At 44.5% G+C, this 72089-nt stretch overlaps 3 long non-coding RNA genes across 7 annotated transcripts; 2 read left to right on the top strand and 1 right to left on the bottom strand.

Annotated features, from left to right (window-relative positions):
- The first annotated feature begins 26689 nt into the window (after positions 1-26689).
- On the top strand, positions 26690-43019 carry LOC123617922 (uncharacterized). Of its 3 annotated transcripts, XR_006726218.2 has the most exons (9): positions 26690-27647; positions 29892-29971; positions 31800-33609; positions 34177-34284; positions 34658-34984; positions 38366-38434; positions 39149-39285; positions 40657-40794; positions 41006-43019. It is a non-coding gene; the product is annotated as an uncharacterized LOC123617922 (long non-coding RNA). The 3 variants fall into 3 exon arrangements; XR_006726213.2 differs by lacking the exons at positions 39149-39285; positions 40657-40794; positions 41006-43019 and having other exon boundaries at positions 31800-32186; positions 32595-33609; positions 38366-39138; XR_006726217.2 differs by lacking the exons at positions 39149-39285; positions 40657-40794; positions 41006-43019 and having other exon boundaries at positions 38366-39138.
- Positions 36425-55164, bottom strand: LOC123617923 (uncharacterized). Of its 3 annotated transcripts, XR_012500672.1 has the most exons (6): positions 48083-55164; positions 43026-43087; positions 41870-42066; positions 39339-39523; positions 38046-38169; positions 36425-36955 (listed from the first exon to the last, which is right to left on the bottom strand). It is a non-coding gene; the product is annotated as an uncharacterized LOC123617923 (long non-coding RNA). The 3 variants fall into 3 exon arrangements; XR_012500673.1 differs by lacking the exon at positions 43026-43087 and having other exon boundaries at positions 41858-42066; XR_006726219.2 differs by lacking the exon at positions 43026-43087.
- A 5976-nt stretch (positions 55165-61140) lies between these two features.
- Positions 61141-66873, top strand: LOC123617924 (uncharacterized). The gene is made up of 3 exons (XR_006726220.2): positions 61141-61388; positions 62130-62187; positions 65379-66873. It is a non-coding gene; the product is annotated as an uncharacterized LOC123617924 (long non-coding RNA).
- Positions 66874-72089: the final 5216 nt, after the last annotated feature.

The raw sequence follows: 72089 nt of genomic DNA, 5'->3' as shown, positions 1-72089 counted from the left end.
GTGCGGAGGCAAGTTTGGGTTTGGGTTATTTTGTTTGCCTGTTTGGGTGCCATGAACATGTTTATGAGATTAAAAAAGCTCCTTTCTGAGTGGACGTTCATCGCCCTTTTTAAGATTCCTGGAAAAGCTTTCTGAAGGGGCTTCTCAGGGGCAAGCCCAGCACTACTCCGTTGCGCCTGTCCGGAGGAGACAAGCCTTCAAGCCTGCGGCTGGTCTCCTGGGGTCGAGTGATCTGGCGGCTGCAGTCTCAGTTTCCTTTTCTGTAATAATCGCTCCTTCCTTAAGGAATAAGTGAGACAGGGCAGGTAAAGCGCTTACGGAAGGCGTGGCATGGGTTCGCTGAACACCAGCGAGCGCTAGTTTATTATTTCTTTGCCTTGAGCTCCTTCCAGGAGGCTAGAGCTTGGCTTCTGAGCGCAAACACTTGATGGAAGGAGCGTTGTATTTACCTGAGCTGGGAACCTGCGGGAGAGGCTTGGCCCCACCTCACCTGTGTGACTGTGACTTCCTCTGCGCGTCATGGCTTTGTGATTCAGTTTCTCTCTGAATGAAACAAACACTCTTTCCTTACCACCCCTCGGAGACTGCTGATAAAACACACGCAACACACCTTTGTGGAGCCCTTAAGCGCCCGCCGCGGCCCTCCTCACCGCCACGCACCGCAGGGCGCCTGGGGCAGCACCAGGGCTCACCTCCGTACCAACTGTGCCTCCTTCCACGCCCCAGCTGTGCTCGACCAGGTAGCCGATAAGGGTGCCCTACAGGATATGTAACACCAGGCGTGGGTAAGCGTGAAGTCAGGAGTAAGGGACAAAGATCCATAAATAGAGGATGGAGAGAGAGAATTGATAAATGACAGATAAATAGGTAGGTGATAGATAAATGGATGGACAGATAGACTGACAGATGATAGGTGGTTGATAGGTAGGTAGAGAGATGAAACAGGTAGATAGATAGACAGATAGATAGATAGATAGATAGATAGATAGATAGATAGATAGATAAATGAGAGAGAGAGACAGACAAACAGGAGACAAACAGAGCTGGACCAGGCATCACATTGTACCTGCGGAGCTGAATAGCTCCGTGACCATGGGCAAATCACCTCATCTCTCTGCGTGTCCACTTTTCCATTTGAAACCAGGCATTGCTGGGTGGTACCCACCTCTGGAGCCGGCGGGGTGACCAGCCGGCAGGTGCTCTGGCCTGTGCTGGTGCATGGTCAGCGTGGGTTTTCTCAGCAGGCAACCAGTGGCTCAGCTGAAGGCTAGCGAGGAAGGGGTTCACCTCCCCAAGAAAGAAAGAGAACACCTTGAAAGGAAAGAACTTAATTGTAGCATATAATACTGCGTGTCAGGTCAAGGATAGGATTCTGTTCAATGGTTTAGTATATTTTTCTTTTGAACTTCATCTGGGGTTGGGGAGAGGGGCCCATCGGTACCTCTCAGATGGCCTTGCACATTGTTAGGGCTCAACTCTGAGATTAGGTTCATCTAAAGGGCCAGTGACACAGCCGGCCCAGAGGGAGAGGGCTAGGGTGGAGGACACACACCATGCGACAGGGGCAAGGATAATGCATGATGTCTCCTGCCTACGTTGGGGGACAGGAGGGGGAGGGAAGACAAAGTGACCTTGCAAACAGGAGCCCAGACCTCCTGCCCATGTCCTGCTCACATTTACCCCCAAACAGAGCGGATGTGGCAGTAGCTGAAGGAAGCAGTTTTCATTTCAGACACATCCACATCTCCTGCTTCACCAATTCCCCAGACGCCTGCTTAAATTTTACTAGGCTCCTAAAAATGGTCTTACCAGGCTGTGGGTCCGAATCCTGAGGCCACATTGTGGGATCAGCCCCATTATCCCACCCCTGCCCCACTGAGGAGGAAGCAGGAGCCCAGGGAGACTGAGCGATTGTTATGTCCCACAGCCAAGGGCCAGAGGGCCAGTGTCTTAGCTCTCCTCCTTCCCTAAGGCTTTCCTGCCTCTGATACTTTTTCACTTGGGTCAAGTTATCAGGTCCTTATAGCTGAGATTTGTCTTACCTGCTTCTTAAACCTCAACTCAAACTGACTTAAGCAAAGTAGGAGTTTGTTGGCTTATATAACTTAAAGATCTAGGAGGTGATAGCTTCAGGCATGGCTGGATCCAGGACCCAGGCTCAAACCATATCCACCAAGCTCATCTCTTTTTCTGTTTTCTTCTATCTTGGCTTCACTCTTGGGTAGGTCCCCTTTCTAGGGGTGTCCCTGGTAACTTCACATTTACATTCTCTCAGTTTTAAGTCCCAGTGGAAATAAAACACCTCTTTGCCAACAATTCCTGCAAAAGTCTTAGCCCAGGTCTCATCTGATCAACTTAGGCCATTCATGAATGGATCAATTTGCCAAGCCTGGGAAATAACGTTCATCCCTGAAGTCAGGATTCAGGGTCAGCCTCCCTCCAAACCATGTGAGCTGCAGGCGAGGGTGATGGTAGCCAGAGAAAGGCCAGGGGGCTTTTTCCCATAGGATGGAAAGCAGATGCTGTGTAAACAAAATCTATAAATGCCCCTGACACGCAGTAAGTGCTTGATATACTTTAGCTATTAAACGGAGCAGCTGACCGAAAGTTAAAGACCACTGGGGATCGTTGAAGCTTCAGAATCTTTAAGCTGGTGGTTCTTTGTCTTTGTGGTTCTTTACCTTAAAACTCTTCCATCCCTGAGCCCCACCGTCAGGTTCTGATTCAGTGGATCTGGGATGGGGTCTGCCCAACAGCGGGTGTTAAAGACACCCCGGAGAATGTAATGCACAAAGCTGAAAACTGCTGCTTTAAGCTAATACTTACGCTTGGCTGGTGCCCACAAATCTCTTAAACATAGCACCACATCCTTTAAGACCCAAGGAATTATTAGGAAGAAACGATTATATGTGAAGCTTCGATGCAGAATTTGGAAATCTCTCCATGTTATTTCTTCCAGTGCCCCATGTGCCACTCTGGTGGGAGCTAAAAAATAAATGCAGAGTAGAACTGAGCTTAGGTTTGTGTGTGTCTGTGCGTCTGTGTCTTGTGTGTGTCTGTGCATCTGTGTGTCTGTGTGCACTCGTCCCTTGTGATTACACAAAACCTTCCTTTGTGTGATTAAATCAGCCACACAGATGACTCAGGAACTTAATTAATGCTGAGTCATATGCCTCCTTGTTTTTTCAACTTTCTTCCTCCCTCCCCCACCTCATGTCATCCACAAACATGGGATTAAAGGTTGTGGGTGTTTAACATCACCAGTGACAGACAGATGGACATCACGTGCCTGCAGAGCTGATATCCTGAGAAGGATACAGCACCCTCCCTGCCCCTCATTCCAGCCCAGAGTGTGTAACCTACACCGAGTCACAAGGAAACATTAGACAAACACAAATTGAGGAACATTCTATTACAATGGTGCAGGTGGCCTGTGAAGGATTGTAGTCTTCATGCTAATATCACAAAAGACGTGTGTGTGTGTGTGTGTGTGTGTGTAGAAAGAGACAAAATGATCCAGCAAATGGAGTAAAACATTAATAATATTAATAGGTAAATATGACAAAGGGTATACAGGTTATCTATAAGATTTCTGTATTTGCAACTTAGTGGGTAAATTTGAAATTATTTTCAAGTAAAAAATGTTTTAAAAGCTGGGGACAGAGAAAGACTGTAAACAATAAACAGAATGTTCGTTTAGTTGAAATGTGGAAGTACACTTGGTGACTCATCAAGATTAAGAATTCCAAACACACGCACGCACACACCCCCCTCTCCATGTATCAAAGTCAGACTTCCTACTAATAATGTTGCAACAAAGTGTGTTACAGCTCAGTTGTGGCAGCAACCTGGATCCGGGTGAGAGACCAAGCAGCACTCGGAGAGTTGGAGAACTCAGGTTTATTATGCCAGTGGACCCAGAGGAGTTAACACTCCAAGCTCTGGACCCCGTCTGTAGGGTTACACAGGCTTTTATAGGCTGCCAGTTTACACTTTGCAACATCATATGCAAATAAGGTGTAACAAAGTTGATTACTTAGGAACCAGCTTTGTAGAAATAGACCAATCAAGAGTGACAGAAATGAACCAACCAGGAGTGAGCTACATGCAAATGAGGTGCTACAAATGGACCAATCAGGAGTTAGCTCAGGGAACCAATAGAATCTTAGGGGTAAGTTCCACTTCCTCATTGTAAGCCATTTTAGAGGCAAAATGTGAGATAAAGACCCTGCGCCAGGGAACTGGATGGTGCTGGCAGGAGAGTAGTGGCCCTGCCTAGGGGTCCTGCTGGTCTTTTTCATGGGGCTTCTCACCTCAATAAAAGGAAGCATTCCTGTTTGCACCAAGACAGTCAAAATATAAAGTTTGTTCCTTAACATTTTCATAAATTCTCCCCAATCAGGGGCTTTACAGGAAGCTGCCAGATGGCATAGCCACACCCCAGCGGTTTCTCAGGACTCTAGAAGTTTCTGAAATACAGGCCACTAAGTGACACTGAAGGACACACAGCCTTTTAAAAACAGAGATCAATCTTCTCACTCCTCCTCCTTAAAGCTTCCCAGTGGTGCCTATTGACCCTTAGAATACAATCCAAACTTTCAACCTCTGGCTCACGAAACCCCATAGGTCTTTTTTCTGTGTTGGGTTTTTGTCTCAAAGACTCTTCCACATTAGCCTGCTTTTTGGTTCTCAAACACGCCGAGCCCTTTCTTACCTCAGGGACTTTGCACGTGCTGTTCCTGATCCTGGGAAGCTCTTATCCAGTGCTTCACATAACTGCCTTCATCTTCTAAGATGATTTCAGTCTCAATGCCACCTGTTGTCCAGCTCCATTTATCACAGAAATAACCCCTATGTGCAGTTTTTTTTTTTTTTTTAAAAAGCTCCATACAAATAGGGTGCAGAAACTTTATCTGAACATTTCCCACTCTGCTCAGGCTCTGGGCTCTTCTTTTTCTTTCTGCCCTGAAGAGGATACTGTTGCTCCTCTCAACCCCTCCCCCTCACTCTCACCCTCTCAGGGAGCCCTTCTCTCAACAGCCTCCTCCTTCCTTTGTTTTATTTTTCTTTCCAGCACTTATTACTGTCTGACTGCACACACACGGAGTATGTGTCAGACAAATATAATCTACACAGATTTCTGTTTCTCATTCCATCTCCCCAACCCCCTGTAGATTACAAACTCCACAAAGGCAGGGAATTGTATATTTTTATCATCACTGTGTCCCAGCTCCTAGAGCCAAGCCTGGCATAACAGACACTCTAGAGTATTTCTTGAATGAATCAGTGAACAAATGAACAGGACTGGATACACAGTTGGCACTCCATAAATGAGCCCTGGAAAGAAGAACAAAATTGGAAGACTTCGAGTACTTGAGTTCAAGACTTAACTATAAAGCTACAATAACCAAGACAGGGTTTTTATTGATAAAAGGAAAGATTTGTAGATCAGTGGAACATCCAGAAATATACCCACACAAATATGATCAATTGATGTTATAAAAAGGTAGCAATTTAATGGGAAAATGGTAGTCATTTTAACAAATGATGCTGGAACAATTGAGTATCTGTATGAAAAAATAATGAACCTTGACCCTTTCCTCACAGGATACATCGAATATTAATTTGAAATGGACCAATGAGCTCATAGACCTAAATGTGAGACATAAACTTACAAAACTTTTAGAAGACTGTGGGAGAAAAATCTTTATGACCTTAGGTTAGGCAGATATTTCTTACGACACAAGATCACCTGTATAAAAGAAAAAATGGATAAATTAGTCCTCATAAAAATGAAAAACGTTTGATCTTCAAAGGACACTATTAAGAAAATGAAAAAGCAAGTCACAAGTGTAGAAAATATTTGCAAAGCATATGTTTGATAAAAGGCTCGAATCTAGAATATATAAAGAATGCCTTATATTTTCTAGATATATAAATAATAAGACAAAATTTTTTTCAGTGGAAAAAATGTTTAAGCAAACACTGCACCAAAGAAGAAATAAGAATATCAAATAAGCACATGTACAGATGATCGGTATCATCGGTCGTTAGGGAGACAGACATTAAAACCACAACTGAGATATCACCACTCTCCCACTAGAATGGCTAAAATTTTAAAGATTGATAATACCAGCTGTCGGCAAGGGTGTGGAGCAATTGGAACTTCCATCCAGGGCTGATGGGAATGCAAAATGGTGCGGCCACTTGCTCCAGCAGTTCGGTGTCTCTGATAAAGTGGAACATACACTCAGCACAAGACCCAGCAATCCCACTCCCAAGGCGTCACAGAGACAAATGAAAGCATCCGTCTACGCAAAAACTTGTGCTACGTCATTCATAGCAGCTCTTTTTATAAAAGCCCCAAACTAGAAATAACCTGAAGGTCCATCCACTGATGAAGAAATACACAGATTGCTGTACATCCCTACGATGGGCTAGGACACAGCAGCGTAAGAGAAGGCATTACTAACACGCTCAGGAACATGCGTGAATCTCAAAAAGACGCTCAGGGCAAGACACGTATGATATGACATTCTAGAAGAGGCCAAACAAATCAGTGACTGCCAAGGTTGTAGCGATGGTTACAGGGCGATATGTCTTTGTCCGAATTCCGAACAAGACTTAACATGGGTGCGTTGTGTTGCATGTAAATCAGACTACAATAAGATACAAGCATGCTGGATTGAAAAAAAAACATATTTCTGGCAACTGTGATATTTCTTCCCTTTTCCACTTTTGGAGAAGCGCCACCCTCAGCAGCCGGTGCCTGTCTCTGCTGACGTTTTTGTTAAGCTGCTGGGTCACCCTAACCTCCTCTGCTGTTGTCAGAGGGCAGATAATAGCAATGACTAATGCTCACGCCTTGACCCAGTCAGGGACCTTGGCCTCCTCATCCGTAAAATGGGATCATCGTAATGTCTGCCTTGAGGCTTGTTTGGGGGAGGGGGGTAATCCATATTGAGTATGACTTGGTTGGTGCTCAGTACATATTGGCAAGCACTATACTGACTATAGGTTGGACATTTAGTCACATGCCCAGTCCTGTGCTCAGCCCTTTGGAGACGTGATTCCATCTCACCCTCACCTACTTACTCCGCTATTACAGGTGAGGCTAAGGATCAGACCGGTGGACGGACAGAAGGTCACACGGCTGGAAAGTGGTGAGAGTTGGGATTCAAATCCAGACCTGCCTGACGGCACGTGCGCTCAGAAGAGCTGCAGGAATCCTGCTCTGATCATCACTGCTCTCCTTTCTCCTCTTTCGCTTCTGTTCTTGACTCACCAGGAGTCATTTCCTGTCTCAGTAGATCCTTCAGTGGCCTCTCTGCCCACTGAGGCCTCCACCTACCAGGACGGCGCATCCTTTACTGGTGTCTTGCTGAAGGAGTATCACATCAGATGGGAAGCTTTGATAGTCTTCTCTTCAGAGAGGACTTCCCTGACCGCTCTCTCTCCTTTCATTCCTGTGTTGCTCCTCGTGGCGTTCACCCCCTCTTCCATGGTATAGTATCATTTTTGCTGATTGTCAACACACACACACACACACACCCCCCCCCCCCGTCCTCATCCTCCAACCCCCACGTAGAATGGAAGCTCCCTGTGGGCAGGGACTGAATCTGGGTGGAGTGGGGTTTTCCCCCCCGCCACTCTTTCCCTAGTACTTAGACGGCTCACATGGAACTGGTAGGATCATAAAGTTGTAGAAGGAACTTGTAAGGCCCTCATCCAAGGCTTACATTTTTATAGATGGGGAGACCCAGAGAGATTAAGTGACTTCCCCAAGGTCACACAGCTGGCTGGAGCAAAGCCACAAAGGCAGCATTGAATTCCTTTGGATCCCCATCAAGTGACGGTTCTGCTACTTTAAGCTGCCCTCATTTCCAGGTCTAAGAAGTCAAGAGTAACAAGACACACCTGAATCATTTTTAATCTTAAGTTTTAAAAATTAATTTCAATGTCATGGAGTGCGGCTGGCAATGAGGTCTAGGGGACATTCGACCTGGGCCTCGTATTGATCTTCTGATGTCATCTCCAAAGATACTGCAGGCCTTCACAGGGACATGGTAATAGGACAACTTTGCACTTGTGTTCCATCCGCAGATCATGCTGCCTATAGTTCATTCTAAGATATTATGTCTCATAAATCCTATAATTCCATATATAGCACAATGTCAGTGCAGGGCGCAGTAATTTGTGTGTGTATTCAAACTTTTATTTTGTCCAGTGTAAACCTGAAAATATTCTGTAATTTTTGGTAGCCCTTGCTTTGGCAATTTTTCATTTTCATTTCTTGAGGTGGCAGAAGTTTCAGCAAGTAGGCATAGCCTGGCCTCTCCCAGACTCTCTGTGGTCCTGAGTCCTATACCCGTTTAATATCCATATTCTTCCAGATAGAACCCCGTCATCCTCGTTGCCGGGGGCCACACAGCTCTCTGGGAGGCTGAGTAAGAGAGACAGACTTCTCAGGCACAAGCCCTAACAGGAGGTAATGGTTATGCAACCGGCTTACACAATTTTCCTTTTGCATCTCTAGACAGCTCAGCCTTGTCCCCAGTGACATGCTGTTCTGTGGATGACTTAGCACGAAGCACTATCTCTACGAGAAAAACAAGTCGGAGGCTTGTGCCCCGGATGGTGAAATCAGCGCTCCGTCAGTGGGCAGCCACGAAAAATGGGTACCTGGTTAGACTCAAGCCGCGGGATTACGAGGCAACATCCCACGTGCCAGAGCGTTACGAGGCTCACTGGGGGTAGATATTTGGGAGTGCGTGTGTTTACCATAAACTCAGAATCTGGGTGAAAAGCCATCCCACAGTGGCAGAAAGAACTATTAGCCAAGCAGTGACTCAGAGGGTGAGTTTATATGTCTGTGATGAAAACAGGTTGTTAAAGAGATCTTTGCACTTATCACAGATGTCAGCATTTGATACAAACATTGACTGATCCCAAATTATGCCATGTCTATTCAGTAGACATTTCAATTAGTATATCTTTCTGTTTCCCTTGGACAAATTGTCTACAATTGAAGCAGCCCAATTTCTTAAAATGAAAGTCCAACCTTGCGCGTAGATAAGCCTAAGAACACGATTCTTGGATTCGTGGATTTTTCTCTCTTACAAAGTTTGGTCATTAACCAAGATAAGTATTTACCTATCCATTTGGAGTTCAGATCAGAAGGATGAGGTAATAGCCAAGACTACTTCAGTGGCAAGTGACAGCAGCATAACTCAATCTGGTTTAAGAATAAAAAGGAATTTATCATTGTATGTAACTGACACATCCAGATTTACGGCTGACTTCAGGTATAGCTGGATCCAGGTGTCAAATACTGTTAGCAGGAGCATGCCAGTCTCCATTTCTTGGCTCTCTTTTCCCCTATGTTGGCATTATTTTCAGGTAGACTTTCTCCATGTGACTGTGGCGTAATCATCTGTAGTTTCAGGCCTAGACGATCCTCATGGCTGGTGAGTCCAAAGGAAACACACAAGCACCTTCTTCCCAATTCCTGGAACAAAAGTCCCAGGGAGGAATCTCACTGGCTGAAGGCATGAGTGAGCTCTGAAGTCCCAGCTGTCACTGCTAAATGCCCAGATCAATGAGCCTCGTTTTGTGGATGGAGCCAATCCCTGTCCTGACTGCTTCCATCCTGCACCAGCGGGAAGGGGGACCCTGCTGGAGCTGTTGTGTCCAGAGTGTGGACAGACAGAGCCTCAGCCAGGAAAACCAAGTCAAAGGACCTTTACATTCTGCCTCCTTCCTTTAGCAGGAAAACTTCCTTGACATGGATGCTTCATCGTAATAAATCATACACAGTAGACTTCAGGCCTAGAGAAAATCTTAACACTGGCTAACACAACTAGAAATAACAGAGTTTCTTCAAGCCTAAAAAAACTGATTTATGAGCCCCCCTCTCATTCCTGCCCCCCTTCTCCTCTTAACCTTTACTACATTTTTGTAAATGATAATAACGTTTTTAAACACAGACAGTGAAGTACTCCTTGAGATCCTGCCCAGTCCTTTTTTTTTTTTTTTTAAAGTTTGCAACAGTCAGAATCACAGTTCAGCGTTAGGATACTTGTCCAAACCAAGTCCCCGCTCTTTTCCTCCTGGGTCGGACCCAGGCAGAGCACCTGCCCTCGTTCTAATGACGGACCTTCTGACCCAGGCAGCTCCAGGCATGGGATTAGAAGTGCAATGGAATCTGAACTCACAGACGTGTGTCCTGACTCAGCCACTCTGAACTCTGCTCCACTCTAAGAACCTGGGCATTTCCTTCTCTCATTTCCTCCGAATCTGCCTGAGAGTATCCGGGAGGACGTTGTCACGAACAGACTCGCAATAAAAATAATTAAATAAGTGGAGAGCATGTCTATTTCCAGAATTAGTTTTTTTTGTGTGTGTGTGATAGGAAAGAAATCAAAGGGGCTGAGGGGCAGAGAGAAGTCAGGTGAATCCAATATTACCACGTCCACGTCCTTCAATTCCACTCCCCTGGGACTCATGGTCCCTAACAATGGCCCTTTTAGCTACGCACACAGAATGACTAACCTTTTTCTGTCAGTGAGAACTACCACTAAATATTGGTGAGTATTTCCGTACAAAATTTGCTTGGAAAGGATACTGTTTCAAGCCTGGACAAAGCTCATATTGTCGTGTTCCAGTTCTAGCTATTTTAGGCAAAGAAGGGGGATTTCCACTCCTCCCCCAATCAGTTGTGAGCTCTCGGCTCTGAGTAACCACTTCCTTGTAATCTGTCGGAGCCCAAGTTATTTAACAGGAATAAAAAAATTCCCCTGATAATATTATGCATAAAATTCCTAGCCAGGCCAGCCTCTTTAAGAACACATCGACGAGCTCATGCAGGAGCGAAGATGTGACCTCATTCAGAGGGGGGAATGCAAGAGACTTGATTCTAAAAGGAAGGAATGAAATGAGCCAAACTGACAGGCATTCAGTTTCGACGTGGATAGTGACAGTAGCTCTCATTTATAGCAAACTTGTCGAGTGCCAGGCCCTGGTTCATCTAAACCATTATTGCCCTGGTCTTATTTGCAAGTTTATAGTGTTTAAGATTTTTTTTTTTAAGAGTCTGTTCATGTACATGAAATAAAAAATAGTGCAGGTGGTAACAGATATGGCAAAAATCCAAAGTAATTTGCAAATGACAGTGAGCTGGACAGTACCATTTCTCAAAACAAAACAAAAACAATGAATCCACCTTAAGAAAAAAAATACCACATATTAAAGCTTAATTAGATGCCTGGCACCTGCCGCTTATAAAGTATCTTCTAAGTTTTAACTCTAATCTTCACAAAAACACTGTGAATTAGGAAATACTGCTATCCCCATTTTACAGATGAGAAAACTGAGGCTCAGGAATGCTAAGTCATTGGCTCAAGGTGCCACGGCAACAGTGGCATAGCCAGGATTCAACCCTACTCCCGCCAGACATCAGCACCCTGGGCAGGCGTTAACGGTGATGTCGTTGCTGTTTGTGCCAAGCACCCTGTTGGATCATCAAGGTGATGCCACTCATTAATTACTCAGGGCAAAGGAAATGCCACAGGCGACTGGGAAAGAAGCCACTTCCTGTCCCTGCAGAATGAGAACATCCCCTTCGAGGTCCTCATCATCACTGGGTTCAGCCTCTAAGCTAAACAATTTGTCTTTGGCGTGACAGATGATGACCTAGTCACCCCCGCTCTGCCCTTCTCCCTTTTCCTCTGAGCAGCTGTGTCTCACAGGTGGCTGAGAGCACAACCTCAGAACACATCGGTGTTTACGAAACCAGCAATAACTGGGAGCTGTCTGGAAGGTGGTCTGTGTCCCCTTGGATCTCCCTTCTGGGCAGAACACCTCCCCGGGCTGCTGTGGTGCTGATGGCAGCTTTAGCTGCTCATCCTCAGAGGTGCCCATCAGCGCCACAGGCAACAAATCACTCGGGAGATTGTCCCTCACAATCCATGGGACAGGGCCAGCCCCTTTGCCTCCAGGCGACACTGTGGTGCAGTATATACTTTGGACATCCCCATGGGACCAGACTGCAGTGAGACTCCAAGTCCTGCTTAACTCTGTCCCCTGCCATGTCCTGCTCCCTCCCTCCCCTTCTGCGCTTTCCCGGGCTAAACCATGTGCCCCAAGTCCACATCCCTACTTCCGCTTCTAGAGACCACGATGTGCCAAGGCACTAGGCAATGACCACTCAAATGAGATGTGGTCCTTGAACTTCAGGCGTTCACGTTCGTGGAGAAAATAGTTACACAAACCCAAACACAATGAGATAAGAACTTTAACAACCCCTGTATTCTTTTTTCTTTTTTTAACCTATCTTTTATTTAAGTACTTTTATGTGCCCAGGCCTATGCCAGACGTTACTCAAGCATTGTTCTATTTGATTCGGAGAACAAACTCATAAGGTGGATACTCCAGGGAGTCCCCTTTTAGAGTCAAGAAAAATGATGTTCAGAGAAGTTAATCAACTTGCCTGGGGTCACACAGCCATTAAGTAGTAGAGATGGGATTTGAGCCTGGATCTCTTGGAATATCCTCACTCTTATACACGGCCTCTCTCCCACATCTCCAGATCAGGGGTCAGCAAACCAGGCTCCCTGGGCCCTGCCTGTTTTTATAAATAAAGATTTATTGAGACACAGCCATGCATGTTATTGACATCCTGTCTGTGACTGCTTTCAGCCTACCAAGGCAGAGTTCAGCAGCTGACGAAGAGCCTGGAGTTCTGCACAAAAATATTTGCAGTCTGTCTCTTTATGGAGAATTTGTCAACCCCTACTCTACATGATATTATTGCTGTTGTCACTTAGTTTCAGATAAAATGTGACTTTTCAAATCAAGGTCCTGACTAGACCAGGATTTCTCAGTCGTGGTGCTATTAATGTTTGGGGCTGGGTGATTTTCTGTTGTGGGGTGCCTTGTGCAATATAGGATGTGGAGAGCATCCCTGACTTCCACTCAGTGGATGTCAGTGGTACCCTCTGTCCACCCAGTTGTGACAAATAAAATACCTCCAGTTAGTGCCAAATGTCCTTTGGGGGGCAAATCCACCCCTGGTGGAAAACCACTGGCCTGGCCATATAATAGGTGTTCAATAATATTGTTGAATAGTTCAGTGAATTAGGAAAGACAGGTGGAAATTTTAGTCATTATCTCTTGTTAATATGATTATTTGGCTTTTAATACATCATTGTGTTTTCCCAAATTTTCCACCATAGCCCTGTGCAGGTCTTATACATTATCCCTCACCCACAATTCAAAAATCCACAGACCTTGTTGGACAGCAAATCTGAACTTTCCTGAGTTTATCTGAGGGCTCTGATGGTCTCAGGTGATGTGAAAATGCATATATTTTTTAAAGAAGTATTAATGTGTTATTTGATACTCAGTGTAGGAAGAACATACCTCAAATCGGAAAAAAAAAAATCCGGCTTACACAATCCATCTAAGACGTAAGACCGTGGGTCCATGTGACGTTTATAATCAGCAAAACAAACAAAAACATGGAAAGTATCATGAAACTCCTCTACTCCACAGAACAGAATGGAGGAAGGGGGTATCATTAAGTAAACACTCACTCCAAAAATTCTCTCCAAAAAGTAAATTATGCGGGAAAAAAAAAGTTATGGGCAGTTCTAGTAATCTTATTTTACAGGTGAGGAAACAGATGTTCAGAGGGTTTTGAACCCAAAGCTCCACAGCTGGCAAACTGCTGGTGCTGGGTGTGGATCCTGGGTCTCTGTGATCGCAAGGCTCCCATCTGAGCCCCACCCCACCCCACCCCCAGCTGCTTCCTTGTTTCTGAGACACCGAGCCCAGCACCAGGCAGAGAGTCAGCCTCCACAGGGTTGAATGAATGAACGAGCCCTTTCTTGGCATGAGGTTAATTTCTTAGAAGGCCAACGTCATCTAAATTCTACCTTAAACAGGAAATAAAGCAAGGTGGGGCTTGGCAAGGGGCTAGGTAAGACCTGGGGCCAACTGATAAATGTTCAGTTGCAAAGTGGGAACTGTCACAGGCAGTGACATAAACAGTCGTGCCATCTGCATGATGTTTGCCTTGATAGAATTGTGGAGTCCTAGGCTCTGGGTTCCAATCCAGGGTCACCATGGACTAGTAGCAGGTTAATTACAGGTTCTGTGCCTTGGCATCCTTGTTTGTAAAATGGAACCACAGTAAGACCTCCATCACGGTCTGCTCTGGGGATGGGATGAGTGAATACTGAAAGTGTGTAGAAGAGGTCTGGCCATGCTAATCACCCATAAATATCCTCCCCTCTTTCTCCCAGGACATTCTCTTAAGCATGAGCTAATTTGACTGCTCCTTGCCCCCAGGATGTGGTAGCACAGAGAGGCACGGCAGTCCAGAGTTAATACGCAGATGGACTTGGCTTCACATTCCTGCTCTTCTGGTCATAAGCTGTGTGATGGGGCCAAGCCACTTCCCCTCTCTGTGTGTTTCCGTAAGAATGGTGCATCCCAAAGGATGTTATGATGGCCACTGGTGGGATACAGAATGACACTGGGGGATGTATGGACAAAATTTTTAAATTAATTTTAACACTGGTTTTATTTTCACAGTTTCTTTCTACCTGTGGCAAGAGAGTCAGTCTCCCATTGATTAAGTTTCCTTTTGATATAAATGTTAATTAAGTAGTGGATTATCTAAAGAAAAATGTTAAATAGTAGACAAGGCAGGGACAGATCTGGCAAAAAATCATGACGTTCAGATGTGAAGGGCTGGGTGTGAGTTTCTGTGCTGGATCACATCTGGTGATTAAAATAGCCCGGCAAGACGGTCAAGGGGCCTCTTCAAGGGCTGCAGGCAGTGACAGCCTGTGTGATTCACCCTACGTTCTTTCTCACGGAATCCTTCCTTTCTCTGGGTACACATCAACCTTGCCCTTAATGGATTTCCTAACCACAAATTAGAACCATGTTATCAACTGTCTTGGGCTCCTATTTTAAGTCCTTCCTAACTTCCCGCTTTATGTCATTAGCTGGCACGTGTGTGTGTGAAAGAGAGAGGGAGAGATCCCTGTGAACAAAGATCATACTGTCTTTCCGTATGCACACTCCCTGCGTCAGCAGTGGACACGTGGGAGTGACGTAATCATGACGGTTTACTGTGTGTTACATGAATGCATGATTGTTCCTAATTCCCCCAATAACTTGATAAGGTAGATATAATTACATGCCAATTTTCATAAACGGGGAAGAATCTGAGGCTTGCAGAGGTGATGTGGGCCCAGGTGGAAGCAGCTAAAACTAGCAGTTGAAGCTAGACAGCAGCCTAAACTTTGAGCCCAGATCCCAGTTTTTAAAAAAATTTTTTAATTAAACATTTTTAAAAATTAAAGTATAGTTGATTTACAATATTGTGTTAATTTCAGGTGTACAACAGAGTCAGTTACATATATATTTTCACATTCTTTTTCATTTTAGGCTATTACAAAATATTGAATATAGTTCCCTGTGCTATATAGTAGGATCTTGTTGTTTATCTGTTTTATATATAGTAGTTTGTATCTGCTAATCCCAAACTCCCTAATTTATCCCTCCCCCCCATCTTTCCCCTTTGGTAACCATAAGTTTGTTTTCTATGTCTGTGAATCTTTCTGTTTTGTAGATAAGTTCATTTGTATCATTTTTTAGGTTCCACATATAAGTGATATCATATGATATTTGTCCTTCTCTGTCTGATTTACTTCACTTAGAATGACCATCTCCAGGTCCATCCACGTTGCTGCAAATGGCATTGTTTTATTATTTTTTATGGCTAAGTAGTACTCCATTGTATATGTATACCACATCTTCGATGGACATTTAAGTTGTTTCCATGTCTTGGCTAATGTAAATAGTGCTGCTATGAACATTGGGGTGAATTTGTCTTTTTGAATTAGAGAATTAGTGTTTTCTTCAGATAGATGCCCAGGAGTGGGATTGCTGGACTAGATCCTATTACACAACATTGAATCCACTTTAAAAGGTGCCTTGGATGGATGAATGGATGGATGAGTGGTTGGGTAGATGGAAGGAAGGAATAGGAGAGGCATAAAGAGGCAACAGGGCTATCTTTGAGTGACCTGTAAAAGTTCCATGTCATGGGTCTACCACGTGCTAAGCATTGAGCAGACATTACCTTTAATCATCATATAAAATCTTTGCCCAGAAAAAAGGTGACTTGGAGATGTAGTAGAGGTTTGCTCTTAAGACAGTTGCTGTTAAGACCAAAGACACTAAAGCCAGATAAACGAGGGCACCAATCTTGGATCTGCCACTTAAAAGCTTGGGCTGGCTATTTATACTGCCTGGGCCTGAGTTTCCCCATCTCTAATGGGATGGTGCTATCTGCTCCACAGGGGTCCTGGAAGGATCAGATGAGACCTGGTGTCCCCTGTGCCTGCTTTACCGCACGTTCTCAATATAGGGTCGCTGTAACTGTTGCTGTTGTGGCTGTCGTCATCCACACAACTTGTAAATCTCAGAATTGAACTATCCATCCAGGACCACTATAAGGGAGTGAAGAGGCTGGGAGCTAACGTTGGAATTGATCATCAGGAGGTGGAGCTGGTGGACTAATGGCTCCCAGAACGGTCCACATGCTAATCCCCAGGACCTGTGAATACGGCGCCTTGCATGGCAATGGGAATAAAGGTTTCAGATGGAACTAAGCTTGCTCATCAGCTGAAAGTACGGAGTAGATGGAAGTTAGGGCGCGGAGCCTGGATTATCCAGGTGGGTCCAATGTAATCACAGGGTCCTTAAAAGAGGGAGGCAGGGGGAACGATAGAAGCGAGTCATGGTGGGGTCGATGTTGCTGGCTTTGAAGATGCAGGACGGGGTGGTGAGCCTAGGAATGTGGCGGCCTCTGAAGCTGGCAGAGGCGAGGAATCAGATTCTCCCCTAGAACCTCCGGGAGGAACGCAGCCCCACCAACACCTTAGTTTTAACCCGAGGAGGCCTGCACGGGAAATTTGACCTCCAGAAATGTAAGTTAATACGTTGATATTGTTTGAAGCAACTCTGTTTATGGTCATGTGTTCCAGCAGCCTAGGAAACTTACTCAGAAGGAAGGATTCAGACTCCGGCCCCAGGTTTATTAGGGTCTGGACCATTGGTCTCCCGGAGGCAGCTGGGGTTTCACTTGTCTTCTAAAAAAAACAGAGACAGCCACTACTTCTGCCTCTCCCACCGCCCTGCGCGTGGGGACCCGCGTGCTCGCTGGGGGGCGGGTGGGGGTCTCTGTAGCCAGAGCGGCCAGGCTGCCCTCCGGTGGGGCCCCAGCCACCGGCAGTTTCCATGCGGGAACAGGTGGATGGTGTTTCCAGCCCTGCATAGGGAGCTGTCTTTTTGCAAGACTAGGAAATGGCTTTCTAGTCTCCCAGTTCCAGGCTTAGAGGAGGAGCGGTGGCTGTTACTTCCTTCACACGAGAGCTCAGATTAAAACAGGAAACGCGCTGTTGGGACACTGGAGGGCTGACAGACATCGGGGCACCGGCGTTCTCTTTTTCCTTTGCAGATTTGACTGGGTTCATCGGGGGCAGGAGAGGCTGACCCTTAGGGACTGGTCACTATAAAGGGGTATTTTTCCCTTTCAAGTTCAGCCATCCACTCATTATTTAAATAGCAGTAAAATTTACATACTAAGCCCAGATCTTAACTGGTCTGAGTTTTGACGATTTATGTACACCCCTGTAATTAACATCCACCCCAAACTAATGATAGAAAGTGCTCATTACCTTAGAAACCCCCTTTCTAAGCAATACTGACCACCACCCACCTTCCAGAGGCAACTACTGATCCGCTTTTGTTGCTGAAAATTAGTCTTTTCTAGAGCTTCATATAAATGACTTCATACAGCCTGGGCTCCTGTGTGTCTGGTTTTTTTTTTTTCCTGCTGTGCATAATTTTGAGATTCATCCATGTCCTTTCATTTATCAGTTCTTTCCATTCTATTCCTGAGTAGGTCCGTCCAATGAATGCACCTTATTTTTTAAAAATCTGTTTTGTTAATGTCATTTGGGTTGTTTCCAGCTTGTGGCTGTTGTGAATAGAAATGCCATAAACATTCATGTATAGGTCTTTTGTGTGGACATTTGTTTTCATTTCTCTTGGGTATTACCTAGGAGTAGAATTGTAAGGAACTGCCAGAGTTCCCCAAAGCTGCCGTGCTTCCTGCAGCAGTTAAATAACAGAGCCATAGTGAAGGTGTTAGTTGCTTCTCCCATCATCAACACTCACTGTTTTGTGTTTTTTTTTTTCTTTCCGCTTTTCTAACGTGTGTGAAATTGATTGTATCTCATTGCGGGTTTAGATTGCATTTCCCTGATGACTAATGACGCTAAGCACCTTTTCATGTGCTGATTGGCCGTGCCTCCATCTTCTTTTGTGAAATGCCTGAGTCTTTTGCCCATTTTTAAAATAGGTTATCTTTGTCTTTTATTAGGTGTCGGAAATTTTTGTTTATTCTAGAGGCAAGTTCTTGATCACATGCGGGCATAAAAGTTTTATCCCAATCTGTAGCTTGGTCTGTTTTCTTAATAGTATCTCTGAACAAGCAAAAACTTAAAACTTCTGATGTTGTCCAAGTTATACTATGATTAGTGCATTTTGTGTCCTGAGAAGTCGTTGCCTGACCCAAGTTTGCAAAGCTATTTTTCTGTCTTCTTCTCTACCAGAAGAGTACTGGTTCTAGCTTTTACATTTGGTCCTCCGACCCATCTCAAAGTTGTGTGTCTGGAGTTAGTGGGGGAGATCCGGATCAACAAATTCCACGGCCAGCACTGTGCAGACATCAGGATGGCTGTTCCTAAGTTCAGGGTCGAGTGCAGGATTCAGCAGATCTTTTCTTTACATAGAAAGAGGGCCAGGTAGGGACTGTCTTTGGCTTTACAGGCCGGATGGTCCCTGTTGCAACTTTTCAACTTTGCCTTCATAGTGCAAATGCATAGTGCACTAACCCGGAGACAATGTGTAAACACACGGCCGTAGCTGCGTTCCAAGGAAACTAATCACGGACAAGGAGATTTGAATGTCCTATGGTTTTTACATTTCACAAACTACTTATTTTTTTTTTAACCAGTGAAAACTGTGAAAATCATTTTTAGCTCGTGGGCTATGCAAAAACAGTAGCCGGACATGACCCGCAGCCTCGAGCCAGAGTTTGCCAAGTCCTGGGCTACACAGCAAGACAGACGTTCAACAAACAGAAGGACACGCTGTGAGAACAGCGTGAAAGTAAAGGGCTGTGTTCTGTGGGGGAGAGAATAATAGGGGATGGATAATCTCCTTTGGATGAGATCAAAAGGAATTATAACGAAACCACGAGGAGATACCACCTCACACCCATTAGGATGGCTATTATTAAAAAAAAAAAAAAGGTTGAGGAAGATGTGGAGAAATTAGACCCTTTGTGCCTTGCTGGTGGGGATGTAAAATGCTGCAGCCCCTAAGGAAAAAAGTAAAGAGTTAAACATAGAATTTCCATGTGATTCAGCATCCAGACGTACACCCAAAGGACTGGGAGCAGGGACTCAGATATGTGTACATCAGTGCTCACGGCAGCACGACGCACAACAGCCGAAAGGTGGAAACAACCCAAATGTCCATTGACAGATAAGTGAATAAACAGGTGTATATATATATGTGTGTATATATATATATGTATATATATATACAGTGCAATTAGCCATAAAGAGGATGAAATCCTAACACATGCTACAACAGAGATGAAACTTGAAAACATTATGCTGAGTGAAATAAGCCAGACCCAAAAGGACGAATCATGTATGATTCTACTTACTTGAAGTAACATAAAATAGGCAAATTTCCTGGAGGAGCATTTGAAAATCCCCATGTCCAGGCTGGTTCAATCAGGACCTCGGGAGGTTGGACCAGGCGTCATTAATTGTAAGAACTCCCAGGTGCTTCCACTGTGTAGCCAAGGTTGAGAATAACGGAGGTAACATTATAGCTGTGACCTCAAAAGTGAACAGGATTCAGCCATGAGGGGAGGAGGAGAAGGCTCCGCTGCAGGCCATGCACTTTGCATCATGCATTTTTAGCAAACCATGTTGGTCTGTTCCCTGTGTGAGAATAATGCCATGTGTCCGCATAGGAATAGGAGCTAATATTTATTGAGCAGTTGTGCCCCAAGCATGACACTTCTCATACTTTACCTCCATTAACATTCATGATGATCAGAGGAAGTAAATACCATCATCCCCATTTTACAGATGAGGCAACTGAGGACTAAAAAGTCAGTTGCTTGCCCAAGGTCACGCTGGCACCAAGAGAGGGGGAGCCCAAGCGCGTGCTGTCCAAGCTCAGCTCACCAGCTTGCCTGCCCGGGGAAGCTGGCCCAGGGCCTCTCAGCAGGCACAGTGAGAAAGGACAGGTCCTACCCACTTCTGGTTGCTTTTCTGATTGTGTCTGCCTATGGCAAGACCTCTCAGGTGAGTCAGGAACTTGGTGCCCCTATAATGTCATGACTGCCCAGATATGCTCTGAGAGAGAAGTTAGTCAATGAGCCTGAATAACCCCCTGTGGGGTGAAGGGGAGGCCTGAGGCTTCGAGAACTTATTGTTGGGGAAATTCAATATGTTGTCAGCTGGTATCCAATAAGTAGATTTACAAGGCCCTGGTCCAGGGAGCAGGTGAGAGAGAGAGAGAGAGAGAGAGAGAGAGAGTGTGTGTGTGTGTGTGTGTGTGTGTGTGTGTGTGTGTGTGTGTGTGTGTGTTTTTCTAGATCTGGGTCATCTTGATTGTGTCCACAACTTAGAGCAAGCCTGACCCAGGAGAGGTGGTTACTCTGGGGGATACAATACAGAGAAGAGTCTCCTGACTTTTTCCTCCTGATTCTGAAAGCCCAAAATCATGTTTGCTTACCCATCGCTCTGGCTCTAGGACAGTGGCGCACGGGGTTAAACTTCATGGCGTGAATGGGTACATACAACGGGTCGGGGGAGGGCCGCCCGCAGTGGGGCTAGGTGAACTGAGACCCCGGCTGAACACTTCTGAATAGGTGAGGAAAGAACATTTCAAGGAAGGAAAAGTTCGTGTTCCAAGTTCAGATTAAGCTCTCCTGTTATTCTTTGTCACCCACAACTGATGAGGAAACTGAGGTACAGGGACGGTTTGTGATTTTTGTCAATTACCACGCGGCTAGAAAGTGTCAGAGGTTGGATTTGAACTTAGACTCCCCCAGGTTCCTCTCCCAGCATTGTTTCTGTTGCACATTAGCAAACAGACAACGAGAGGATGGTGCAAAAGAATAAAAAGAATGTTTCTTGGGAACACAAGGACCCTAACTGTCATCACCAACGACCAAAAAATTGTCATAATAGCATTAACTGTGATGCGTTAAGAGCTCATGCTGTGCCAGGCCCTGGTCTGTGTATTTGAAGTGCGTTATCTCTGTGGATCGTCACCAAAAAAAACTTCGGAATGGAAGCTATTATTCTCATTTTATAGTTGCAGAAACGAGGTCCAGAAGCACCAGCCAGCCTCAGCTCACACGGTGAGTAAGGAGCGAGCCGAAGTTCAGACTTCTGGAAGCTCAGTGTCCGCTGTTCTCTGGGCCCGTCACCTCAGCGTTGCGCAGACAGGCCTTCGAATGTCACCGAGTTGATGATGATCATAATTACTATATCTTCCTTTCTGGGGCTTTTAACATTTCTATTTTAAGAGAACTTTCACTGCGCTTGGACAAACTTTTCCGCTTTTCAATACCAGGTGTTTGGGTGTCTCCCGAGTGTGGGGAAAACCTCTAGCCAGCGCTGTAAAAACGCAATCAGCAGAGAAGCAAGGAATTAGGAGTGGACTGCGGAGTAGATGTTATCAGCCCAGATCAGCACCCGCTGTGCAGCCTCCCCAGGCTGCCCCACGGCCCTCTCTGCCCTTCGCCCACTCCCCTGCAGGCGGGGAGGCATGAACTGGGGAGCAACTGAGCTGTCCTCTGCTCTTGTCTCCTTGTGGGGCGGGGAGCTGTTCTCTCCTCCCGTGTTAGGGTTGGAAGACTCACTTCATTCTGGGGTCAGTGTTGGAAGCCCAGGAGCCCACAGATACCTAGATTTATCAGCAATAAAGGTGACATTTTGGCGCCCATCCCTGCTATAGGCTGGCTCTTTGTGTGTCCCTCCCCTCCCAAAATCCGTGTCTTGAAACCTAACCCCCAATGTAACGGGATTAGGAGGTGGGGGCCTCTGGGAAGGAAGTAGGTCACGAAGGTGGAGCCCTCATGTGTGGGATCAGCACCCTTATAAAAGAGACCCCAAGCGTGCCCTGGCCTTCTGTCCCATGAGGATGCGGTGAGAGGTCAGTCCCTTGGAAGAGACCCTCCCCTGGCCATGCCGCACCCTGATCTCCGACTTCCAGCCTCCAGAACAGTGAGGAAGACATTTTTATTGTTGGTAGCTGCCCCGTCTGTGGTATTTTTGTTATAGCAGCTCGAAAGGACTGAGACAACCTGCTTATTCTTTTGTCTTGTTTCTCAGTTGGTTAAGAACGCCAGCAGGGAAGGGACTTCCCCCCAAAAGCCCATCGCAGGGGACGCGAGCTTTAGTGAGGTGTGAGGTCTGGTCTCTGAGCAGGAGCAGTGATTCAGCCCTGGGGATGTGCTTTTTTCTTCTCAGTTCACTTATTTATTCCACATCTACTTGCTAAGTACCTACCCCGGGCCTGGTGCTGCACTAGGCATCCTTTAGATAAGGATGAGCCATTCAAAGTGGGGGCAAGACTGGAGTTTTCACCCCCAGCCTTTCTATAGGAGGTGAGCAAGAGGAAGCTAGAGTGGGGTCAGCAGTTCTGGAGAAGCCCAGCATCCATTTCCCGCTCCTGCGGTTGTAGTGCACTGATTTTCTGCTGAGAAATTACCCACCCCGTTGTGAGTCACCCCGGTGGGACTGTCAGGGCACCCTGCCCTTTCCTATCCGAGGGATGAATCCACGGCCAAGGTAAATCATCACACTCTAGGTGCTGGGATGGTCAGTCTTCCCCAGAGTGAGGCAGGGTGGGAAGCACGGTACAGCTCCCCAACTTCAGAAGAACATTTTTGAGATGTCTGCTTGCTCCCTAGATGCATGGGACTGCTCTAGGTCTCTCTCTGTCTCTCCTTCCCTCCCTACTTCTCTTCCCTTCTTAGTTCTCAAATCCCCACCTGCAAGTTACTCACTATCAATCCATTAAACTCTTCTCAGCACAAGGCAGAGTTGGTTGCCTTAGCAAGAGAAAATACCAACCCATCTGTCTGCGCATGGACTGTAAGAATTAGAACCTTGGCCTCCACGCCTTCATCTGACAGCGGGAGAAATTAAACTTCAGAGGAGACTTTCAAATTAGGGGTCAAGGAGGCCTTGAGGCTTGATGGTTAGGAGCACAAGCTCTTGAGTCCACTGGTCTGGACACAAAACCCACCTCTGCCACGTTTAGTTATTGATGGATACAAGACCTATTACTCACTTCCCAAGTTTCAGGTCCTCGTCTCTGAATAGAGGATAATAATAGTGCCCAGCTCCCAGGGCTGGTAATGCAGAGAAGTGCACAATAACCTTTGGTTGTTATTTCAGTGATTATTCTTCTAGATTTCTTCTGAGAAGTCATGCAAAACAGGAATGTAAATTGCAAAAAAGATTCTGAGCAGGAAGGCACTAAAGAAAGCCTTTCTCCAAAGGGGATGTTTATTTCAGAGGCATACAGGGGGAAGCTCAACCAGCTGTTTTCCAGGAAATCATCCACTTAACCCAGGGTGAGCTCTAAATTTTAATGACCAGCCAGTGTTGAAGGACTGGAAAAAAGAAGAAAACAAACAAGGACGAAGTAAAAATCCAACCCCACGCACTGCATAAACTCTGATGTCTCTGAATTTAATCAGATTCCTGAGTTTGGAGGTGGTTCCCACCTCCATTAGAGAAAAAAAATCACAACCATCACTATATTCTATCGGCAGCTAAAAAAAATCAGCCTAATGGTAAATATCTGAAACAAAATATCAAACCTCACTAGGATCCTGGAAAAAGTAAGATATAAATGATTAATCCATACCCATTGGCTTGGAAGTTTTGGGAGGCCCTTGCATTGGAAGTTTCTTCCACAAATGTTCTCCCAGCTCCCTGGCCCCTCCCTCCCCTGTACACCTGAACTTTCTCATCTCAGCTCAAATGTCACCTCCGCCAAGAAGCCTTCCCAGATCTCTCTAATAGAGCTACACTCTCAGAGCATTCTTTTTCTCCCCAGCAATACCGAGTTTGTAATGAGGTGTGTCTTTTGTAATTGTTGCATCTGTTGCTTTTCCCAAATAGACTGCAAATTCCAGGTGACCAGAGATCTTCTCTGTTGTATATACAACTGTAGATCAGGTTAGCTTGGTTTCAGACCCACAGTAAAAACTCTGTATGTCTTTGTTGAGTTAATAATGACTTTGGTAGTTTTGTTATTGTTCATTCACTCACTCAGTGAGGACTTAAATCTTTAGCATGTACTTTTCGTGATGAATCTCATCATAAGTTCGTTCAGTTAAGTAATCACCTGTAAGTGCTTACTATCTGCCAGGCACTGATGTGGGCAATGAGGAAACAGCCATGACAAAAGGAGGTAAGAATCTCCACCCTCCTCGAACTTACGTTGTGACATATGTCCGAGGAGTCCCAAGTGCTTTGGGTAAAATTAAGTAGAAGAGAGAAATAGGGTCAGGATGGAGGGGAGCAATTTTGAGGAGAGATGCTGGAGAAAACCTCCTTGAGCAGAGACCCCGAAGGCGAGTCGAGGCAGCGTGGGACATCTAGGGGATCATTCCAGAAAGAGCAGCAGGTGCAAAGGGCCTGAGGGGGTGTGTCCTTGGCTACTGCAGTTAGAGTGGAGAAAGCAAGGGAAAGAGGGTGGGTGGGGGAGGGGGTCAGGGAGAAGCAGATGCGTGAAGCTCACTGAAGGACTTTAGATTTTGCTCCAAGATGCGGAGTCATCAGAAAGACACATCTGGAAAGCAGTGTGGGATTTTAAATTATTTTCAAATAATCCCACACAGGAGACTGAAATGGAAGGAGGCCCAGGGAGATGTAGGGGACACTCGAGAAGTGCTGGGAATCCTTCTTCTGCCTGGACCAGGGCAGGGGCAGGACGTGGTTATGACTTGTCAGGCTCATTGAATGTAAGGCCAGCAGAAGGTGCTGATGGGTTGGGTGTGGGATGGGAGTGGGGCGTCAGGGATGACTCCAATATTTCGGGCCTGAGTTACTGAATGAACAGAGTTGCTGTGAGCAGAGGAAGACTGAAGAGGAAAGCACGTGGCAGGGAGGTGGTGATGGCGGGGAGTGGGAATTCAAGGAACTGGGTTTCAGGCATGTGACATTTGAAACTATTTTTAAACATCCAAGTGGAGATATTTACAAGACAGACACAGTCCTTGCCTCCCAGGGAACCTATATGTTAGCGAGGGAGAAATCCAGTCAGCAGCAAAACGAAGAGATAACATAAGATGTCAAACAGGGCCAGGCACCACGGAGGTAATGTGATGGGGAGTGGTGACCGTGTCGTAGGTGTGATGGGGGGGGTTGGTGAGAAGGTGCGCTGAGACCCAAACCAGGGGACAGCACAGCCAAGTCCCTGAGGAAGGACTGAGCTTAGTGAGTTTGAGGAACAGAACGAAGGTGACTCCAGAAGACTTACCGACAGCTGAGTCTTACTTTCAATGTGACGGGAAGTCATCAGGAAGCTGTAAGGAGGGAGGATGCGGTCACCTGATTTCCATTTTTTAAAAAGGTAACTTTGGAGAATGGATTAGCATCAGAGGGAGACAAGCAGGGGAGTGATTGTCAGTCTGGTAACCACTGTCCAGACCCAGTGGACATTAACTCAGAAGGTTGGGGGAGATGCAGTAAACTGGAGAGATTCGGGGCCTGTCTTGGAGGCAGAGACCACAGGATAGACGTCGGCTGAGAGGGTGAGAGAAGAGAGAGTCCAGGATGCTGCTGAAGTCTTGGAGGGAGTCCCTTGTTGAAGGCTACTGTGGGCTAAGTGAGGGGAGACACAGCAAGAGAAGAATCCAGGTCCTCTTTGGTCACATTCAGTTTGAAATGAATGAGGAACTAGCAACAGGGAACTCATATTGTCATTTTTTAAATGTTAATAAAATATACATACAGAATAGCAGACAGATGGGAAATATCCAGCTTGATGAATTTTCCTAAAGTGACAAATCCAGGTAATCGGCACCCCGAAAGTCCCTATGTGCCCCCTCCCAGTCATTCTTCTTTCGCCCAGGTAACCACTGTCCTAGCCTGGCGTGATCCGTTTTATCGACATTTTAAAACCTACGATTAAGAGATGATAATCAGAGGTACGCGTGAGGCACTTGCTTAGGTAATTCTCAGAAAATTACCTCATCGGTTTTTTTTTTTTTTTTAAGACTAAATAAGGTTTTGTTGGGTTTTTTTTCATTAGTAATTTTGAGGTTTGTGTGTCCTTGCCTCCTTCTCCCCACAGGAGGCGCTAATGAGCAGTGTGAGTGAGGGCTCGCCTGACCCCAGGCTGGCGAGGGGGCGGGGAGCCTTCCTCCTCCCTCCGTAAGTCAGAGGGGCATCAGATCACACCACGAGGTTTAAGTGCAAAGCCTGCTCCTTGCAGTAAGCAGGTCCTCCTCCCGCCCCGCCCACCCCCTTCCCCTCGAGTTTCATTTTCCTGGTCCAGACCCAACAGATGGTTCTTCTTAAGGCATCGTTGTCAGTTTATAGTTCTTGCAGTGTTCATTTTAATATTTTAATGACATTATAGCCAATTTTATTCTGTCTTGGAAGTTAATTTCTCCTCTCTCTGTTTGTTTCTCTCTCTTCCCTCCCTCCGTCTCTCTCTCTCCCCCTCCTCCCCTCTCCCTATTCCTCTGATTATTTCTTTTGGAAATAATTCCCCTCTCACTCTGTCTCCATAAATCTCTGAATCCCAGCAGATGGAACAAGGCTGCTATTAGGAGGGAACGGAATCAACAGGCAAGCGGCAAGTGGGAGGCGAGCTTTACGCTCTGCGGTTTCGCCGTCGTCGGAAGACGTGGTGACAGGGCCAGAACAAAAGGTTCATCTTTTCGTTTATTTTCACTTCTCAGGAGACCCCAGTCCCAGGGTCTTTTTATTAGAGAACTGTTCTGGCCCCTTTGGCTCTGCACACAGACCTTTGAGCCTCCCACATCCTGGTATGCTCCTGCCTCACAGACCACATTTTACACACACACACACACACACACACAACCACACAACCACACACACACACAAAACCTAAATCTGTACTGGCTGACTGCTAGCAAAATAAAACAACTCTTCGCTGTTAATTTGGCTCCTTCTTTCTGTTTTCATACCTTAATTGAGATATAATTTACATGCCATAAAATTCACCCATTTCAAGCGTGTCATTCAATGGTTTTTAGTTTATTTACCCAGTTGTATATAGGCTGTTTCTTTTTGAAAATGGAGCCACTGGGTGAACGGTTTGACCCCATGTGCTCCCTCCTCACTTTGAAAGGTGACATCTAAGGAGCAGAGAGCAGATTCTGTTTCACTCCCCAAAATAGTTGTTTTATTCATTCTGCCATTTACAACTTACTTCCTGTATTTTGATTGAGCTGCTCAGGCCTGCTTCTTAGAAGCCAGGTGGGTTAGTTTTTACACTGTCAAGAAGTTTCTCTCGTGTTAGAGGAATTTTCTGTTTGTTTGTTTTGTTAGTATTTAGCCCTCAGATCTTTGTTGCATCTGCTGAGCTAATTAGAGAGACGAAATACATCTTTGTGACATGACAAACTATACAGAAATACGTGTTATTTAGAGTTCAGCTCAAAAGTTGATAACATTCTGACTGTTGAGATTGGTAAAAAAGAAGATACTTAGAAATATAAATGGGGCACGGAGCCTAGAACTTTTTCCTAATATTATAATCTTCATCTGTAATTCAGTTTTGACATCTCTGAGTCTGTTTTCTCCTTTGAAAAACAGGAATGAAAATAATCACTTCAGGAGATTTGCCCGAGGATCACAGGAGATATTTCATGTGAAAACACCTAGACTGCTAACAATTTTTAAAAATCTATAAATGTTCATTAAATATGAATCTTAGAGAACTTCACTAGTGGTGTAAGAAGACTGTCTTGGCTAAAGTACATGAATAAAAGCATAGTGCCTGCTGTTGGAGAGTGTGTACCAGTTTAACCAATTGCTCAACCAGTAATAATAGGGCATGAGGCTTGCTGTGTGTGTGAGGCCCTGGGGACTGGATGGTGGATAGGCAGGCAGGGTCGGGTGGAAGAGAGACAGACGTTCAACATATAGTTGAGCAAATAAATATCTAAGTACAAATAGCAAGTGGTAGGGAAGAAACTATTCTGGTATGTGTGTGTGTTTAAAGCAATTTAAGAGAATGTATATTTTGCTAGTAAATTTATGTCTATAGGCATAGAAAAATTTTCTGGCATAGAAAAATTTTCTGGAACAATTCACAAGAAATTGGTTTCAAGGAGAGGGTATAGCTCAGGTGGTAGAGTGCATGCCTAGCATGCATGAGGTTGTGGGTTCAAGCCCCAGTACCTCCATGAAAAAAGTAAATAAATAAGTAAACCTAATTAAACTCCTCCTGCAAAAAAAAAAAAAAAAAAAAAAGAAAGAAAAGAAATTGGTTTCAAGGGTTTCTTTTTGTGATAGGAACCAGAAAAACAGATAAGGGAATGCCTTCTACTTTTTATTCTGTAACTTTTCTATATAATTCGAAGTTTCTAACTATAAGCATGTATTTTTATTATCTGTGTTCTTGTTTAAATGTCAGTAGGGCTTCCCTGATTGATGGGGTGAGGGTCCATTTTTATTTTCTTCATTAGACTTTTCTCTATTGAAAAACAAAACCTGTTATTTAAAATAAATGACTAACTGCTTGAAATATTTAACCTGTCATGCCAAACCAATTAAATATTAAATATAATATTACACTTGAAAAGACAAAGGTCATTTACGAGGGTGCAAGAATTCATCAACTCACACCAAACTGTTACCAGCCTGCTCGTGCCTACAACGTTTGCCTGGACAATAACACTGTCATTCAATCGGTATTTACTGAGCACCTGCTGTGTACCGGGCACTGTTCTGAGCCCTAGTAGATAAAACAAAGCCCTCGGGGAATCAGACTAGATTCGAGTTGGCAGAAGCAGGCAATACATAAGTAAACCAAGTATATAATGTATGTTCTATGCAAGTATATAAGTGCTATAAAAAAAAATTAAAGTCAAGCTGGGTGCCAAGTAAGCAGGGGAGCTGGATGGTACTTTTTGTTCTTTATACAGAATACATTCTGTAGTTGCATCACTAAAGGCAGGTTGGGAGACCCAAGTGAGGAGGTGTCGTTTGGCAGCGACCTGGGTGGAGGGAAGGAAGGAATGACTCAAGCAGATACATGAAGGAAGATGATTTTCTGCCAAAAGGACCAGGAAAGGCCCTGAAGCGGGAGAGCTGGAAACCTGTCCATCTTAGCCAGGAGTACCACCATTGTGCTGTTTATTCTGTTCACTTATCACACTGTTCAATACATTTAAAAACAATTTAAAACTTTTAAAAAACAGTAAAAATGAGCACTGATAGCTTTATTATTTTCGTATATGTAGGACTCAGGTTACGTGGTTCTGAGCATTGCTTTTTTTTTTCAACAGTTAAAAATTGTCAATGTGAACTATACGTCCTAGAAGAATAGATACATCTTTATATATAAAAAACATGTTTTAAACTTCTTTATCCGTATTCATTCACAGTCATTACGTTTTTATTTATTATTCTAATCTCATAAAATATGTGTTTTATTATTACAGTATGTGCCCATTTTTATCTACTGAAAATTAAATGAGTGAGTATTACTTCAAGGTCTTAAGGAAAAGGATCCTGAGACGCGTTGTTTCCGGTCGGCTCTGAAATGCTTACCAGCGGGAGGGGCATGCTGACAGGTAAGTGAACCCATGAGCTTCTTACAATAACGAGAGAAAAATAGTCCCAAGCTTACTAGCTCACTGGCCAATTGCGTCCCTCAGCATGCACTTCCTGCTCCGGTCCTCAGCTGTAAATGAAGGGCTGGATCCTAAGGATTCTAAGTCCTTTGATGCATTCTCTTTCCCTTTCTCTCATACTCAGTTCTAACTGTATGAATTTTGATTAAAATCACTGCTTTGTAACCAGTGATCCTTCACAGTCGCTGGCTGGGCACCAGGTTAATCTTCTCTTCCTTCTTTAAACAGGATTGGGTGGGTGGGTCTAGAACAGTGGTTCTCAACCAGAGGTGATCCAAACCCACCCACGCTCGCCCCCTCGCTTGTAAGGGACAGTTGGCAGTTGTGGGTGACGAGTCTGCCCGTCACGGCTGTGGAGGGGGAGCTGCTGGCCTCGTGGGTCTGGGCCAGGGGAGCTGGGAAACACTCTGCAATGTGCAGGACAGGCCCCCACAACAGGGAGTGATCCAGTCCAAATGTCAGCAGTGCCGGAATGAGAGCCTGGGGTCTAGAGAAATTGGAAAATGAGTGGAGGACGCTGCCGACTTCGATCCACCTGGCATTTCCCGCCCAAGAAACAACGTAACAACTTTGTCTTTTTCAACGCTGATTCTCCTCTATTGATTACATTATTCCTGCAGACTTGGGTGTGTGACTTAAATAACCCCATGTTAGACCTAAGCCCAAAGGATAAACCAGAACTGGAGGGCAAATCTCACTCGTACCATAACTACAAGAGCATTCTTTCTGTTCTAAGACTTGAAAAAGTCTTCAGAGCCTTGGTTTAATTTAATCAACAATACGTTCATCTGCATATGGCATTCAACAGCAAAGGAAACTTTTTTTTCCCCTGAGTCTTTTGTTTTCAAATCAATGGGGAACAAAGGATATCTCCCGGTCCATTCAAGCAGTTTCAATGATTCTCAAATAAACGTGGGAGTGATAGCTGAGCCATTTAAAATACACCAAGATGAGAAAGCAAGCTTAGTAACCTTGTAAACATTCTATGAAATACAAGGGAACCTTTAAGAAGGATATCCAAGTGTCCTTTTTACATAATAGCCCTTTGTACTCGGAAATGTTCAGATGTCAATAAAACAGACTTGAACAGGACAGCCTAGAAGAATGCAGTTTCCAATTTTCTAGCAATGGTGCTGTTAAAACATTATTTTTCAGTTTCTTAACCCTCAGACAATTAAGTTGCCTCACCCGAAGATCAGCTCCACTTAAGGACAGCACTTTGGACCCAAATTTAACCAACTGTCCAGAGGGATTCAAAAGAAGGCTAATTTGAACGCTGAGGTTTTTGAAGCTCTCAAATGATGCCGCCGGTTTTTTTTTTTGAAAACACCCACAGCAGCAGCTTGGCAGGAAGCAGGAATTAGACGAGAGAACTGATGGAAACCTGTCCTCTGAACTGGGAGAAAAACTTCCAATAAACTGTGGTTTGAAATCACTGCAGGTTACATTATTCATTATTCAAACAGTCTCCAGCCTTATTACATGGCATTTTCTCTGGGCTTCTGAGCTGCCCCAAGAAATGTACTTTGGTAACAAGGACCCACCCTTTCAGAGGAAAGGAAAACCTCTGCGTCGCCCCATCCTGCCTCTGCCTTCCATCTGCGTTCTATCTCCCTCTCCTATCTGCATGTTGCAATCCCCTCCCGTTTCCAAAGGCCAATGAAATCGGTCCCCCATAGGGTACTCAGCCAAGTACATTCACTGCTCAACTGTATTTTTCCTCTTTCTGAGCCCTTTCACCCACTGATTTCAAATTTCTGTTTAATAGGCCAGCCATGGCAGACCTCACCCGAACAGAGCGAGGAAAAGGCAAGCTGGAAAACCCGCACTGGGGCGATTTCGCGAAGAGAAGAGCAGCCTGATGTTTTTCATCTGAATCCTTAGGCCTCGCTCCAGCCCCACAAAGACAAGTGGCAGGAAGCTAACAGCGATAATCGAATGAGCTCAGCCAGCCTCAAATTGGTTCTTTTTAAAAAGTGTGTGTGTGGAGGGGAGGAATTACAGGCGCTCTGCCCAGGAGAAGCGAGAGAGAAAAGAAATGCACTCTCCTAGAAATCCCTGAAGTTTGCTGCCAGTGATTCAGTCCATACCTGCCCCAAAAAAGAAAATTTCCTACCTAACTGGTTTGGCTGTTTCCTGGCTACTAACTGGAGAGGTAAATAGAACCTTATCATGGCAGTTACATCTGACTTGGACATGATTTTCAAGTAAACACGGGTCATTTCAATGCTATTCCATTACCCCCTCTGCTGTCTTTGGCCTGACTGACAACACCGTCTTGGATGAAACCGACTCTATAGGAACAAGCCAGGAAAGACTGCACCTTCCACCCAGCTGGCCTCTGTGTGGCCACTGGGCGGGGCTGGGGGAGTATGTGAGGACGTTTGCTGTGAGTGACTGGGGCTCTGCAGTTATCTCGTCAGATTGTAGCTGAATGGACACATGTCCTTCCTTTGCCCTCTGGGCCCCTCCAGTGGGTTGGTTGGGATTTCTGCTATTCGCTTTGCACTCTTCAACGAATCCAACACTGGGCATTTATTTCTCTCTCTCTCTCTTCATTCAGGAAGTGGCGAGCTGAGCCCTGAGATTCTTTTCTGCTCCGATGATATAAACAAATTGCAGAGGAAGTCAAGTCAAACTTTCCCTTGCTTCTTTTGTTCTCCCAACTAGCAATTCAGAAAACAGAGCCAATTTTTTTTTTTTTGGATGCCTTTTAAAGATTGCTTCTAACTGGAAAGGCAGAAACTCATGGTTCTTTTTTTTTTTTTTTTTGATTGAAGTTCAGTCGGTTACAATGTGTCAATTTCTGGTGTACAGCACAATGTCCCAGTTATGCATATACACGCATATATTTGTTTTCATATTTTTTTAAAAAAACAACTTATTTTATTTGTACTCCTAAACTTTTTCAAAAAAGCAGGAAGTGCCCTAGAAGGTTGTTTTGGACTTTTTCTTAAGGCTCTTTTTGAGATTTTTTTCAAACCAAATTGCTCCCTTAACATTGCAGTTACCTAAGTGTTCTTTCCTACAAATTTCAACCAAAAGAGCAATAAGGAGCTTTGCGTGGACAATGGCTAAACCTGATTTGGAGGTATCTGGTGCCCGAATTCACAGCCAAGGAGACCTAACAGTCATGATTCAATAAGCTTACCAGTCCAAAGTACACACCAGACAGAAAGGAGACATCTTATCTGTGTAATCTACAGATACTGCTTGAAAAATCACACGTAATTAAGCCCTTCTTCCAGTGGGAGCTCCTTGAAGCTTTATCACCAGCTTGTCAGATGTCATCTCTGGGTTTCACTGATGGCTCTGAGAGTGAACATTTCCAAACCAGAGGCACCTGATAATCCAGGTGACATGTTTACCACGCCTAGTCTAGTCAGCTAATAAAAGCAGCTCTGCACTCCACAACTGAAGGAAAACAGAATGGTGGAGAGAAACAGAGAGAGATTTGCAGGGTGGCTTCCCACACCGGCTGTTCTGTTACGTTAATCCTGTTGCAAGATATAAGATGTGACAGTCATCCGGATATCTGTGTGCCTCCTTGGTCCTCGGGTGGCCCTGTCTGTACACAGGTAAGTGGCCAGCTTTCAAAACAGCCCTATTTTCTAGTGAAGTGTGTTAGAGTTCAAATACAGGCTCAGGCTACTTACTGAGTCTCTGTGTTCCCTTCTGTACAATGGGGATGTTTTAATATGGCAGGACTGTAATCTGGTTTAAAAATCATACATACATAGATATTTCTCACCCTGATGCGAGGCATATGCTGTGCTCTCACTTAAAGGCAGTTACGATTACCAAAATTCATAACACTGAGTTCTGGGCCAGGAGAAACTAGCATTGGTAGAATCTGAAGTGGATAGTGTTTGCAAAGTTATTTCTGTGTCAGAACATGTTTGTTCAGTCATGATTGTCTCCACCCTCCTTATCTACAAATACATATATGCTGTAGATATTTATAGACTAATGGGTCTGTAAAATCAGTTATGCACGTTGTAATTGACTGTGCAATTATCAAATAAACAGTGGATGAAAGGAAAACGCGAGGTTCTGAAGGCTGGCTTTAGTTTGCGTTTTATCTTATATTCATCGGACTGTTTATTTGCTTGTCTACCCTCTCCTCCCCGTTGATTATTTTCCAGGCATGCATTTCCCTTGAGCAACATCAGATGAGAAAGTGAGTTCGTTTCCACTGCAGGGGAGTCAAAACAGAAAACCCAGAGGCGGCGACTTGCGTGGAGGCCTCCCAGGTATGCACGGAGTGTTAGAAGCTGTGTGCACCTCCACACCCCAGGACTCCTTTTGAAGCTCTGATGTAGAAACGTGCGGTACCTTCAGTGCCTCTGGATTTCCGTAAAGCAAATAGAGCTAATGTGCCCTGATGCCATCTCCGTACACTTACAGAATTCAACAACTGCCTTCAACAGACTTTATCACTTACTTACTGTGTGCAAGGCACCAGGATACAGACAGTAGTCATCAGTGCTGGCCAACCCCAAATGAAAGCTAGACACACACTTGAAGGACCAGAAAAGCTATTTTAGATTTCAACATGTATATGCTTTTGCCTCTGAAAAACAATTTTATTTTTCATTTTAGTTTTTTATTTTTATTTGCGTACAGGTCCTGGATGGTGTGTGTGATGCAGGAAATACTCCCCTCCCACTCCTGCTTTGGATGGGACATACTTCCCTGCCCCACTGAGTCCGGGCTCGGTCATGTGACTTTGTTGGCTAATAGGCTGTCAGCCTGCAGGGCGCAAGCAAAGCCTTGAAAGGCGTTCGCACCGTGGGTCTCCCCTTTTTGCGGGTCCCACGTTGCCCTGGGAAGCTTATGCCTGTTCATCTGAGGAGGATGAGAGACACCTAGAGCAGACCTGGCTGCAACCCACACCTTGAAGCCCAGCCCAGCCTAGATCATCTGAAAACCAGCCAAGTTGCAGATGCTTTTGTGAGATTAAATAATTACTATTTTAAGCTCCTGAGCTTTGGGTGATTTGTTACGTGACATTATTATGGCAATAGCTGACTGGTGTAGGCCCCAGAACATTTACGGGTCTTAATCTGTCTGTGGGCATACCAAGACAAGATACTAAATTACCAAAACAAAACAATTTTTAAAAGGTGCTTTGAACGCCTGCCTTACTGATTTGACTCTGTTATGTACATCAAGATTAATTATAGCCTTTCATGGACTAAATCAAACTTGAGGCCTATAATATTTTTTAAGTTTTTTTTTATTGAAGTCTAGTTGATTTATATTTTTTTAAAATCAAAGTATAGTTGATTTACAATGTTGTTAGTTTCTGGTGTACAGCATAGTGACTCAGTTATATATATACATTCTTTTTCAGGTTCCTTTTCATTTATAGGTTACTACAAGATACTGAATATAGCTTCCTGTGTTCTACATTAGGGCCTTATTTATTTTATATATAGTAGTTTATATCTGCTAATCTTAAACTTCTAATTTATCCCTCTTCCCTTTTTCCCTTTGGGAACCGTAAGTTTGTTTTCTGTCTGTGAGTCTTTCCGTGTTAAGAAAGTTCATCTGTATCATGTTCTTAGGTTCCACATATAACTGGTATCATATGGTATCTGTCTCTCTCTGTCTGACTGACTTCACTTAGTATGACGACCTCCAGGTCCATCCGCGTTGCTGCACCCGGCACGGCTGCATTCTTCTCTACGGCTGAGTAGTAGTGCGTCGTGTCTGTATGCCACGGCTTCTGTATCCAGTCGTCTGTAGGTGGGCGTGTAGGGCATGTAGGTTGCTTCCATGTCTTGGCTGTTGTAAACAGTGCTGCTAGGGGCTCGTGATTAAACGCAGCAACATACGATTGAAGATTAAGTGGCTTGAGGCACTCATTTATTTACTTAGCACCAGATTAAGCGCTCACTCCACAAACGCTTCATTCCAAAAATGTGTTCAAGGAGATGCTAGTTGTACTCTTGTGCTTGACCTTGAAGACACAGCACTGAATATTAATAGCTAAGCCTTATCAAGCACTTACCAGAGGCCAGGCACTGTTCTTAGTGCTTCATCTACATCAACTATCTGAATCCTCAAAACTTAATGTGGTACTAGGTTCAATATTAGGTACTATGATTATCCCCATTTTGCAGGTGAGAAAATTGAGCCAAGGGGATCAGTGACTCACCCAAGCTTCCACGACTTGTAACTGACAAAGCTAGGACTCAAGCCTAGGCTGTCTGGGTTCAGAGCTCACATGCTTACCCACCCTGGTAAGATACAGACAGGGAGTCCACAGAGTAAAAAGGGGCAGCAACCTTAACTAAGGAGGCAGTCGATCATTGCAAACCATGGGCAAGACCAGGTTTGAAAAGAACAGGGAAACAGTGGTTAAGAATAATGGAAACACTTTCAGACAGGCAGCTAGAGAAGGCTTCTCAATGTAGGTGAAATTGTCTGAAGGATGAATATGATCAGACACAAAATGGCAAGATGGCTGGGAGAGAAGACAGCTCAGCAGAGGGGTGGTCTTGAGGCAGTGCACGGCTTGCTGTGTTTTAGAGACGGGAAAATGGCCATTGCTGAGTTCCAGAGGCCAGCAGGGTGAGTGCGTCTCATTGCCATGGGGGTGGGGGGACATTGGTCAACAGACTTCTTGGTAAAGCACCAAACAGCAAATATTTTAAGCTTCGGGGGCCACGTGGGCTGCCTCACAATGACTCAGCTCTGATACCGTAGCGTGAAAGCAGCCGTACACAAAAAATGGATGACGTGTCTGTGTTCCAAGAAAACTGTATGTACAGACACTGAAGTTTAACTTTCACAGTTCCACAAATGGCACGTATGTCTGTGAAGACACATGGGACAGTCGCACTAGGTACATTTCCAACAGAGCAGGTAACCTCTTATGATATTTGACGCATCGTGACCTTGGAACTCGGGTAGGTTCTGTCAAAATATAAGTCACACCAGTAAAAGCAAGAGGTAATTTTGAATAAAAGTAATGACTAGGCTATTGGGTTATTTAATCATCCTACTAATCAGGATTCTCCAGGAAAACAGAGTCAATAGGATGTACAGGTGTAGGGAGACATTATTAGGGAATGGGCTCATGCAACGAGGGGGCTGAAAAGTTGCAGTTGGCTGTCTGCAGGCTGGTGCCCCAAGAGCCCGTGCTGTTGTTCCAGTCCAAGTCCACAGGCCTGAGAAACAGGAGCACCAAGGGCAGGAAAATCAATGTTCCAGCTCAAACAATGAGTGAGGAAGGGCTGACCCCTTCCCTCCTTGCCCTTTTTGTTCCTTTCAGGCCCTCCTGGGTGGGGTGATGCCACCATACAGGGAAGGGCACACTGTTTGACGGGGTCCACTGATTCCAACGCTAATTTCATCTGGAAACACCTTCACAGACATTCCCAGAGATTACATTTAACCAGTTTACAGGCAACCCATGATCTGGTCAAGTTGACACATAAAACTGACCATTACAATCTGCTAAAGAGGAGCAAATGATATGATCACCCAGGAAAGAGAAATACTGGCAAAGATAAAAGGAATGCTCCGTCTTTACAAAGAGGGTGGCAGCCAGCCAATGGGTGTCATCATTCAAAGAGTATTTGCGATTCATCACTGCCCTAAAGATAGGCTTACCATATGATCCCGCAATCCCACTCCTGGGCATGTATCTGGAGGGAACTCTAATTTGAAAAGACACATGCACCCCAATGTTCATAGCAGCACTATGTACAATAGCCAAGACATTGAAACAACCTAAATGTCTATCAACAGAGGACTGGATAAGGAAGCTGTGGTATATTTATACAATGGAGCACTACTCGGCCATAAAAAGAATGAAATAATGTCATTTGCAGCAACATGGATGGACCTGGAGATTATCATTCTAAGTGAAGTAAGTCAGGCAGAGAAAGAAAAATACCATATGATATCACTCATATGTGCAATCTAAAAAACCAAAACCAAATGAACTTATTTACAAAATAGAAACAGACTCACCAGACATAGTAAACAAACTTACACTTACCCGGGGGGAAAGGGGGTGGGAAGGGATAAACTGGGAGTTCGAGATTTGCAGATTCTACTATACATAAAATAAACAATTTTCTTCTGTATAGCACAGGGAACTATATTCAATATCTTGTAGTAACCTATAATGAAAAAGAATATGAAAACGAATATATGTATGTGTATGTACGACTGAAACATTATGCTGTACACTAGAAACTGACACATTCTAAACTGACTACACTATAATAAAAAAAATTTGTAATCTGTAATGTATTCCTTATTCTAAATAAATGTTAACTTTTACAACTTTTTTCATAACTATATCCTTTTTCTTAGAGAGCCCTCAAATTGTAAAATCTTCAAGGCCTACTGACCTGGAACGAGCTCTGATTAAGCACCTATCAGGTGAGCCAGACGTATCTGGATGCTAGAAATACAGCCCTGAATGGAACAGACACTTGGTGACCTTAACACATGTCCGCATGCTGACACGCCTTTGAAAGGCAGAGTCCTCTCCCTTTGAGTTCAGGCTGGACCTCGGGACTTGTTTCTAAGGAGCAGAAACCCGTGCAGATGACACTGGGCAACATCCAAGACTAGCCCTAAGATACGCTGCAGTTTCTTCCTTGCTCTTTCCCTCTGGAAAGCATCAGCATCATGGAAAAGTCCACATGGGGAGGAACTGAGGCCTCCAGCCGACAGCCATGTGAGCATGCATCTTAGACGCAGGTCCTCCAACGCCAGTCAAGCCTGCAGATGTTGGCAGCCTCGACCAACATCTTAACTGTATCGTGACTGCTTACAAGAGACCTTGAGCCAGAACCATCCATCCAGACTGTTCTCAGTGACTCCTGACCTCAAAGTGTGGGAGATAAGAAGTGTCTGTTCTTTTCAGCTGCTAAGTTTTGGGGTTGTTTGTTACATAGCAAGAGATAAATGCACCAACAAGAGTCCTGGCTTCATGATTCACATTCTGATGTTTGTTTGGTGGGCACTGAATAAACGTTTTTTTGAGAAATTGATGAATGACAGTAAATTAAATAAATGTATCAAATTATCATCATCCATTTGTTTACCAAATATTTATTGAGCTGCACCTTATGTTGATCTGTGTTCTAGGCATCAAGCTAGAACAATAAATGAGAAAGAAAAACCCTCCCCTCATGGGGCTTCCAGTCTGGTAGAAAACCAGGTTTCTGCTCTGTCGCTGATGCTCACTCACTGCAGGACGCTGGAACCACGCCTCCGTTTCCCAGGTATGTGCATTATCTGAGTTAATCCCCACCACAGCCCCTTCTCCCTCACCCACCTCCATGCTGGAGCCCTTCCCAGACTCCCCTGCAACCTGGCCACGTGACACACTTCAGGCCAGCGAGACGTGAGCAGGAGATCTCTGTGAGACTTCTGGGCAGGTCCGTTGTCTCACAAAGGAAAAGATGTCCCTGGTTCGACCTGTCCGTCTTCCTTGCCTTGAGAGGAAAGCGGTGAGTCTTCCTGGAAGCATACAGAAGAAAGAATAGCAAAGCTCTGACATTCTCAAGCCACTGAAACATAACAATAACTTCCTGCTTCTGGACTTCCTTTTAAGTGAGGGGGTAAATAACTTAAGTCTCTCATGGGGTTTTGTGGTGGTGGTTGCCACTTACATCTGAAGGCATTCCCAACTGATCTAATAAAATCGAAGCAGAGAACGATTCGTTAGCCAAGGTCACAAAGCCAATGAATGGAGTGAGCCAAAAGAAAAACCAGATTTAACTGACCTCGAAATCTAGACTGTTCATCATGATGTTACGTTGTCACTGTGGTTTTCCACTAGTAAGCAAAAACACTCGAGCAAATGTATTCGCTCCAGATAGAGTAACTAGACTATCTGATGTTGCCTCAAACTCTAGGACATTCAATCCACATTTCAGTTTTAACAAGTACTTAATTGCAAATTTCTGGGCGGCCATAGAAAGTGCTGAGGAATTCTTTAATATTCATGATGATGTTGAAAATATGCTAACCGTGGATTTATCTTTCAGAGGAAATTAATAAAGATCCCATTCCTTGAGGGTCCCTTCAGGAAAATATGGGGCATCAACAATGTGCCTCCTCATTTACTCCTATCTTCCATTTTAGAGCTAAGGCTGCAGGGTGCAGGGTCAGGGTTAAACTCAGCCCTGCCATCGCCTAGAGCCTGCACCACTGCAGGGGACGGGGAGGGAACAGTAAAATGGGTCCCATATGTGATAATAGACTAAATCGTCCTGGACATGGCAGCAACTCTGACAGTTTATACATGAATGCATAAAGTCTGGGGAAATGCTCTGGTGGTCAGTGTGGACGTGAAATAAACATGGGTCAGTTCCTGCTCCAGCCCCATCTAGCTGTGACGTTAGGGAAATCTCACAATCTCTCTAAGCCTCAGTTTCTTCCTCTATGCAATGGAGAGAATATTAATACAACCTCCTAGAACTGCTCCAGGAACTCCATGGGGCAAAGCTGCTGGGCTCCCGGCAGGCTGCCCAGCCAGCCCTTGACGAGTATGAACGGTTACCATTATTGTAATCATTGCACCATATTTCCTCCCTCTATGCAACGGAGACAGTTTTGTTTTGATCTGGGTATTTCTTCTCGACAATTAGGTGCGCTCTCAGTACTAGAAGGAATATGTCATAACCCGACAGCAAATGATCTCTGCAAAAGCAAAATGTCCTGAATTCTGCTAAAAAACAATCTGTTTTCTGTACCCACGGCAGAGAACAAAATGCAAAGAGAACACGGTGAGGATGCCTGGGGGTGGAGAGCAGAGGGTTTTGCTGGCCTGGCTGGGAGGTTATTTCTGCTACCCCACCCTGTCCCCTGCGACCACTTCCCCTCTTGTCCTCACTGGCCTGGTTCTCCCTTCTCAAGCCTGTTCTGCAGCTACACCAGCACTTTGTTTTAAAATAGATGCCTGATCTCACTCCTCAAAAGTAGTGTCTTGGTTTATAGGAGAAAGACCGAACACAGCCGGCGGTTCCCTAATTTCCAAGGAAGACCTGTGGTCTTCGAACGTGGCCCCCCGGTCTTCATGTCCCCTGGGATGAGGGCTGGCCTGGTGACTTTCTAACAGACAGACATGGTGGAGCATCACTTCGTAATCAGGGGACCGAGGACCGGGACGTCCACCTTGCTCACAGCTTCCATCGCCTGCTCAGCTTGTACGCTTTGATGAAGCAAGTGGCCGTGCTGGGAACCTCCTGTGGCAAAGAGCTGAGGGAGGCCTCTGATCAGCAGCAAGAAAAGACCTGAGGTCCTCAATCCAACAGCCCTCGAGGAAGCCCATGTACCAACAGCCACATGAGCTTGGAGGCAGACTCTTCTCCAGCTGGATGAGACCTCAGACTACACTGACACCTTGAATGCAGACTTGTGGGAGACCCAGTGAAGCAGGGTCCAGATTCCCATCCGCAGAAACCGTGAGAAAATAACTGTGCCTTGTTATAAGCTGCTATGGGCAGGGAGGATATTTTGTTACACAGCAAAAGATAACGAATACAGACCAACCCAGTCAACCCATAATAAAGAGGAAGAAAGGAAAGAGCCGGATCAGGAGCTAGCATCTCTGGGCTCTGGCCACATTTTACCATCCAACTACATCGGTGGTCTTAGAAAAGGCATTTCCCTTTCTTGCCTCAATTTCTTCTTCTATCAAAGACAAGGGTTGAATTGGGGATTGTAATTTTCTGTAGTTTTTCTCCTTAAAAGTCTTGTGATGTTTCACCCTGGGCTCACATTCTACTCAGCAACAATCAGTATTAGACAGACACTGTCCTCATGAACAGGGATGGGGTTTCCGCTCACCCCAGGCCTCACCCGGATCAGGCATGGCAGGTGAGGCCGTGGTCCTGAAACAATGACCCCTTGCAGTAGGCTGGTTCTTCTGAGGAGCAGACCGGCAGATGCCAAGTTGGGGGAAAACACACAAGACATTTCCTGGGGGAAACTCATAGGACAGGAACATGGGGAGGGAGCCAGAGGAGAAGAATGAGACCTCAGCTCTGGTCTGACCCCTGCAGAGGAGAGAAGAGAGAACCGGTGGGTAGGGGGAGTCTGAGACTGTGGCGCAGTTCTAAGAGAGTTCTGGCAAAGCCCATGCCTCCCAGAAGGGAGCCTGCTTTAGTTCCCAGGTCGCAAGCAGCCGCTGGAAAGGAGTAACCTGAAGGAGCCGTGGGCTCAGCACAAATGTGGATTTCAGAGCAGGCATCCGGGCCCCCGGCAATTACAGCCCCTGCCCTGGGAGCCCCGAGAGACACATGTCCATGGCTTCCACGTCCCCTGGGGTTCCTTTTAGTCTAAAAATCCCACCCAAATGTGGGGCCAACAGGATGAACATGGCCTGCAAGTGCATTTTGATTGGCTTGTGGTGTTTAATAAAAGACACAAATGAACTTACAGAACAGAAACAGACTCACAGACATAGAAAGCAAACTCATGGTTAACCAGCGGGAAAAGGGTGTGGGAAGGGATAAAATGGGAGTTCCAGATTTGCAGATACTAACTACTATATATAAAATAGATAAACAACAAGTTTATACTGTATAGCACAGGGAACTATATTCAGTATCTTATAGTAACCTATAATGAAAAAGAATATGAAAAGGAATGTATGTCTGTATATGTATGACTGAAATATTATGCTGTACACCAGAAATTGACACATTGTAAACTGACTGTACTTCAATCTAAAAAAATTAGCTGCAGCACCAAAACCTCTGCTCACAGACAAAAATTTTGATACATTGGACAGCATCAATATTTAAAACATGTGCTCTGTGAAGGACACTGTTGAGACAATAAAAAGATGAACCACAGACTAAAAGAAAATATTTGCAAATCACATATATGACCAAGGATCTGTATCCAGAATGTCTGTTTAGAAACTTTCTAACTAAGATAAGAAGAAAACAAACCACCTAATATTTTTAAGTGGGAAAAAAATTTGACCAGACGTGAATAAAAGAATACTTACCGATGACAAGCAAATGAGAAAATGTTCAACATCTTGAGTCACTATGTAGAGAGACTACAAACCTATGAGAATGGTTAAAATTAAAAAAAAATATATCAAGTGCTAGTTTTAATAGAGCTGATGTCTTATTAAATAAAATAATGTGTTTGATACGGGGCAAATAACACATCCCTAATACACATTATTGAAAATTTCAAAAGAAAATTAAGAACCGGAGCTTTAGAAGAGAAGGCTAGAAAGGAGAGAGAGGGACTAAAATCGGAATCAAATGTCACTGTAGAGGAGTTCACCTCAAAGGAATTAATTTCTCTTCCTAAAAATTTCAACTACTACCAGGTCATCTGCCGTTTTACAGGACCAGTAGGATGGTATGAAAACAACGTCACATTTACCAAACATCTGCTGTTTCTCAGGTACTTCACTCGGACTCTCACATTGCTAGTCCCAGGTTATAGATGTGGCTCAGAGAAGTCAGTAGTTCGCCCAAGGCCACACAGCAAATAAATAGCAGAGCCAGAATTTCCAAGATGCTTGTTGTCTCCTCTTTACACAATACAGCCTTCCAAACCGGGAAGACACAGCAGCAGAGAGAGTGATGTTGCTCCCTCAGGGGAAATTTCTCACTTTATTTAACAAGCTTCCTGCACACATAAAATCCTTCCTCCCATCCCCACCACCACTTTCCGGCCGGCTGAGCTCCTCCATTTTTAGTCTTCTATTAGGCACCTGCCTCTCCCCCACATCTACACCCCCCACCCTGCTATGTTAGCCAGTGTTACTCAACATGTTGTTCATTTGCACCCCCCCCCCACCAAGGAAGAGTTTTAGACATTTTTTCTAATTACCTCCCCCTCGATACATTAATACCACAGATACACTGTGTATCTGTTCATGTACTGTGCATATTTGTGTGATCTGTAAAAAGACTATAATTTTTGAGAAATCAAGAAACAGTGTGGCCCCCTTGAGGGCAGTTGTGTGTCCCCTGGGAACGTGGGTGTCGGGGTGGTGGCAGCAGCAGCAGCAGAGTATGAAACGGGGCTGAGCTGGGGCCAGGCGCTGCTGTAGGAGCTTTGCCGGCAGCACCTCGCCCGGCCCTCTGCTCACACGCTGATTTCCGGGCATACCCAGAACTGGGAAGCTGCATTATTCTACTGGCCCCTTCTTGAAAATGGAAAATTTTACTTTCATTTTGCTCTTCCCCAATCTCTCTCCACTGTTGTCCACTTACAGACTAGAAGCAGAAGTGAGTCTAGGAAAGTAAAACCACAGGACAATGTCCGCTTCTCTTCCAGGTGGCAAGATTCCTTCCTCCTCCTCATCCCTAATTCCGTACTTTTCCCAGCTTTTAAAGTGTGTTCTGAATTGTTCCTTTAATTTCAAAGGTCCTTCTGAGTCACTGTTCCCAGAGAAGGATTCACACTTTGAAAACGTCCTAAACCAGCTAGAAAATCGAGATGGCTAACCTTCACAACCACTGAGCTCGGTTCTTTTCAAGGATTGTCAATATTTCATTTTTTCAACAACTGCCATTTTACAGGTGAGAACTGGAGGCTCGGAGAAGTCGGTTAATTCACCCTCGGTCACATGAGGACATGTGGTGGCCAGCCTGGCTGCAAATCCAGGACAGACTGGCTCCGGGTGTATGCTGCTAACCGCAATGAGAAGCCACCGCTTAATTTTAGTCTATCACTTCCCTCAAAGTGGGAGGAAACAGAAGTTGGAGATTTTTCAAAGGGGGAGGGGGTACCTCTGTGTTTTATCTAAGTTTATTCTCCCAGCCACAAAAGAGTAGCCTGGAGCTTAGTAGCACACAGAATTTTCTTTTAGTGGTGCTTCTGATACCTGATTAAGATTTGCTGCCCGGCCATTTACTTTACTGCTTTAGCAAGAGATTTCTCTCTTCCTAGTCTATTACTATATTATAAAGTGATTCCCTCAAGGGGGAAACTTCCCAGCGAAGACGAGACTCCAAGGGGAAAAGCTCACCCTCTCACACTTTGCCAGAGGTGCCCAGGATCTCCCACCAGATTTAAATCATGAACTGTGTTTTCTACGTTGCTCAGATTTGCTTTTCCACATGCTCTTCTTTAGCGTGGCTTGTATTATGGTAACCTTGAATCGCTTCCTGTGTTCTTGGAGAATTAAGTGAACATTCTTTTAGGGTTTTTTTCCATAGTAAAGGGAAGAAAAAACTTTATGTCTGTAATGATCTATAATATTTCTCTTCTATTATGTATGAAATAACCAGGAATATGCCTTCAGCTATGCACTTGATACAAATTATCTCTAATCCCTTTGACAGCTTCCAGTAAATGTCCTGACACCCAGTTTCAGATAAGAAAAGGAATCTCAGAAAAGGGAAGTGACTGGCCTGGGAACACACAACGGAGTATTGACAGAAGCAGATTTCAAGCTCCCGTTTTACTATTCCCAGGACTCACATGATTTGCAGTAACAGCATTTTCCACATGTGGCCAGAATATTAGTCAAAAAACCTTTTTTTCTGGCATCCTTGAAACTTCCAGCAGAAGTCTAAAGTTTCTATTTCTAACCCAACAAATGCCCCGCCTCCTAAAAAAAATTCTTGACATTTTTTTTTAATTCTTTGGTTCTTGAAACTGGCAGCAGACTTCCAGTTTCTGGTCCAGCATGTAAGACGCTTAGAAGTCACCACTTTTTCATAGCAACAGGTCAAACCTGAACAAACTGAAAAATTAATGCTCTTCTTAGATCAGCAAGACAGTGAGATCACAGGGCAAACCACTGCCCCCAAACTGGAGGGACAGACAGGTGAACACAGAAAATCACAACTTACTAGACCACCGATCTTCTCGGGAGCCAGTGCCAGGGTAGGGAAACCAGAATTGAAATTGACGAACTGTGGGCAGCTTCATGTGGACAAATCTGAGACTCAAAAACTCCAGGGGTACCCAGCCACGGGGTGGGGGGGGGCACATCTTATGAGTCTTATTTGACCAGCTTCTCACAGTGAATATCTGTGAAAAGCTCCCTCGGGCTCCCAGCAGGGGAGGGAAAAGGAGCCATGCTGAACCAGGCCAGGGCAGTCTGTTCTTCTTAACCAGTCCTGCCCTCAGGAGAAACTATTTAAGCAGGACTTAACCTGCTGGGATTTTATCAGAGCCTAAATGACATATGGAAAGGAAAGTACCTAACTTCAGGTCCCTGTAGCTTTCCACGGGGAGAAAGAGAAACAGCCAGCTCGAGCCCACTCTAGCCACCCGCCCCACCTAAGGGTGTGAGGAAGATGAACCGAAAGGCACTTGCAGGAGTCACAGGCTCACAAAAAAGACTGAGGCTTAACCAGAGGACCACACAATACTTCCCCTCCCCTCCCGCCTCACCACATCACTGAACACCTACAGCAGTTCCTTTTACCTGGCACATCAAGTCAGGCTATTAGTTAAAAAAAAAAAAATTACAAGGCATACTAAAAAGCAAAAAATACAGTTTGGAGAGAGAGTATGCATCAGAAGCAGACTCAGATGTGGCCAGGATGGTGGACTTCTCAGACTGGGAATTGAAGGCAACTATGATTAAGAGATGCTAAGGACTTCAGTGGGTAGACAGCGTGTAAGAACAGATGGGTCTTGTACGCAGACAGAAATTCTGAGAAATAATTAAAAAGAAATGCTAGAGATAAAAAAAACCACTAACAGAAATGAAGAATGTCTTTAATTGGTTCACTAGTAGACAGGATATGGCTGACGGAAGATCTCTGAGCTTGAGAATGTATCAATAGGAGCCTCATAGACCAAAAACCATAGAGAATGAAGACCGAAACAAACCAGAATGGAATGTCTGAGGACTGTGGGAGAACTGCAAAAGGGGGAACATGTGTGGGAGGGGAAGGAGAAGAAAGAGAAAAAGCAACAGAAGAAATATCTGAAGCCCTAATGAAGGGAATTTCCCCCAAATTAATGTCAGACACTGAACCACAGATCCAGGAAGCCCAGAGACATCAAACAGGATCAGTGCCTACATCCAGGCTACATCGTATTTCTATGTAGAACCACCTCTAGGCATATCATATGTAAACTTCAGAAAACCAAAACCAAGAAAAAAAAATCCCTGAAGGAAGTCAGAGGGAAAATCACCTGACTAAGGGACAAAGATTAGAAAGATATCTGCATTCTCAGAAACTAAGCAAGCAAAAATAGTAAGAGGGAAATACTGGGTTTGAGAGGGGAGAAAACAAAAACAAAACACCTGAGAATTCTGTCCCGGGCAAAATTATCCTTCAAAAGTGAAGGAGAAATAAAGACTTTCTTAGACAACCTAAGATTGAAAAGACTTGTTGCCAGCAGAGCAGCGTGGTAAGACATGTAAAAAGAAGTTCTTTAGAGAGAAGGAAAATAGGTCAGACACTCCGAGCTACATGAAGAAAGAAGAGCATCAGAAAAGGAGTAAGTGAAGGTAAAATAAGGATGTTTATTTTTCTTATTCTTAATTGCTTTAACAGATAACAGTTTGTTCAAAATAATAACAGCAACAATGTATTCACGTATAGATGTGTCTGTATGTATATACATGCTCATGTATAAGTGAAGTGAATGACCGCAATGACGCAAGGGATGGGGAGCAATCAGGATGACGCATGTTACGAGATGCTTGTACTGCCTGTGAAGTGGTGTAGTGTTATTTGAAAGTTGGACTTGGATCAATTATAAATGTATATATCTGTGTGTGTAAATGTGTATGTGCATAAGTGTATATTGCAAATTCTAGGGCCGCCACTGAAAGAAGCAAGAAACACAGCCACACAGCCTACTGCACGCGCGGCCTGGGAAAGCTACCACCCCTCTCCGGTGGGGAAACTGGGCTCTGGACCCAGACTGACCAAGCAGGCCGCAGGCAGCCGTGCTCGCTTAAGCTTCTCAGCCGGAAAGAGGTGTTATTTTTACTCCCTCGCGTGGCCAGTCCAGACACGCGTGGCCCTACCTTCAGTGCAGGGCAGGGCCCAGCAGTTATAACCCCAGCAGCTCCGTCCCCTCTGGGACCGTCTGCAAAATGATGTCGGCTTGCTGTTTCCTTACCTGTTAGTGTCCGTGCCCTCAGAACCTGAAAGCCAGATTTTAAAAGATGAAAACCGCAGGTGCGTGTCTTGTTCACATCTGTCTCCCAGGCCCAGCACGGTGCCTGGCTCAGGGGGTTTCAAGAAAGAGCGGGAAAGAAGGTGGAGGATGGAAGGAGGGAACGATGGGAGGGAGGAGGGAAGGAAAGAGGGGGGAGGGGCGGGGAGAGGAAAGGAGGAAGGAATGAGTTTCCTAGAAACTGCTTCAGCTGAATCTCTTAGGAAAAGTTTGCCATGAAGTTTTAGACAGAGTAAGGGTCAAAGTTCTGCCTTTTTACTGCTTCATTGCTTGTAAAGTGTGTGTCAGCAGCTCAGCCAGAGAAGGATAATGCCATTGATCAAAGGGATGAGGGAGGAGGCGAGGGTTGAGGGCAGAGGGATGCTAGGATGCTGCTGAGAAATACACTGAAAGCCTTCAGCCTGGAAAGTTGAAACCTGGTCAGGGACGGGATAAAACCTAACTATTCTCACTCAAAAAAGCTGTCTCTCAGCTCGGCACGGGCATTGGGACAGAACCCCTACAGGCCAAAGGAACGAGCCTGAAAGACAAGTCTTAGGACAGTAAAGACGGAGAAGCAAGCCGTGGCCCTTGAGCAACGGGACAGGCAAAATAAATCATCCGTATGTCCATCCGTCCATCCAGTGACTACTCGCTGGCTGCCCAAGTCAGGCACTGCTGTGGACACGGGCATGGCTCTCTCTCTCAGGAAGTTCACATCCTGACATGGGAGACAGTCCACAGGTAAGCCAAGAAATAAATGGGATAACACTGGGTCCTAGCAAGGACCCAGGAGAAAATGAGACAAGATTATACGTGAAGGAGTGACTCAGGACAGTAACTTCAGGTGGCGAGCTTAGAAAAGCCCTCGGAGCAGAAGGGTTCACTTGGCGGGGCGGAGACTGCTGTCCTGACAGAGGCCTGTGTGCACCCTGGCCCTGGGCTGCCTCTGGGACCTTAGTTTCAGGAGAATCCCCCAGTGAGTCCCAGTGAGAATGGCTCGCTGTGCTTAAAGGTGGCTTGTGACACACACTTGTTTTCCTCCTGGGGGTCTGGAACCTGGGTACCTGTTAGGTACAGGGTGCTGCCTTAACCAGCCCCTACTGGAAACCCTGGGCACTGGGTCTCTAATAAGTTTCTGTGGTTGGACAGTGCTCCACACAGGATGTCACTCCTCACTGAGGGTGGAATTAAGCCAGCTCTGCCTGCCACTGCTGGGAGAGGACCCCCGGAAGCTTGCTTCTGGGATCCCCTAGACTTCACCCCACACGGCTTTTCTCTTGGCTGACTTTTCTTTGTATCTTTTCACTGTAGTAAATCATGGCCGTGCTGGGTACTGGGAGTCCTCCTGGTGAGTCCTCAAATCCCAGCATAGCCTCTTTGAGGACATGACATTTGAGCTAACCCCTAAATGAGAAAAGAGCCAACCCTGGGACGATCTAAGACAGAAGTATCTCAAGCAGACAGAACAGCTTGTGCAAAGGCCCTGAGGCCAAAATGAGCTTGGTGGGTTTTAGAAATTAAAAAAAAAAAAATTAAGTGTAGTTGGAGCACTGTGCAGGGGAAGTTGAGAGGTGGCAGGTCAGGTGGAGTCTGATAAACCAGGTGGAAAATCTAAATGTGATTCTAAGTGGGGTGGGAAGCAACTGGAAGGCTTCAGAAGAAAATGACTTTGAATGAGGATAGCAGCAGGCAGGGTAAGGGAAAGTGGGGAAGATGTTCAGTAAGGCCCTCCTAAATGATAATCTTGACTCAGAAGTCCAGCCTCGTTCCTGCCACCTCCCATCTAAACTCAGGCCAAAGATTAGCAGCTAGTAGTTAAGGAGCCACGTTCAGTTGACAAATACTTTGGTTCCTACTATGCCCACCTCCCAAAATTTGAGTTAACCTCTTAAAATCAAAAGACAACCTGTGAAAGTTCACTTTTTGGACTTTTCTTTTAAAATGGGCACCACCCAGCACATGTAATCCCACGGGGCACCTGTAGCCGGCCATGCACCCAGGTCACCTTTGCACACTGTCCTCTTCCCCACAAGCCCTCCCAGGCCAGGGGCAGCAGGTGTCCCAGTGAGACCTGGTGTGTATCCCCATGACATGCTGTGTTATCAAGGAGCTTGCTCTTGTATTGGTTTATGGTTTGGTTTTTTAACGCATAGCTAGCTCTGTTTAGCTGAGCTATTAGTCTAAACCACATACAACTGCCATTTTTATAGTTTGAAAATGGTTGAATGTCAAGTTTCATATGGTTCACCCTAATATGTTTTCTATCTGGCCCTCCGAGGCCTTTGGGCTTGTGTTTTAGGCAGTTTTAACTTATTTCTGTTCCTCAAACTGCCATCAGAGAACTTGCTTCCAGGCCTTTACAAATGTTGTTCCCTCCCCCTTAAACTACTCCCCAGACTTCACTGGTGATGAAGTTTCCTCCAGGAAATGTCACCTGACTTCACTGTCAGGGCTGCTGTGTCCCCTGAATTCTCTCAAAAGGGCCATCTTCCTCCAATATAGATAATGACAGCTAACATTTATTTACTTATTATAGAATTTACTACACACTGATGCCAGACACTCTTCTAGTAAGTCTAATATATTAGCTATGCATGTCTCTTAATCATAGCTGGCAACGATCCCAGGCCACCTCTTTACTAGAGTATAATGGTGCAATGAAGATATCTCCAGGCACCTCGGAAATACTGCCTGTTCCGTTCCAGGTCACCAGAATAAAGCAAATATGGCAATAAAGCAAGTCACATGAATTAGTGTGTTTCCCAGCGCATATAAAAGTTATATTTGCACCACACTGTAGTCCAGTAAGTGTGCAATCACATTCTGTCTAAAAAAGCAATGTAATATACCTTAATTAAAAAACACTTAATTCCTAAAAAATGCTAACCATCATCTGAGCCTTCAGCAAGTCATAGTAGTAACAGCAAAGGTCGCTGGTCACAGATCACCATAATGAATATAAACAGGAAAGAGTCTGAAATATTGCAACAATTACCGAATTACCAAAATTGTGACACAGAGACACGAAGTGAGCAAAAGCTGTTGGAAAAAAGGCACCAGTAGATAGGCTTGATGCAGGGTTGCCTTAAACCTTCCATTTGGGAAAAAACCAAAAACAACAAAAAATGCAATATCTACAAAGAACAAAGTGCAAAATAACAGTAAAACAGTTTAATCCTCACAACAACACTAGGTGGTACATACTTCCATTAGTTCCATTTTACAGATGACAAAGCTAAGGCAAAGAAATGTGTTGTGATCAGCCCAAGCCCACGTGCCTAGTGAGTGGCAGCCCCAAGATTCGAATCCTATATTTTTCCAGAGCCCATGCCTTTCCCACCACACTCTCCTGTGTCCTCATTGTAATGACTGTTGTCTCCCCGCCTCCCCGGGACTGAAAGTTCTTCAAAGGCAGGGCCAGTGTCTACGCTTGCCTGAGGTGTACGTGCGGTGCCTCCTTCAATGGGATCTGGCACAAAGAAGGTGCCAAACGCATTTTTTATTTACCGGACTTGACAGAGGAAGAGGCGGTAAGGAGGTGCCGCCCCAATACCAAGGGGTGTGCGATCTTTTTTAAAATGTCTTGAACCAGTGCTGATTAGGCAGCTCGAGAACTGATTTAAACAGAGGGAGCACAGAACTAAGAGGGGAGAAAGCAAGCAGGAATGGGGCTTTAATGGGCCCATTCTGCGGGGTGTGTGGGCAGAGAGTGTCACCACAGGATATAGCATTTGACTCTCCCCAGCAAAAGTAGGTCACTGGTGGAATAAATGGTCACAGAGACATTTCTTGCATTTTGATACTCTTAGAGTAGTAGGCAGGAGGGAAATGTTAGGAGAAAGAGAAAACCTGAGGCATTGGAACATGCTGGATGACATCTGATCCACAGACGTCTGGCTAAATAATTGTGGTCTGTATAATTTTAATATTCATTTGTTATTTGACTATTTACTATGCACTTAATATGTGCTTAGTATTTACTTTCTAAGCAAATAAATAAAAAAGCGAACAAAGTCACTAACAACCTGGAGAGTATATTCTAGAGCCACACAGCCCAACACAGCAGCCGCACAAGGCCACTGAGCACTGGAGAGGTGGCCAGTTGGGACTGAGATGTGCTGGGAGTGTAAAACAGACAGCAGATTTTGAAGACTTAGTCCAAAAAATGAATCTAAACTATCTCATTAGCAATCGTTTTATATCGATTTGATGTTGAAATGATAATATTATGGATGTATTGCATTTAATAAAACATACTGTTGAGATAGGCTGGGACGCGGGACCCTCTACCACAGTGTTTGCACTTGGACTAACGTCTCCTTGAGCAACAGGACATAAAGAAACTCTAAGGGACTAAAAGTAACTGCATGCAACCTATTATGAACAACAGGATACATATAGGCCACAAACCAACTGCCATCTCTGAGGTGCCAGGAGCTAAAGCAGGGCACTGCGCATGATCCCTGCACACGGCACCACCAAGGGGGTGCGCAGACCACCTAAGCCACCCCTCCTGCCCGATCCAGCACCTGCCCCTGTTGTTACCCCAGTTACGGACCCACGGGGCTCCTCCCAGGGAGTGAGTGAGGGCACCTGTTTGGTCTTGCTCCCTCGTGCTGTAGCACAAGCCCCAGTAAAGTGTTGCAGGAATTCTCATCTGGCCCCTTATCAATTTCTATGGGTTAAAGAGTCCAAGGGCCTGGGTTGGTAACACTATCATAATTAATTTCACCTGTTTCTTTTTACCTTTAGAATGTATTCCCTAGAAAATCTTAAATGTCCTGTGTGGCTCGCATCAGATTTCCCTTGGGTGGCGCTGACCGAGGGGCTTCTAAGCTAGTGGATGCATGCAAGTGGCAATATAATAGCTTGTATTGACGACTGCTTTGGAGAGAAGTGAAGCAGGGCAAGAAAATGCAGAGAGATGGGAGGGGGACTCCGGCAGTACTTCATAAAGGCTGTTCATGGAACGCCCCCTTCTGAGGAAGCAATATTTGATTATCCAAAGTAGTAGTTAAATCTGGATTTTTCTAGGAAAAGACTGCTTAGATAAGCCTGTTCTTTCACTGTATTATTAGCCAAAATATTGAAAGAATACTCATAGGAAAACTGAGGGAATAAAAACAGTTGAAATATTTTGTTCCTCCTGGTATGAATGACTTCTAAACTTAGGAGCCAGGAATAATGATTTTCTCTTATAAACAGTCAGCAAACAATCAGAGAACAATCTTATTTGGGCACAAGTAGTAAAGATCTTACAAATAGATTTTCCCTTCCCTGTCTCTATTTGCAACCACATCATCCATTTTTATTTAATTCTGATAAAACAAAACTCACGTCTGATGATGGGGTGGGGGGGACCACCACCAGAGCTTCACGTCCCTTAAGGGCCTAGTTCAATTCCAAACAAGAACTGTTTCCTGTATCTACAGAGTAAATGCACAGCAGTCTGTTTCAAGTGGGCAGAGGCATGTCTAAAATCTCCTGTGGAAGAGTACTGCTATTACTAGAGTAGGGTAATTTGAGCCCCTCTCAAAAGTACAGTATAAAAAGGTAAGCCCAGATTAGAGAGTTCTGCCCAGGGGAAATGAAAATAAACAAATCGAAGCAGTGCAACTGTGAAGCTATAAAACGTGGTTGAACTTTGATCATCAGGAAGCCCTTAAAATGTCAGGTGTGGTGCGCGATCAGAGAGCTGTTTACTGGTTGACGGATTCCGTCATCTACGGTTGCCACAGGTTCATTGCATTTTAATTAAACTTGACAATGGACACTGTGTTTGATAATGGAACAATGAGACTGTGTACATGACCGACTCAAGTGCTGTGTTCAGTGGATTCAAATCCAGTAAAATAAATTATTTCAAAGTTTTTGGTTTCATATTGAGTGAACCTTAAGTATACATACCCAGATCACACTGTGTTGTTGACAACAAGCCCCACACACTAAAATCCTGCTGTAGACCAGATCCCTAAACGTGGGACTTAGGACTGTGCCTACCACTTAGGAAAGAGTTCTACTGTATTTGTTTTATTCCTAGATCTTGGCCGTACATGAATCAAAGACTCTGTCTCTTTTCATTCCCCACAAGGACAAAAAAGAAAAAAAGAAAACACAGAGAGTATTTCCTTTGTTTTCTCAAACTGTTTCCCTTTCCTAGTGATTCTTAAAAATTGATGTATGGCCAGTGGCTTAATGGTCAGTTCCTGAGACTGACTCATGCATTTGAGACATTATTTAGGGACTCATTAATTTTGTTCTAATCAATAATATATTACACTTTTAAAAATTAGGTTGTGGCCAGAGCTCCCAGTTACCCTTGAATAAGAAGAATGATTTATGTATTTCTGTACGTTGGCCCTTCAAAACTTGAAAGCAGTTGGAATAAGGAAGTCTATGCACCATGAATGGACAGCCACGTGTGTTTGAGGGCTGATTTGGAAACACAGATGTGACTCCTCCTTTTCCCCACACCACACACTGGTATATCTCATTTCTAACTCGCCCACGATTCCTGCGTCTGCAGAACCCACAGGTATATATGATTAGCTCTCCAGTCAAAAAGAACAAGGATAAAAGAAACCCCAAGGTGGGCAAGTGTATAGCTCATTGGTAGAGTGTGTGCTTAGTAAGCACAAGGTCCTGGGTTCAATCCCCAGTACCTCCACTAAAAAATAAAATAAAAAATTAATTTAAAAATACATAAAGAAATCTAATTACCTCCTCCGCTCAAAAAGGAAACCCCAAAGGGCCCAGAAAGATTAACATGCTTAGCTAGAAAGTGATTAATCAGCCTCTTTGCTTCCTTGATTTCCAGTTGTAGAAATATGCCAAGAGGAAAAAAACCACATCTCCCCTAGTCCTATTAAGTAGAGAAAGAGTGCTAGTCTGACTCCAAAGCCAAGGCCGTAGATGAGGGTGTCGGGTGGGAACGTGGGCCCTCCCTAACAACAGAAAGACTTTCGCAGTATCCATTCCCAGACTATAAACATTCAGAGACTCCTAGCCAAGCGCATAATAAAAATTTCTTCCGTGTGTGTGCGTGTGTGGCGCATGTGGTCTCTCGCTCTGATTTCCTGTAGTTCATACTATTCACGTGTAAATCGTGATGATTATTAGTGTGGTCTCTGACTTGATGCTGCATTTTCTCTGGAAGTTTCCAAAGCTTCCTGCTGAGAAGAAAGCATCTTTTAGGAGTTATTTGACTGGCCAAGAAATCTGTGTGTTCATTTCAGCAATTGCTAGATTTGAAGCAAGAATATGAAAACACCATCCACTGATAGTGATCACAAGAGAAATAACCCAGGAAAGCCTGTCTCTACAAACAGAAGAGGAACAAACACAGCATTCTTAACCCAAAACTCTAAAGACAGTCCTGCATAATAAATGGCGAATCTAATCCAAACGTCAAACCATGTTTGCTCCAAAAGGTGACACTCTGAAATTTTCCTACAACTGGTTTAGATCAAGAAGCAAATTTTCTCTCTTTTCACTTGGGAAGTAAACACTGGCTATAAGTCCCTTTTAAGAGATGAATCACTTCGCCCCTGCATCTGACACGGGATTAGGTCATTCGTTTGTTTCTGGGATATAGTCTACCCTTGACTACGACTCGTTTCCACAATTTGTTCAAACATTTTCTGGCAATTTCTGATTTGTTCAGACAAAGACCGGAAGCTTCAATCCCACTGAATTAACCGGTTGGGTTATTACCAAAGTGGAACAGAGCCAGAAAGCTGAAAACGTAACACAGCATGTTCTGTTGGGACATACTGTCTGCCTTCATAAAGGTAGTATCGTTCCTAGAACTCTCACCCACCAGTTAGCTCAGTGAGCTGAGAATGTTTTTCTTTCCTATTGTTTTTTTGTTTTTTTTCTTTTTAAACAGCAGGAATAGAAGAGATTGGTAATTAACCAGGTTAATTAACTGGTTAATTAACTCTTCTGCCTCTTGGAACATACTAGAAAGTAAAAGTAATCATCCTCTTTCTTATAACTTCGACATCTCAACACTGACATCTCTACATCAATCAACCAAAACGAAGAGAGGAGGAAGGAAAGGATGGAGGGAAGGAGGGAGGAAGAGAGAGGACAAGAAGAAAACCAATACAATGTGGGGGAAGGTGTAACTCAAGTGGTAGAGTGCATACTTAGCATGCACAAGGTCCTGAGTTCGATCCCCAGTATCTCCATTAAAAAAAAAACAACAAATAAATCTAATTACCTCCTCCCACTAAATACATCAATTAAAAAAATATATACAATGATTCACAGCTACAGAATACACAACCCAGAGACAACATCTGGGTAGACTAGTCTAAAAACTCAGAAGTCACTCAAGTAGCTACCATGTTCAATTAATACAAGAGTATGTTTAAATAATACCTCTGGTTTTCATGCCATTTAGAGTTTATCCGGGACTTTCACATCTATTGTTAATTGTTTTGTCTGGTATCATTAATCATCTTTTATATTGAAGAAAGCCAAGGATTAAAGGAGGCCGAATCATTTAAGGAAGATCACGCACCTAACACAAGGCTGAGCCAGAATGGACCTTGGTATTTCAGTCTTAGTTTACATTCCTTATCATGACACCAGAGGGGTTTTTTTCTGTTTATGCTATAACATTCCTGCATTGCTCACATTTTCATAGGTATCCCGCAATTTTTAGGAACCCGGACACAAAATTATTTTGTAAGAATCAGAGCACTGCACTCACTTGTAAGCACTACAGTGGTTCACAGCACAGTATCAGATGCCAACAACCAGTCCACCTCCTTCTGTTCTGTTCAGAAAACACCCTGGAACGGGTCTCAGGCCTATTTTCCCAGCCAGCATCTCTTCCTGTAGAAAACTACTCTCACTGCATAGAAGTGGGGGTGATTTTGCCTGCCAGGGGGACATCTAGCAACAGCTGGGGGTATTTCTGGTTGTCACAATGGGCGAGTGGGTAGGGGTTAGTACTGGCATCTAGTGGATCGAGGCCGAGGGTACTGTTAAACGTAATAACGCACAGGTGGCCCCACAGCAAGGAATGACAGAGCCCAGAATATCAATGCGGCCGGCGGTGAGGAACCTTGCTGCACAGGACTCCTGCTCCGGTCCCATCATCCTGGGGGCCTGTCCTCTGATCCCACACCAAAGACAGGCACAGGACCCAGTCCTGGCCAGCTGGGACCCCCTTGCCCACAGGACTTTTCCCAGCGACAACGAGGAAAGTGTTCTCTACTTCTCTCAGATCAAAAGCTTAAGGCCAACAAAATCTTAGTCCCACTAGACTGAGAATGAAGAGAGGACAAGGCAGGCAGAACCAAGAGGGAGAGAGAAAGAAAAGAGAGGGAGAGAGAAAGAAAAGAGAGAGACAGAGACAGAGACAGAGATCTAAAGACTATTGAATCAGGTCCTGCCTCCCTACCTCTTAAGCTTTTGAACTATGTAAGCCTATAAATTCTTTATAAAGGGATTTCTCTTAGGAGTTTTGCTTAAGCTAGTTTGAGGTGGACTTCTATGATTTCCAAGTAAGAGTCTTGGCTAATGTAGAAGGCGGCAAATGAGAGTAATACTATTTTAAGACTATCGTAAATCATTTCTAACCAATATTTTTAAGAGCATATCACTCACCAATGGCAGTACTTCGGCTACTACTGCTAACAGATAGCACTGCAGTCCGTTAGTCAGAAGTAAAGTCTCTTCCACGTGAATTTAAAATAAGGGATAACCAGAATCACCAATGTATTGTTTTCCTTTACCGAACAGGGAAGACACAAAGCTAAGGTTTGAAGCTCATCAACCTAGTATTTGAAATAATTTAAGGAGTCACAGTTGCCAGTGTGAGCCCAAAGTCAGATCCGAAGTATGAAGGCCATCACTTGACAGGAAACGTTCCATTCCAGAGAAGACCCACCTGAGTCTCTCTGACTCATCTCAAACAAGAGAAGTATGGGGCATTGTAAGGGACCTCTTCTAGACAACATTTCAAGGAATCTCCACTGGGATGGTTAAGAGGCATCTCAAAGTCAACATGTTTGGGGAGAGAGAACCCAGGAGGAGCAGGATGGGCTCTTGAGTTGAAGAGATGGAGCTGAGAGGTTTGGAGACTGAGACAATTAGGGTTCAGCAGGCTGGGTACCAGAGAGAAGAGGGGGCCAGGGAGAGAGAACTCCAGAGATCTGCCAAGGACCCACCTGAGGTCCTCAGCTGACTGCTGGTCAGCACACCCACCAGGAGAAACATCACGAAGCTTCGGAGAGAACCACCACTAGATTAGAGGGGACCATACTGGGGCTCACAGAGCCAGAATGGACGACCTCCTAATTCCCCAGCAATGGGCAGAACACTCAGAAGGGTCTTGCTTCAGTAGTAGGGAATAATTAGCCCCGGATGCTAACTGCTGCTCTGATCCTGCCTAACAGATCTTAAAAGCAAGACCTGAAAGGATCAAACTATTTCTGGGTCGTTTAACTGTATCCCAGAACAAAGCTTGAGAATATTCATGGAAACAACATAAAAACACCCACACTCAACAAGGTCAAATGCATATTGGCAAACAGCAAAAAGAAAAATTGCCAGGCAGGCAAAGATGGAGGAAAACAGGACCCAGCTGATAATTGTGAAGCAACAGAACTGCCAGGCAGCCCCCAGAACCATGAGAAATAATAAACTACTGATGTTTTAAGCCACAAATTTTGGGGTGGCTTGTTAAACAATAATAAATAACTGGGGAAAAAAACCCAAAAAGACATATATCTTCTCTCCTCTGGATTGTTGTACTGGCCTCCAAAATGGTTTTCCTGATTCCATTCTTACCCCCTATAAATATCTCAATAGCAGTCAGACTGATCTTTGTAATCTAGTCCAGGTCGTGTAAATGTGATGCTCCCAAGCCTCCCATGGCTCCCTATTTCCCTCAGAGTGAACAAAATCTCCACAACAACTCTAAGAACCCCACCCTCCCCACCGCCACCATACGCCTCTCCACCCACCCGGTGAAATATACTTGGGCCCCCAAAATGAAGCAAAGTTTTTTCCCTTTGTGCTTTCCCACTGAAGGCACGTCTAGAACATCCCGATGTCATATTTCACCCTCCCCCTCTCCGGAGAAGGAGAAATCCCAGCCATTAATTAGACCCAATAAAAAACACACACACATGCACACAAAACAAAAAAACAAAACTAACCTCAAGCCCAGGCTCCAACCACTATGTCCAAGAGCTCTAGCCTCAGAGCCTGTGCCTTGCTGGGTTCTCTTCCTGGAATGCTCTTCCCCAGTGTGGCCCCACACTGTCTTCTAAAGGTCTTCCTTGTATGAGAGCCTCCTCTGACTGCCTGCAGAAAACAGGGCCACTTGCTGGCGTTCCCTCTCCCCTCACCCCACCTCATTGTTCTAGGTAGCACCGCATCCTTTTGACATGCAATATGCGTTTCTTATCCATTTGCTGGTCTGTGCCTGGGGGCAGGGGCTTTATTGATTTTGACTCCTGCTCGCTCTCCAGCATGCAAAATGCTCTAATACCTGTAGTAAGCAATCAGTCAAAATATGTGTTGGATGAAATGAATGCAGATGAAATGAATGTATGATTGACTACTAAATTCAGAACCATATAAGGCCAAATATAAATTTTCTCCCACGGAGGTCTGCACTAAGAGGTTAGAAGGACTGCATTCCTGTAAATGTTCTTAGCCTCCAACTGCATCTCATCAGCTCTTGTAAATGACTTAATTTTTTGTTATTGTTAAAATTTTGTCTTCTTGCATCAGCAGCCCCCCGATGGGCCCAGAGTGCCCTGAACCAGCAAGTGACAATGAGGAGGGCTTGCTCTCCCAAGGCTATAGGTAAGATTATATTTGCTAAGGTTGAGTCTGAAAAAGAAAAGGAAAAAAAAAGAAAAGAAAAGCAACTACAAGGACCACAAAGCGAATCAGAATAAAACAAAGCCAAATAGAAACCAATGTACAGAGTGTCAGGGAGTACAAGAGAGGTTTCTAGGATGCTAGAATATTCTATGTCTGCATCTGGTTGTTCTTTACTCGGGCTTATTCAGGTGTGAAAATCCATCGAGCTATACATTTATGATATGTATGAATGCATAATAAAATGTTTAAATAATATAAAAATAGTTATCTCAATGATCTACTTCTTAATAAAAAAAAAACTACACACTGTGCGATGTTTTTAAGATGCTAGAACAAGTATCTTCTCTATAGCACAGTGAACTATATTCAATACCTTGTAGTAACCTATAATGAAAAATATAAGGAATATATGTAAGTGTATGACTGAAACATTATGCTGTATCCCAGAAACTGACACATTGTAAACTGACTGTACTTCAATTTTAAAAAAAATTTTAATTAAAAAAAAAAAAAGAAGCTATAGCAATCAGCTACTAGCCATGGGGGTATCGCACCTGTCCTCCTCCACGGAGCGCCCACCTTATGCTCAGTGTCTTACTGCGGTTGGGGGATCTCAAGGGAGGAATTAGGGACTAGATTTGCCCTCAAAACACTTCCCATGGGGTCAGGGCCAAGAGAGCAACAGATCGAATGAGCCAATAATGATAATGAAAATAGAAAAAAAAAAAAAAACCCACCCAAAAACACGTGAATATTCACGAGGCCTTCCCCCAGGCACCATTCCATTTGGTAAACAGGTATTTTTAAATGCTAAACTGCACTGTAATAAATAGTGACAAATGGAAAACCATCCGTCACCCACCTTTTGAGTCAGGCCCCAGCAAGAGCCCTCCCGCCTGGTATCCTTCGAGCCAATTGAGCAAGACCGAGTTTGGTCCAGAAGCAAAGGAAAGCTTCATTCTCTGATGAAAGAACAGGCCCAAATTCTCGATCTAGAACACATGTGGTCCCCGGGGTCGAATTTATAGGGTTAGCGGGGCTGGGGCGGAGCTCGCTGGGGCGGAGCTCGCTGGGGCGGAGCTCGCTGGGGCGGAGCTCGCTGGGGCGGAGCTCGCTGGGGCGGAGCTCGCTGGGGCGGAGCTCGCTGGGGCGGAGCTCGCTGGGGCGGAGCTCGCTGGGGCGGAGCTCGCTGGGGCGGAGCTCGCTGGGGAGCAGGCGCAGTTGTCCTGCTCACAGCGCTGGGGGTCCAAGTGTCGTAAACGGCGCTTCTGCACACGGCCCTCCCGGCGGAAGTGTCGTGCACGGCCGTTTGGCGCTAGGAACGCAGGTCTGAAGTGCCAGGTGCAGGTTGTCTGCAGCGGCCGCCGGCGAGCGAGTGAGACGAGACCAAGCGCCAAGGAAAAGGAAAAAGAAGGTTAGACTTTATTACCTAGATTCTGTTTTTATTTCCCAGGAATTTTTTTTTAAGTTTTATTTATTTATTTTTAAATTAGTTTTTAATTTTTAGTTTTTTCCCTTGGGGGTGGAGGTAGTTAGGTTTAATTACTTACTTGTTATTTAATGGAGGTCCTGGGGATTGAACCCAGGACCTTGTGCATGCTAAGCGTGTGCTCTACCGCTGAGCTATACCCTCCCCGTTATTGTTGTTTTGAAAGAGACTCTGGACAAACTGTAGTATGTTCTGGCCACAGCAAGAGAACTTGGCAAAAAGGGGCCACAGAGGACTCTGGGAGCCTGCGGTGGGCATGGGAAATACAGGGTTAATACCCCTTCCCAGGCTGCCTTCAGTTAGGCTAATTAAGCAGTTTCACCAGTAGGATGGGGGTGTACCTGGCAGCAGACACCTGAGCTCTCAGAGGGAGCTGCTGGAAGGTCCTGGAGAAGAGGAGGTACCCTTGAGGAGAGGGGCTCAGTGCAGGGGCACATCGAAAAGTATTCTCTTCCCGGCCTTCAGAGAAGATTTGAAACAAGACTGCACTCCCCGCCCCACCCTCAAGGCATTCAAAGGATTGAGACCATGGGTGAATCAGTACAAAAAGGTGAAAAACAAAGAGAAAGCTCTCCATTCATTAAATTTTTTTAAGTTGTTTTTTTCCCCCATTCATTGAGGAAAAAAAGTCTCCTTTCACTGAATAAATACATTGGATTCTTTAAGGGTAAGAAGATCTGCGCCAAGGCCTGGGGATGGAACAGGGAGCCTCCAGGACCTACAGGTGAGTGGAAACGAGTCTGTTGAACTGGTAGGAGGTATCTTATAATGACGCCTAACATTTACGGAGGGCCTACTATGTGCCAGGTGCTGATCTAACATTTTTCCTACATTAACCCATTCAACCCACACCTTCTAATGAGACATACACTACCATGTTCCACTGAGCCTAGGACATAGACACATTTTTGGTCTTTATAAATAGAGTTATCAGAGTAAGCAAATAAAATGCAGCATCCCAATTAAATTTAAAATCTAGATACACAGTGAATAATTTTTTAGTCTAGAGATGTCCCAAGTCGGATACCCCCAAATGAGATAAACTGATCCTAAAACATCCTTCAGTTTTTTATGTGAAATTCAAATTTAACTGGACTTCCTGTATTTTATGTGGCAACGCTACTTAAAACATTTCTAAAATTCGTGTAAGTCTTAGAGTCAGTGGGTTGTTTCATAATTCAGAACAATTTTTTTTTTCTTTCTTCCTGGCTCATAAGGTTGCATTTCGGTGGCTTCTTGGAGTGGTTGACTATAATATCATTTTCCCCATTTGGCAAATGAGCAGACTGAGGCTGGAGGAGGTTAATTCACTCCCCCAGGTTGCAAAGCCAACAGCATGGCGGGGATTTGAACCCCGGCAGGCTGTCCTAGGACTCCTGTCCTTACTGTCCTTCCAGCTAAGGACCTGCACAACTGATGTCAAAGAGCAGTTGACATTAGGAGCCATTTGGTCACATTTCTGACTTTTCTTTTTTTCCCCTTCAAAATTCTGTAAAGCATTTTGGATCTGTATCTTTAGTTTTTTGGTGATGAAGAGTTGGGATTCAAGTTCAAGTCAGCCAGGAAGGGACAGGGGTTAAGGAAACAAGACTCTGAAATTGTCAGTCAACTCGTAACAAGCATTCAGATCCCATCATCCATTTGTCCAATAAATATTTGTGTTAGATTCCTCTAGACCAGGACCATTTTAGAACTAGAGACCAGGCAAGGAAGGTAACAGGGAAAAAAAAAAATCCTCACCCTCATGGATTTTAACCTTAGAGTGGTAGAGACAGGAAATGAATAATCCAGTTATACAGCACGTTAGAAGGTGATGAAAATTATGGGGGAAAGTAAGGTAAGCCGGAGAGTGAAACAGGAAGTGATGGGAGTGGGGTGGGTTTCAGGGGGTTCTCGGTGGAAAGGGGACATTTGAAATGAGTAGCGTTAACCGCTGCCATCGCTGAGTGACGTAGGAATACAGTGGGCCGCGCGGGGTATAACTTCTAGAGCAGTGCTAGAGGTATTTCTTTTCTTTGTTTTAACTATAATTCATTTAATTGTTAAGTTTTATAGCTTAAGTTTGGATAATGGCTGTGTTTAACAGCCAGATCACAAAATCCCTGAAAGCGGATCTGTCGGCTCTAGTGAGCTTGTGTAAGTCAACTCCAGCTCGCTTTTCACCCTCCTCTTTGCCCATTTCATGCCTGCCCACCCCTCAGATCTCAGCCAAGCAGTGTTTGTTCAGGGAATTCTCAGTACACCCCACCCCAGGCCCTGTCACCCTTGTGTTACCTAATTATACGTGTGATGATTGTTTTATTGTTGTCTTGACCCTTTACAAGGTCAGCTCTCTGTGAAAGCAGAGTTCTGGTCTGTCCCGTCTCCCATGCGCTCGCAGGGCTTGGTACACAGTAGGTGCCCGTTGTTTCTTTAAGGAATGCATAAATGAATGAGATACTTCCATTAAGAGTCTCCCTACCTCTTAAATGTGCAAGTGTTGGTAACACTGTAAAGAAATTATGTAAAATTTTGTGCCCAAAGAGTGAATCATTTATTAAACAAATGACCCACTTCCCAGCTCTTTGCTTTTATGGCTTTTATGTCATGGACCCTGTTGGGGTCTGGGGTAGCCTGTGATGCCTTTCTCAGAATTGTTTTTAAATGTACAAAAAATGCATAGGCTTGCAAAGAAAACCAATTATATTAAAATACAGTTACTGAAAAAAATTTAAACAGATGTATAATACTATAATAGATGTACTTTTTTTATTAACTCAATAAATGACAAGATCCAATGGGAAGTCTGCTAACAACTGTAATTTTGAAGTGGCAATAACCATAAAAGATATTTCAGATTATCTGATGTGATATGAAAATGTCTGGTTTCCATTGCTGACAAAGTTTCAAGGACTGCTCATTTTTACTCATTTTCAAAAGGAGAAAAAATAGTAACAACACTCGGGTTAGTGTTTATGTGTTTGTTTGTTTATCCTGAATTTTATCCAAGTATCACTTGGGAAGACCCACAGACACTGGGTTAAGGATTCCTGTGGAGACACCAATTAGCCCAAGGGTTGCAGGGGATATAGAGCAAAGATTTCCACACAAGAAAGAGGCCTGCGGATGAAAAGCCAGGATTTGCTGTCAGATGTTTCCAAATTCAGATTCTTCTGCCTACCTCTTACAGGCTGTGTGACCTTGGGTGTGTTCCTTAATTACTCTGAGCCTAAGAGCCTTCATCTGTAAAATGGGGCTACTGGCAGCCACCTCCAAGAAATGTTCCGATGCTTAAATGATGTAGAACAGTGCCTGACATGTAACTGACGCTCAGGAAATAGTAGCTACTATTTCTGTTTTACTTCTGCCTGTTCTTTTTGACCTGGGAAACTCCAGGGCTTTCAAAAGAATCAAACTGCATCCATGGTGACTTAAGGAAGAGATCTTATCCTTGTGACCATTGAAGCTTGAAAACTGTAACATGGGACAGAGCCGAGGCCCGTGTGTCTCAACCGATTCTTCTAAAAGGCCTTCGAGCTTTTTATCAGAAAAACACTTTGATCAGAGTTTCTGGAGCTTAAAGGCCGAAGAGAAACACACACAAGGGCTGGAGCCTTGCCGAGGAGATCCACCCTACAGATTCTGCAGTCAGATAAAGATTGGGTGATTTTCCGGCCTGACCTGCCTAGCACTGCCCTGGCTAATGCTTGCAGTTTCCATGTGCCTGTTAATAACATCCCTTTCACTCTTAAGAGCATCCCAGTTGGTGTGATACATCAGATGGTCACTATAGAGACGGAGCCCCCTTCTCTCTGAGCGGCCAAGCTCCTGATGAGACTCTTTTGAGGAGACAGTTAATATAACATATTTTCCCCTCCTTGGCAGAATTCAGAAAGGAAGCTTACAGCCCCTGAAATTCGGGTCCTTTTCTTCCAGGGTTCTGAAATTATTACTGCAAATGGGATTTGGAGGCAAAGAAACCTGAAATTAGAGTGACCAGCCATTGCGCTCTGCCTTGGACTGCGAGGTTGACCAAGATGCAGGGTTTTCAGTGCAAAACTGGGCTGGTTGGTCATGCTATCTGGAATCAAATCCTTACTCTACTGTTTACCATGTGTGTGACCCTGAACGCGTTATTTTTCTCTCTCTGAGCCTCACTTTTCTGACATCCAGTGAGGATAACAATGTTTACCCCCACTGTATTATTATAAGGATTAAGTAAGATAATATTTTCTGTAAGGATTAAGGGAAGTACCATATAATCACCCCTCCAGTGACTTCCATCCAAATAAAACCTAAAATAAAACCCGAAGTCCTTATTGTGGCTTACGATGTCTTACACAGTCTGGCCCTTGGGTCCTCTCCAACTTGATCCTTTGTGTCTCCCGCCTCCCTTTGACCCCTTTGCTGCAAGCACTGGCCTGCACGCTGGTCCTTGCACACCACTCTTGTTCCTCCTCCGGGCCTTTGCACTTGCTGTAGACATCCTCATCACAGCCTCGGCGCTGATGACATCTCTGCAGCGAGATCTTCCCTGGTCCCACCAGCTGAAATAGCGTATTCCTCCTGTCACCCCCTGTTCCTTTACACCCTGTGTTCTGCCCCTCACAGTGTTGGTCACCACTGGATACTATATTATAAATCACATTTAGTCGTTTCTTGCCTGGTTTCTCCATCAGTCTGTAAACTCCCTGAAGCATGTACCTGCTTTGAATCACTGACTGCACTTCCCCTATGCCTTGAACAGTGCCCAGCACAGGGCACGAGCTAGCAGGACTTTTTGAAAGAAATGAACACATCCTACACAGCAAAAGGGCCTTTTGAGTTCAGGGAGTGGTATCCGTCCTTGTGGCCGTTCCTCTGTAATTCTTTGGGAAAGTGCTGGGAAGGTCTGCTGGTACCTGTGTGTGCGTCACGTGAGACTTGCCAGTTCACTTATCAGTGTGACCGGCAGGTGCCATATCGTTTACAAATGAAAGACTTGGTAGGAGGGATATAGTTCGTACTTAGCGTGCAATTAGGTCCTGGGTTCAATCTCCAGCACCAGCGCATTTCTGGAAGGACAGTGAAGAGGCATCATTTCGGAGGCAGGATGTGGGGTGGAAGATACTTTTGAGGAGTCAAGATTAACCTAAAATCACATTAGCCAAGTTACGCTTGAAAATCCCTTGCCTAGGTCTCCCGTGGTGTGCGTAGGGCCTGGCACATGCAGCTCTGGGCTCCTTTTTATACGTGTGCAAGGTTGAAGATCCTCGGAGCTGGACTAGGAAATGAGCGCGAGGAGCCCGTCCGTGCCAGCGTGCTTGTAGGCGTTCACGTCTCCCCGCTTTAAGGCCGCTCTGTCCCAGCATCGGATGATGAGGGGGTGGAGCGCTCGAAAGTGGCCTTGCTTATCGTGGGCTGACCTCCTTGTCTCTGCGGCCTTGATGTGAGTTCATAGATTTGTTTGCAGTTGTGAGAATTAAGTGGGAGTGTGCAATCGAGTATTATTAGGCCGTACAAAGGAGTGAAGTACCAGCACACGCTACGCCATGGGTGGACCTTGAAAACACCATTCTAAGTGAAAGAAGCCAGTCACAAAAGACCACATATTACATGATTCTATGTATAGGAAACGTCCATAATAGGCAAGTCTAAGACAAAAAGTAGACGAGTGGTTGCTTAGGGCTGAGAAAGGGGGTAATAAGGAATGATACCTAAAGGGTACTGGGTTTCTTTTTGAGACGATGAGAATGTTCTAAAATTGACTGTGGTGATGGTTGCCCAAGGCTATGAATATACTAAAAACCATTAAATTGTACACTTTAAATGGATGAATTATATGGTATGTGAGTTATATCTCAATAAGTCTGTTAAAAACAAAACGACTACATCCTGGCCCATCACAGAGAAAATTACTATGGAGAAAATAGAGCAGGAAAGGGGGAGAGAGTGATTTTGGTGGAGAGAGGTGCTCTCTCAGACGAAGTGGTCAAGAAATTCCTGGGTGAAGAGGTGGCATCTCAACCAAGACTGAATGAAGTGAGAGAATGAGCTTCGCCTGTATCTGGGGCAAGAGTGTCCGCCGAGGGCACCTCGAGGGCAAAGGCCCCGTGGCAGGAGCGTGTGGTTGTGTTAAGGACCAGCAAGGAGCATGTGTGGCTTGGGGCAGAGGGAAAACCGGTGAGAGGCTGGCGTGGCCGCCACTTACCCCAGATGACCTTGGGACGATGACCGAGGGAGGCTCAGAGGGGCTGGGAAACCTGCCTGGAGTCCACGGATAAGAATCCCCCACTGATCTTAAGATCTGTGCTGAGTGGGTGCCCAGTCTGAGCTCCAGCCCCTGTGCAGGGTGTCCTCCGTCCTTTGCTGTCTTACAGGTTGTCCGTCCCTCCTGATCTCATTGTCACAGTCACTGACTGACTCATTTCACTATAAAGTTGTGTTCCTATGAGGAAAGTGGCTGAACCTTTGCAAAGAAAATGGGGGAAAAAAATTAAAGTGTAATATGTGAGTTGTGTCCTCATCTTCTGTTCAAAGATTTATAACACTAGGGTGGATGCACAGTCTGTGTGTATTAAAAGACTTCTCCCCCAGACTAGTTAGGTTTAGGTGAATGACTGATGAGCAAAGAGTTTCCTGGTGAGAAACTTCAATTTCTAAGTGATGGAAAATCTTATATGACATTGCAATTTCAAGAACGAGTCATTTTCTCAATTTCTCAATATTCTTGCCTTAAAAATGCATAATGGCTTTGGGGAGTTAGTATGTATTTGGCCTAACGTGAGTCGGTGAGGGTTGGCCTTGCTACATGCAGCACCCTCAGTGTTCCCACGTGTTCTTCAGCCACATTCTAAAGGAGGGTTGGGATACGTGGATTCTGCCATCCATGGTTTGTGATGAGGTCACTGAAGATGGAACAGAATGGGGTCAGGACGTCCTCTGGGGCCAGTGACGAAGAGCAGGGTGGTAGGGTTGAGCGTCCTGCGCTGGAGTTCTGGGTCCATGGCAGCTGGACCACGGGCTGGCCCAGGGCTGTGGGGCAGCCAGTCTCTACTGGAGCATGAGAGCGGATGGTTGACATTCTCAGGAAACTCATAAGCTGGTTGTTAAATATAGCCTTTGAAAAAATTAAGTTCTACAAACTTACAATTTAATAAATGATATCAAACAGAAAGGATGAGCTACATGAAATAAACTAGACACAAAAGGACAAGTATTATATGATTCCACTTTTAGGAGGTACCTAGAATAGGTACATTCACAGAGAGAGAAAGAACAGAGGTTCCCAGGGACTGGGGGCAGGGGGTGGGAGTTACTAGTTGATGGGGACAGAGTTTCTGTCTGAGATGATGAAAAAGTTCTGGAAACAGTGGCGATGGTTATGCAATTATAAATGTACTTAATGCCACTGATTTATAGACTTAAAAATGGCCAAAGTGGTACACTTTTAATGTGTATTTTACAACAATATATGTGTTTTATATAATACACACACGTGTATATATATAACTTAAAAAAAGAAAACAAACACTCAAAGATCACTTTTCTAATGCTTTTCCTACGTTTTACCCTTGCTCTCGAGGTTACTTGCATGGTGGAAATAATACATGATATTATTGCACATCTCCTTCCAACTCTGTATTCAGTGGCTGAAGCCCCAGCTGACATGATGGAGCAGGAACACTGTCCAGCTAAGCCTGGACAACCTCAGAATAATGAAAAAAAAAATTCTTTTAAGCCACAAAATATAGACATTTTGTGATACGGGTATCTGGGTATCTCAGGGTTACCCAGAACCCAGAACAACTGCTTACCTTCAAAATTCTTTATGAAAGAACAGTATTTTTCTACTACATTTAAATCATTAAAACTATCGCTTGTCTTGCATCTACACTGAATCCTTACTAATTCAGGTTGAATGAGGCTGGGTGACAGTATGAGCAGGCATTACCGAGAGATTTAGAGGCCTCAATTTTAATCACTTTCAGGTGATATAACTGTCTTCTTCCTCTCTGGACCTCAGGGTCCTCATCTGTAAAACAAGATTAAGCTGTTAAATTAAAATCTACTAAGCACCACTACATGTCAGGTATTAAACGGTGCTTGACTTTTCTCCTGAGGCTCATTGTGGAGCAGGGTGAAATCATCAAGAAAAAGACAGAGAAGATACGCCACTGAAATAATACTGGAGAAGTGCACGAAGGAGGCAAAACCAGAGGAAACAGAAGAACGAGTGGAAGGAGGTCTCTGTACTTAGCTTGGAAGTAAGGCCTCTTTAGGGAGATGATATTTGAGCATCAGTCTGTATAAAAGGATGAGCTGTCTTTCTAAAGACTTGGAAAACAAGCTTCCCAGGCAAGGGGACAGCAAAGCAAAGAACTAATTTTGGGTGGTTGAGAAACAGCCAGAAGGCTAGCGTGGATGGAACAAGATGGTAAGTGGGAGACATGAATGAATATAGAAATGAATACAGAGACCTAAGAAGGATCAAAAGTAAGCAACCTGAAGAAAGCTTGGGCCACCCAGGGCCTTGTATTACAGGCCACTATTGCCCTTGATCAGTAGTTTCCAATCTAGGAAAACCTGGCCACAGTCCCCAGTGGTGGCCAAAGTTGATGGACTCACAAGATAGAAATTAGTATAAAGATCCCATGATTTGGTATATATACAAAATAGTGTCTGTCAACTAAATACATCATCTCGTTTCTCATGTACCACTAGCTTTTCAATGTATTGGCAATGCTATTGTAATTTCCCAAAATACAAATCCACTTGTAAAAGTGCTTGAGAATTTACAATTCTGCATTTTCCATTATGTTTTTCTCAATCAATGAAAACAAATAGCTCAGCTATATCGTGTAACTGTGAAATGTCTGGTTAAAAAAAAAAAAAAAAAGAGCTCATATTCCAACCTGGAAGGACAAATCTTCAGAATGTCCAGACCCTTCCATTTCTAAAATCACAGAATATTCAGCTACAAGAAAATGTGTTGTGGCAAAAAGAGCATGTGGTGATTTTTTAAAAGAATTATCGTTATTACTGTAGCAAGAATTCATTGAGTACTTACTGTCTGCTGGGCACTGTTAAGTTCTTTCATTTCAGTTACTCATCTAATCTTCAAAACAATTCATTACAATACTCATTTTACAGATGAAGTATCTTAAGGTTCAGAGGTGTTAACTAAGTTGACCACGTTTATGCAAGTAGTAAGTGGTAGAGGAAGAGGTGAAGGTCTGTCCTAATAGAAATGTGTTGGTCAGGCATGGCTGTGTAACATATCACCCCAAAATGCAATAACTTAAAGTAATAAGCATTTTTTGTTGTTAATGAGTCTATGGCTTCTGTCAAGTGGTTCTTCTTTTCAAAGTTGAACTCACTCAGGCTTCTATAGTCAGCTGTGGGTTCAGTAGGTGGTCCCTCCCAATGCAAAGTGGGTTCTCTCTCATGTTAGGAGGCAGGCTGGCTGTAGGCTGGTCCATGATGGCTTCCATGGAGACACCTGAGCCCTGATGCGTGTGATCTGCCATCCTCCAGCAGGCCACGCCAGGTCTGTGCATATGGCAGTAGCAAGGTTCCAAGTATGCACAGAAGAGATGAGACCTCTTGAGGTATAGACTGGGAAATGGCATACTGTTACTTCCACTGCATTTTGTTGGTCAGAGCAACAAATCTGATATTCAAGAAGTGGCAAATAGACTTCACCTCTTTTTTTTTTTTAATTGAAATATAGTTGCTTTAAAAATGTTGTGTTTGTTTCTGGTGTAGTGATTCAGTTATACCTACATACACACACATATTGCATATATATTCTTTTTCAGATTCTTTTCCATTATAGTTTATTGTAAGATACTGAATATAGTTCCCTGTGCCATATAGTAGGACCTTGTTGTTTACCTATTTTATATATAGTAGTTTGTGTCTGCCAATCCCAAACTCCTAATTTATTCCTCTTCCCTTTCCCCTTGGTAACCGTAAGTTTGTTTTCTGTGTCTGTGTGGACTCCACCTCTGGATGGATGGCATTGCAGAGATGATATTGCAAAGGGTATGAATGTAAGGAGGGGTAAAGAGATACAGCCATTTTTTGTTTTGCAATCATTCTACCCAGACAAAGGAAAATACAAGCTCTTGTGTTACTGAGGGGCAGGTAATGGGGCACACAGTTTAACCAGGAATCTCAAAACCAAGTAAGTTCCCCACTTGGGAGAACAGTTGGCAGTTTCTTATGTATACATTAAGCATACATCTACTCTAAAACCCAATTCCATTCCTGGGTATTTATCCAAGAGAAATAAACGTGCATGTCTCCAAAAAGAGTTAGATGGATGCATCCATGGCAGCTTTATTCATAGCAGCCAAAAACTGGAAAAGAAGTAATAAATGTCCATCAGCAGATAAGTGGGTACACAGAGAACTGTACATTCACACAATGCACTATGACCCAGGAGCAATTTAAAAACAAACTAAGGAGGCACACAGCCGCATGAGTGAGTCGCAGAAGCGCTGTAATACTGAAAGAAGCCGGACACAAAAGCGTACGTTTTGTCTGGCTCTGTTTACAAGAAGCTCTACTGAGCAAACCTGAGCTGTGAGGACAGAAAATCAAAACCACAGAGGTGGGCGGGTTGTTACTGGGAAGAAGCATGAGAGAGTGTACTGGGGCCCT

This window comes from Camelus bactrianus, chromosome 19 (assembly GCF_048773025.1).
Source record: "Camelus bactrianus isolate YW-2024 breed Bactrian camel chromosome 19, ASM4877302v1, whole genome shotgun sequence".
NCBI lineage: Eukaryota > Metazoa > Chordata > Mammalia > Artiodactyla > Camelidae > Camelus > Camelus bactrianus.
The sequence above is the reverse complement of the archived record's forward strand: the minus strand, read 5'-3'. Positions and strand labels throughout refer to the sequence as shown.